Here is a 72089-nt window from a genome sequence, read left to right as displayed (position 1 = left end):
GCTTTCTTAACCTTTTCATTAATTAGTTCTTCGCTATTAATTATATCATCCATCGCGTCTCTGTGTCTATTGTCATTGTCATGAATAAACACATTGTCGTCATAATGCTCAACGAAAACATCAGAAGTAAGAAACCTTAAACATTTTGTATCTGACTCAGATCTTGTTAAACACTCGAAAAATTTCAAACATTTCGGCATTCCGGCAACAGTCAAATTCACACTTCCCTCTTTAAAGTTCAAAATTGCCTTATGTGCGTTAAGAAACTCCATACCTAATATAATTTGTGTACTGAGTAATGGAACAATAATAAAATTAGCAGAAAATTCGTATCCTTGACAATTGAAATTTAGGTTGGTCTGTTGTTTAACTTCTACACCTTTTCCAGAAATCGCTCCTCGAATTGTAGTTTCAGAAATAGGTAACACAGGACAGGCAATAGTCCTTTCACATATACGAAAAACTGATTCACTAATGACGTTCAATGGGCTCCCAGAATCTAAAACTGCAGTGAACTTATTCTTACCCACACATACTTCAATAACAGGATGTAAAAATGCGTCTACATTACTTTCCTTTTCGTCTAACAAAATGTCTCTCATGTCTTCCAGGCGTATGTAGTGTAAAGCCGTAGTGTCAATACTTTCTGAACCGTCTATATTGCTGCCAGAAGCCAAAGCTGCTAGTCATTGTCGATTGTTTGCGTCACGTCTTTGATTATTCGCGTCATTTCGCGGATCCATTTCTACGATTTGCACTTGTCTCTCTGAAGTTCTGTCACGTGGAGGATGCCAATTAGGTCCCTCCTGTCTGTTAGATACAAATTCTTGGTTGTGTCTGTTATTAAAATTTCTGTTTTCCTGTCTGTCTGCATAGCTACTTCTTGTGTAATTTCGACTGTCACTTCTGAAATTATTGTTGTATCTACTACCCTGATTATTTCTTTAGTAAGAATTTCTATTACTGTATGAATAATTTCTGTCTTGATGATACCGATTACTGTTTCCGTATGATTGATCATTCCGGTACGAATTACCGTTACTATAATTGTCTGTGTAGTTTCTGTTAGAACATCTGTTATTGTCATAAGGCTGGTATCTATTGTCCTGTCTGTTACGTCTGTCATTCTCAAAGTTACCCATATAACGCCCGTTCCGATCACTATCCCTTTTCTCTGAAAATTTATTGTAATTACTGTTACTGAAAAAGTTACAAGAAGTCCCGTCGTCGTTGTCATACTCAAGTTCTTGCAACAAAGTCTTAAAAGTCTCGATGTCGTCTTTACATCTTCCAGCTAAAGCAATTTGTCTTATGGATTGTGGCAGCTTAGTTAAACAAATGCGAATTAATTCAGTCGGGCTATAAGGGTTGGAAAGGAACTGATTCTTTCGAATCATGTCTTCAAAATATTCCGCTGGCGTGCGGAACTCAGACTGTTTGAAATTACGCTGCATAATAAGACTGTGTTTTTGACTCTGTCTTGCGTGTTTTCGAACCAATATGCCGATAGAAATGCATGATAAAAATCATTCAGATTATTACAATCTCTAATGAGTGCGCGCATCCGCGTCGCCGGTTCGTTTTCTAAATATCCACACATAAATTCCAGTTTGTGACTTAGTGGCCAATTTGGTGGAAGTGCGTACATAAATTGATCTAACCATGAACATGGATGTATGTCATTCTTAGAATTGCGGAAGATCTTAAATTTCCGAACAGTCAAAAAGTGTTTATAGTCAAAGTTTTCGCCTCGTGGCGACAAAGACCTACCGCGTCTGTCCCAGTCCCAATGCCGATTATTGTCAAGTTCGCGCGCCTGGCGCTCTCTTGTTGCATCCCGTAAATGAAACAAATTATTTTCTTCAAACCCCTCTGGTATCTGTGATTCTAAATTTCTTTTGCCGTCTTTTCCTACGATTTCGCCTTCAATTTGTTTGACTTGCTTTTTTAATGCCTCAAATTCCCTTTTCACGCGTTCATTAAATTTTCCCTGATTTTCAACATGTTTACTTATGCTCTGGTACTCTTCGGTTTCTGAAAATGGCAATGGAGCTGTGTCATCTGAATCTCTGTCCCCATTTAAACTAAGATTTGTCAATTTATCTGAAATCTCCTCCACTCTTTCCGATAAGTCACCAATTTGTTCTTTCTGTTTATTTACGTCTTCCGTAAGTGTCGCGACTCGCGTTTCAGTATTAACGCATTTAGTGGTTAACTGTTCATACTGTTGTGTTAGGTTATTTAATCTGTCATTTGGTACGGATTCCTCGATTCTCTCAAATATTTCTTCCTTATCTTTTGCACGTTGTAAATTTAACTCTGAAAATTTCTGTACTGTCACGCGATCTCTTTCCTCCTGTTCTCTATCCTGTTCCCTTTGTCTAATCTCTACTGCAACTAATCTATTATTGTGAGCATTCAAAATCGGTAGTACTTCTTCTCTGATTTCTTTCTTTAATTCATCTTTCATATTTTTGAAACATGTCCCTATTCGTCAATCTATCCGTGTTTCCATTGTTCCCATCTCAGTTTTAATTGTTCCTATATCAGTTTTAATTTCAGATCGCAACGTTCCCATCTCTGTTTTAAACTTAGATTCCAACTGTGATCCCAGATTTAATATTGCACCCATCAACTGCTCCATGTTAGCCGGTTCGAAATTCTTTTCGCCCCTAACATTTCCCGCAAAACTAACTTCCTTCTGCATAGCCATAAAGCTATCTGTGTTCGATACTATTTCAGAATCTTGTATCGTTAATCTCGTATTCTGTGAATTTTCTGATTGAGAAAAATTTTGAAATGGTTCCGGACTATTTTCCCGACTTATTACATTGTTTTCCACTTCATTATCCATCATACTGTTTTCCTCTGTTGGCGAATTCGCCATGTCAACAATTTCGTTATTCTCACTATTCATCATTTTTGCCTTCTTCATCGATCGCGTAATCATTTGCAAAAAAAACAAAACTCGTCACTGTACGAAAATTACACACAATGACTCTTTATCTCCAACAATACCATTTACATGAAAAGTTTCCTCAAACACGATTAATCGAACAATTGAAATAATTGCACTAAATTGTCAAACCCGTAGACAAGGCAACACACAAAAAAAATTTGAAAAATATCATTAGAAGAATGCCAATTACCAAATCTACACATGCAATATAGACTACAATTACTAAACTACAAATTACTACAACAATACTACTGTCTACTATTTTTGCAATCAGAAGAATTCCAAGGGACGATCCGAAGCAGCGGTCGCCACGTGCATGGGGGCTTAATTAAATATTAATGAAATTTTTTTTTTTTGGTAGCTGTCTGTCCGATTACGGAAGTCTCGTAAACGGCTGGCCCTGACTAGTATTATTATGCAATCTGACTGCTTAGAATGACAACAAGAATGTAAGAAAATTTCTGTTAGCACAATTAATTAATTAAGTCCCCAGCAACTATAAAACCTACGAAACAACAAACACAAGTGTAGCTGTTCTGTATGTGGTAGTATGACTCAACGCACATCTGGCACGGTTCTTCTTCAACAAGACAAGAATTTTTAAATACCAATTATACTGACGTGATAAAAGAAAATTAGAAATACTATAATTGTGCAAGAAAACCAAAATTACACTCTAATACAAGAACACAAGCCAGATGCTTTGTTGACTGAACCTGTAATGACACATTATTCAGGTCGCTGAAAGAATAAAAGAATAAAAGAAAATACCTCCATATATATTGACGAAATGCACTCTGACCATTACAATATCTCCATTAGAACAACATCTGCTATCTCTCCCATCAAACCACTGCATAAAACATGGAACAACACTCTCCACTACCACATCTCACTCTGACTTCATGACAAGCAGTGTCCACCACAACTTCTCGGTAAGAACTGCTTGTCGCTGCGTCTCAATAATCACTGTCATTGGAGGCGGCGGAACAATACTCTCTGGCGCGATTTCTGGCGCTGTGGCTCAGTGTAGCCACCTTTCAGAGTGTACCTGCGGTGGCCTGAGTATCTCTCAAGAACTGTGTGTGTCGTCTGTCCGACACAAGAACGGCCACACTCGTAGGGGATCTGGTAAGCCCAATGAGAAATAATGATTACGGAAGAGGAGCCTTAGTGAACAACCACACAACATCGAAACTAACTTTAGTTTGGCAAGAAATCCGTAGGGTTCGTAAGTGATGAACACATTTTCCCACAAGAGGCCTTAATAAGGACAGGAAGTGTTTGGTACAGTCATACGTTGGAGAGCCAATATTACTTAGTATCTGATACCGAGGAACACATTACTTGTGGATCATTGGAAGTCCATAAAGCGTCGGAGGAAACGCACCACTTGATTTCCTTCGAACAAAATGGTTCAAATGGCTCTTAGCACTATGGGACTTAACCTCTGAGGTCATCAGTCCCCTAGAACTTTGAACTACTTAAACCTATCATTCCATGTAGGCTTTCTACTTAAACCTAACTAACCTAAGGACATCACACACATCCACGCCCGAGGCAGGATTAGGACCTGCGACCGTAGCGGTCACGCGGTTCCAGACTGTAGCGCCTAGAACCGCTCGACCACCTCGGCCGGCTCCTTCGAATCACTTCTAGTGAAAAGTGGGAGGCGTTCAGAGGCGAAGCAGTCTTCCTCGCCACCTGGTTGGTGGAAACTTCACTGATCTTCCCGTATCTTATATTACACAGTAAACTGTTAATTTTATCATAATAGTCATCACGAGACATTAAAGCAATTACCGTAACTTTATCAGCTGGAAGAACCATCGTCTCTGTAACATGGCGAAGCTAACGTAGTGCAGTCCTCTGTTCCACAGAAATGTTGTACCTCAGTGGGCGAGCCTTAATAACAGCTTGACAAGTTTCGCGTCTAATTTTTCTTGGACGACACTACGATGATGGTTTTAAGTGAAGGACTGAACTTTTCACTCAATCCAAATGTTTTACCAGTAGCTACGTTAATCGGTGCCATTGAAGAAACTGTTCTACTTCTTTCCTCAGATCCAGCAGAAGAAATAAGGCGTAAAAGTTGTCGAACTGTAATAAAGCCTCGCTCACAAAAAAGTAACATTTCTGTGGCAGAGAGGACTGCACTACCGAGACGGTTGTTCTTCCAGCTGATGGAGGTAATGTAATTGTCCTAACGTCTAGTGACGACTATCATGATTAAATGTACAGTTTACTGAGTGATAGAACATACGGGAAGATCAGTAAAGATCCCACCAACCATGTGGTAAGGAAGACCGCGACGCTTCTGAACGCCTCCCCCTTTCGACCAGAAGTTGTACAAAGGCTGACACCAAGTGGTGCAGTTCTTCCGAGGCTTTATGGGCTTCCAAAGATCCATAAGATAGATGCTCCTCCGCATCCGATAGTAACATTGGCTCTCCAACCTATGAGAGTGCCAGTCCGCAGCTCGTAGTCGTGCGGTAGCGTTCTCGCTTCCCGCGACCGGCTTCCCGGGTTCGATTCCCGGCGGGATCAGGGATTTTCTCTGCCTCGTGATGACTGGGTGTTGTGTGCTGTCCTTAGGTTAGTTAGGTTTAAGTAGTTCTAAGTTCTAGGGGACTGATGACCATATATGTTAAGTCCCATAGTGCTCAGAGCCATTTGAACCATTTGAGAGTGCCAAACACTTACCGTCATTATTGAGGCCTCTTGTCGGAAAATTCTTTGATCACTTACGTAACTTACGTATTTCATTGCCAAACTAAAATCACTCATACTGGACAATTCGATGTTTTGTCGTTGTTCGCTAAGGTTCACCATTCACGATCATTATTTATCATTGGCAAAAACTTTGATTAAGAGATTTCCGCTTCGTTTAAACATGTCTTGACTTAGACATATTTTTTATTCGGTAACGAATTTTACGAACAGACTGACGGTGTTGTCATGGATAGTACCTTGTCGCCGTTGGTGACAAATTCTTTATGGACCTCCAGAAAAAGGCGCTGGAATCTGCTAGCTTGAAGCCCGTAGTATTTTGACGTATGTAGATGACACTTTGTAGTGTGGCTCCAAGAGGAGGATAAATTAAAAAGAAATTTTAAATCATCTGAATTCCATGCATAGACAAATTCATTTCACAATGGAAGTCGAAGGAGGTGCATGCCTTCCACTTTTGGATTTTCTGGTACGACGCAAAGACAATGGCACTTTGGGACATGTAGTGTATCGAAAACCGACCCATACTATTTATATTTATGAACAAATAGCTGCACCACCGCAGACGATGAGTGTTCTGAGAAATTTAGTGCACGGAGCTAGTCTACAGTTACTTATTTCAAAGTTTTATTGTGTTAATATTTGCTGTAAAAGTAACGTTTAGTGGATTTTCATTCCTGTCTGTGTTATTTCCTCGAGTGGTCTATTATTCGTGAGTGTGCTTACGTCGTTCATCCAAGGCTCGGGCATCAGAAGTGTGTTTACATTTCTTGGCGTGCGGTTGCAGCATTAGCGATTATAAAGCTAAGTAGCTAAGTATTGTCAAAATTGTTTGCGCACTGTATTCGAATATTAAAATTAGTAATTTAATTAGTTCATCCAAATATTAGCAGTGTGTTTTCACTTCGTGGCCTGCAGTTGCTACTGCAGCAATTCTTTAGTTAAGCTCTGACAAAGTTGTTTGCTCGCGGCTATACAGTTATTAAATTTACTAGGTTTCAACGGCGTCTCTAGTTTTTTGTGGCGAAATAACGGTTCAATAAACTTTTTGATGTTTTCCCCCACTGTGCATTTTAGAGTTGTCTGTGCACTGAAGTCGTTTAGTAAATTACGTGCGGTGGTTTTCAGCTGACGTTTCTTATTGTTTCTAGTGAAATATTTTAATAAAATTTTCATTGCTTTAACTTTGTCGGGTGTTCCAGTGGCCGCTTAAATATTTTGTATTAGTTGAGAAGTTATGTGAAGTTTCCTTGGTTTAGGAATATGAATAAAAGTTGTTGCTTTCTTAGTAGAGAGAGAATTTCGAGACTACTGTGTTAGTTGTTTAAATAGTTCTACTGTTGTAACTGAACTTTGGTAACGTACACGTTTAGTTTTTTCAGTAACTGCTAACATTTTGTCTTGTGTGAGAAGTGTGAGCTTTGACGTAGGCTTGTGAGTAGTGGGTTATGGCATGGGGTTTGTTCGAAGTAGTTTCATTTGGGGGGGGGGGACATAGGGGAAATCAGTGGACTTTCTAGCAAGATTCTCTCCTGGGAATGTAGTATCTATAGCAGAAAAAAGTTGATAGAGGAGCAGGAGCGTAAGATCTGTGTTCTTCAGGTGTAGTTAAAAAGCACAGAGGAGAAACTAGATAGATTGAGGAGGGTGAAGGGTGCTGGGGAATGGGAACTGGCAGTTGGTAAGATGGCATCTATGAGGAGGGCATATTCAGACAGTCGGACTTTGTGTATATGCAATAGATTTGACCAACTTTCAGTGTTGAGTGGAGAGGAGACTCTTGCAGCTGTAGGTGTAGGAAAAGTGCAGCAGTCCATAGCAGTTAGTAAGCCTAAGTCAGTTGCAATTCTAACAGAAAGGAAAAGGTTCTGCTGCTAGGTAGTTCGCACGGTAGAGGTGCGGGCCAGTAGTTGTAGGAAGTGTCGGGGAGTGAGTACCAGGTCACCAGAATTGTAAAGCCTAGTGCAGGGTTGGTTCAGGTGACTGACAACATAGGCGAGTTATGTAGGTATTTTACGAAAGAGGATCAGGTAATGATTTTGGAAGGAGCAGAGAATAGTCTTGATAGGGATGGGGAATATGATGTAGGTGGTGACCGGTAAAAGTAGCTACTCAGATGGGTAGCACTAATGTGCACTTTGTTATTTCAGCGTCATGATCGGTCTCATGTTAATGCTGCTGTTAGGCACGTTGACGTGGGGCTGTAGAAGGCACTGATGGCGGAGGGCATGGGACACATTGCAGTGGTGCCAGTTGAGTCTATCTATAGACTGGGTTTCCCTAGGTATGGCCTGCACCTCTATAGGTATGGGAAGGGGAGGCTGACAAAGCTTATAGGTGACAGTGTAGTGGATGGTGGCGGGATCACTCATGCAAAAATTCCTGTTGTAGTTGGTGTTAGAGCTGGTCCTTTTTTAGATTGAAGTCAGCTGATATGTATACCTGCATAAACGAAATTGTTCTAACAAAGGAATCACCTTCAGAGGAGGTCAGGTATCCAAGTAGATAAGGAATTAACATATTTCATCAAACTATAAGAGGTATTAAAGTTAGAGAACTACTTATATATGTTGACTCTGACATGATTGGTAAATCGGAGCACCACTTAAATAATCTGACAATTCAGAGGCTTCCTTTACCAGGATACAGATTAGCTGGCTGCTTTTCAAGGAGTTCTTTGCGGAGCGAGGGAGAGGCCATGTACGTAATAAACAGCATTCCATTTGAGTCCATAGACGTATAATAGCACTACACTGAACAGGTATTTGATTGTTGGGCAGGAGCAGTTGAATTTAGTGAAACTAAGCTTCTAATTGTTGCTGTTTATAGGTCCTCCGACTTCAGAGCATTTCTGCTCAGGCTAGAGAGAGTTCTTGGTTCACTTTATAGGAAGTATAAAAATTAATTATATGTGGTGTCTTCTCTATTAATTTCGTATATGATTGTGCAGGAAAAAGGGTGTTGGTAGATCTCTTAAACTCATACGATTTGATGCAGACTGTGTTTTTCCCAACCAGGGTACAAGGGAACAGAAGCAGAGCCGTAGACCATATTTTCATGAATTTTTCATTACTAGATCATTCATTTTGTAAAAGGGTGAATGGCCTTTCAGATCATGATGCACAAATCTTAACACTAAAATGCTTTTGTAATCACAAATAACACAGGAAAGCTTTACCAACGTCAATAGAGAGTTTTTTAAACCTCTTTCAGTGTTGCTTTCAACTAGAACGTTCCATTAGCAGTAAAAGTCAGCCTGAATGGCTGACTAGTGGGATAAGGATACCATGTAGAGCAAAGTAAGAATTATATCAAAATGTTAGTAGTCATAATGAAGCTATAGTAGCCCATTACAAACAGTATTTTAAGGTGCTTAAAATGTTATTAGGAAGGTAAAGAGAAGGGGGTACGTAAATAGAAGAGCTAATCCACAGGATAAAATTAAAATCATGTGGTTAGTTGTGAAGTATGTGCCTGGCCAGCAGCACAAGGTCGACGAAATAAATTCAGTTCGTAGTAAAAATATTTCTATTACTTGTAAGTCATGTACATGTGCAATATTTAAGAATCATTTTGTAAGCATTGCTAGTGATTTAAATAGATACTTAGTTCTACAGGGAACCATATAACCCTATTGGAAAATGACTTTCGGGACTGATGTCTGAAATACTCCTCTGTGATACTGGCAAGGTGGAGATTGAGTCAATAATTAAATCACTGAAAACAAGGGCTCCCATAGATATGATGGAGTGTCTAGCAGAATATTTAAGTACTGTGGTGCACTAGTTATCCCTGTACTTAGCCATATTTGTAATTTTTCCTTTCAGAATGGTCAGTTTTCTGAATGTTTAAATTACTCAGTAGGAAATACACTTTATAAAAAGGGGAAAGGGGATGATATTGACAATTTTAGACCTATTTGTGTGCCATCAGCGTTTGCTTAAGTTCTTGAAAAGGCTGTGAAAGTAAGAATATTGATCAATTTGTATCACACAAATTGCTATCAAATGTACAGTTCGGCCTTACAAGTGGTTTAAAAACTGAAAATGCTATATTTCCTCTCTCTGTAAGATTCTGGATGGATTAAACTAAAGGTTTCAAACTCTACGCTTATTTTTTTATTTAACTAACAGGTTTGATTGTGTTGATCACAAAATATTGCTCCAGAAGTTGGAACATTATGGAATACAGGGAGTAGCCTACAACTGGTTCATCTCTTGCTTTAAAATCAGACAGCCAAAGGTCATTATTCACAGTGTTGAGAGTGGCGGTGATGTGGGGTCTGAGTGGGACATGGTCAAATGCGGAGTGCCCCAGGGATCAGTGTTGGGGCCACTCCTGTTCCTTATTTATATAAATGATGTACCCTCTAGTAGGAAATTCTAAAATATGTCTATTTGCTGATGACACTGATGTACTAGTAAAGAACGTTGTGTGAAACATTTGCTCTGTTTCAAATAGTGCAGTTCATGACGTAAGTTCATGGCTTGTTAATATTAACTGACTCTAAATCACGGTAAGACTCATTTTTCACAGTTTCTAACACAAAACTCAACAAAACCCGACGATTTTATTTCACAGAATGGGCGTATGGTTAGTGAAACCGCACAGTTCAAATTTATAGGTGTTCGGATACATAACAAACTGTCATGGAAAGCCCATATTCAGGATCTTGTTCAAAGACTTAATGCTGCCAATTTTACTGTTCCAACGGTATGTAAAGTAAGTGATTGTTCGACACGAAAAGTAGTCTACGTTGCTTATCTTCATTCGCTTATGTCATGTGGTATTATATTTTGGGGTATCTCTTCCCATTCTCAGAGGATATTTTTGGCTCAGAAACAGCCAGTTCGGGCAATAAGCGGTCTAAGATCATGAACCTCTTGTCTACCTCTCTCACTAGTCTTGCTATTCTGACATAGGCCTCTCAATAGATATATTATTTACTGTCGTTTCTTATTAACAATATCAGCTTTTTCCCAAAAATTAGCAGCTTTAACTCATTTAATACTAGGCAGAAATCCAATCTGCATTTGTATCGCACTTCCTTAACTCTTGCGCATAAAGCTATGCAGTATACTGCTGCATCTATTTTCAATAAGGTAACACAAAAATTCAAAAGTCGTAGCAGTAATCCACGCGCTTTAAAATCGAATTGAAGACTTTCCTCATGGGTTACTCCTTCTACTTTGTCGAGGAGTTCCTTGAAAAATTAATCTGATTCGTATCTTACATTGTTGACTCTGTTTATTTTAACTTATGGTTTGACTTTTTCGTATTAATAAACAGTTTATTTCATCTGTTATTAACTTTACGTTGTAATTTCATGTACTGACACGTTCCATGACCTTGGATTTTTACTCCTCAGTTTGGTCCTATGGAACTAGACGCGTAAATGACGGAGCACTAGTCAGAACTGAGGCGAGCAGTCTGGAGGACGAGCTTCTACACTTGACAGGAGTTTTTGAAGCCACTTGGGTATTAACTACAGCAAATACGTAAGGCCCTACGAATGATACCAACATTGTGCCAAAGGAATGAAGTAAAAGACACGAAAGTTTTTAATCCTTGGATTTTCTGCCATACGTGGGAAGCCTATCGTTAAAAATAGGACGGATCCTCAGCAAACACAAAGTGAAAGTGATTTTTCGCCCTCCACCAAAGACAGCAGTACTCCTGGTTCTGTTAAAGATGATTTGGGTGCTTCGGAATCCTGGGGTTTACAAGATCCCCCGGCCGTTCTTACACCGGACGGACGACTAGTGCAGTCCACGGGAGATGCATAGAGCACTTCAGGTACACCCGACTCATACAACCTAATAAATGGGAGCAGCAGGCACTGGCACTCTATGGTGTACGAAAACGTCGAAGTTGTAGCCTCGACTTCATCTTTCTGACACTCAGTAGTCAAAGAAGCAATTGAAAGTCGGTTGGCGACGGATTTAATTAACAGAGATAGCAGTTCCAGAATCCTGCCCTTTCTGTAATAAACTCGCGGAGACGTCACATCGGTGATGCTCGCGGTGATACATCAACATCACCGTGTGGATCGACAGTGCAGCCATAGATCTGCATGCATATGTCATACCTCTTTACCGCCGATCAATCTGTCTGGCGCTTTGTGTACTTATGACCGCATGAGCTGTAAGGCGATCTGCGGAGGACGGAGCAACTGCTAAAGCGTCAGTCACCCGGCTCACTCTAAGGATGGCTGCACGGTATACAGCCAAATATCAGGAGAAGAATTGAAATTTATGCTGCTGCATGCCTGAAATTTTATGGAACAGCATCTAAGTCATCCAAGAATTTGTCATTAATAGCAGAACTTGGGGTAATCAATAACATAGATGAGAGGTGACTGTATTCTTACACTGCCTCCCGTTCCTTTTCTTTGTACGATATCTACACGCCATACTTTTCAATATAATTTCGAAAAACAGTATTATGTAATTAATTTTTGTGTGTCTTCAGGTACATTTCTGCAGTCATGCACTGTAGTGCTGTAGCGTTACTTAACAGGAGCCAACACAACTGTGCAGCCCATTCATAAAGTGGATACGGGCTGCACCCTTATCTTTCGAGTCCTCTGGCGGCGTGCTACGGTACTGCAGCACCAGGATTTTAACGAGAACCAGGACTGAAGACAAGTAAATGCAAAGAAAGAAGAACTTAACTTCGGTTTTTCGAGGTATTAACTATAACTTAATGACTACCTCTCATAGGTGTTCTTCTAATAACGAACTAAATACGAGAACACTCCAGCTGCAGAATTCTATCTACACGTTTTTTTTACGCAATGAATGCACATGGTATTTGGAAGTAATCTGAGCAATTTTTGTTCGAAAAAGTTCTAATCTATTTAACCATCTTGTAACGACTTCATTTGTCTAGACTACGATAATAGTTTACTTACGGATCTATTATTACTCACGTTAACATTCTACACCGTCAGCACCGTGATGAGGCTTTCATGAGTATAAAAGTTTATTGCTTTATTATTATGGTAGCTATACTACTATACCTTCACCGCAAACTGATGTTCCAGTACTCTGTTCATGTACAGACTACGATAATAGTTTACTTACGGATCTATTATTACTCACGTTAACATTCTACACCGTCAGCACCGTGATGAGGCTTTCATGAGTATAAAAGTTTATTGCTTTATTATTATGGTAGCTATACTACTATACCTTCACCGCAAACTGATGTTCCAGTACTCTGTTCATGTACCCTCACGTACCTAACATGCTTCCCAACAAACAATTGCCGTTAATTTAAATATTTCATAATCTATGTGATATTTAATCCTTTACTGAAAACACAATATGTGTGACAGTACAGTATACACAGGCAGAGACAGAACCCAGTAACTACCACTATGGAATCCAGCTGAAAGTTTTATTTTTACTGGAAATGTGATTGTGAATTAACAGTGAAACGACAAAATCAATTTTCGATTCTGCTTCTTTTTTTTTTTTTTAAGTGGGTAGAAGTACTACACATCCTTCTTGTAGTTAAGGTACTGTTTTGATCATATATACTGAAACTGAATCTTAAGTCGTATGAAACTTTTAATTACGTAATGAGAGACATCATGTCTGAAAACCTTAATGGTTCAAAACTGATAATAAATTTAACGAAAGTTACACTTTTACTATACACTCAAAACACAAAAACTGAGAAGCTGCACTAATAATTATGATTTTATAATTACTGTCTATTTAACACGTGTCTCAACGGCGTTCATCCGCACATACGTGGTAAATAATTGGATTTAGGGCAGTCCCTACACAATCGAAACCGTATAAAATGTAATAAGATGTACTGACATATTCATCTTAAGATAGAAGCTCTTGTGTGCTTGTTTGTTTACAAATAAATTTGGTTTTGGATGGCATCCGTTTGACGAAGCTTTTTTAGACTGGGTAACCAGAAAAAATAGGCACACTTTGAAAGAGAAACAATTGTTATGCAAAAACACTGGAATTCAAAATACCACACAATGTAGTAGGAACAGAGAAAATAATAAATGGCACTAACGATGCTGTAACTTCAACAACTGTGTTTGCTCAAGGAGGGTTTGAGCTAACTAACTTCGTCACCTAAGTTACTCCAATAATCCTTAGGCAAAATTAAGTATTTTTATAAACAAGATATTTTGAGGTAATATCTAGAATCCTAAAGTTCGTTGAAAATTCGAAGTACCTTTTATCTTTAAAAGCTTTTCCCACACCTGTGAAATGTCATTTCTGATACGAGTGATTTGTCGTAAACTAGATGTTGAACTAATCATTTAAAAATAATGCGATTAACAGCGGCTAGCAGTCTATGGAATCCACCAAATTAACTTCGGATCACCTATAATTTCTGTGTATTCATGAATGAGCAATTATTTTCAAATGTCTGAGCTTTAGACGACATGACGAACCGTTTTGTTCTGGATCTGGAATGAAATGAAGCACCTAGAGCCATTTTAAATGAGCTAAGCTTTCGTGCCTGACCGAGACTCAGTCACGGCAACGTTCGGTGTTAGTGAATAGGTACAAACAGTAGTGAAATATCGAAGTTTTCAACAGTATCAGTTTCTAAATCTGAACTTGAAAATTTTTGTGCACTAACTGTAATTCTTTCAAGACCTTTATCGCTCTGTCAGCTAACCACGGAAAACATGTAATATAATTTCAAGTAATAAAGTTTGCACATGGTTAAAAGGAAGTTTCGCTTGTAAAATGGGGCCTGCATTTCTCTGTTTTGAGTCTCTCGGAAGGGTACATTTTTAGCCGTTTCGTCACAGATGTACAAGCAGCCAGATCGGAAATCAGTAAGGAGAATTTATCTGTTTTATTTATAAAATTCCACATTTCCATACTACTTCATTGTGACACAGGACAGCAACTAAACACAGACTGTTCCGATGTCCATAATGAGTAATATCTTAATAATTCGTGTTGATGTTGGCACGCTCCTGTTACAGATATTTCATACTTTATCAAAACAGACTTTAGTGGTAAGGATATGGAGGTAATCTTAAGCTCATTTGAATTTGGACAATGCAAATTTTAATAGCGTTGTTCATTATTTTATTGAATACAACTGTAAACATCAGAGAGAAACTAATCATCGACAGTATATTCTCTCAAATTATCTAACACATTCTGACAACGTTCAGGTAGTTTACCGATTCCTCGCCTTTAGAAACCTACTGGATTTCAGTTAACGATTTCGTCAAACCAGGTTTGAAGTGAATTTTCGTCCAGAGATGAGTTTTCTTGACTGATTTTCGGTAAGGAGCTTGAAACGTACGCGTTCTTGGGCATAAGATCAGAGAATAGTTCGTAAGGGAAGTCTTTCAAAGTCATGGATAGTTCTTTGAGATCGTCAGAGTGCGTTATCACGTGGCATCCACACGTGATGAAGTGACTGCGACCGATACGTGTCTTAGTTGTTAGCGAAAAATGCTGGCTGCGCTATGTTTTACCCTGGGAGGTTTTTGTAATGGACAACACACTTTTGAGGCACCACAGGAAAAAATATTATGCTGACGTTGCCTCTTGTAAATGCTCAGCCATTAATTGTTCTTAAGAAGTTAATTTGAAGATATCACAACTAGTTACCAGTAACAATATTTCAATAGAATTCTCAGGGAGGCAACTGATGGCGATCAAAGAAAAATTCATTAACAGTAAACCAATCTGTAAACATGGAAACAGAAAAGATTGTAACAACTACAGAGGTATCTCTTTAATCAGCGTTGTGGGTAAAATCTTCTCAGGTATTGTTGAAAGGAAAGTGCGAGTATTAGTTGAGGACCAACTGGATGAAAATCAGTGTGGCTTTAGGCCTCTTAAAGGTTGTCAGGACCAGATCTTTAGCTTACGGCAAATAATGGAGAAGTGTTATGAGTGGAACAGGGAATTGTATTTATGCTTTATAGATCTAGAAAAGGCATATGACCGGGTTCCTAGGAGGAAGTTATTGTCTGTTCTACAAGATTATGGAATAGGAGGCAAACTTTTGCAAGCAATTAAAGGTCTTTATATGGATAGTCAGGCAGCAGTTAGAGTTGACGGTAAATTGAGTTCATGGTTCAGAGTAGTTTCAGGGGTAAGACAAGGCTGCAACCTCTCTCCACTGTTGTTCATATTATTTATGGATTATATGTTGAAAACAATGGACTGGCTGGGTGAAATTAAGATATGTGAACACAAAATAAGCAGTCTTGCATATGCGGATGACTTAGTTGTGATGGCAGATTCGATTGAAAGTTTGCAAAGTAATATTTCAGAGCTAGATCAGAAATGTAAGGACTATGGTATGAAGATTAGCATCTCCAAAACGAAAGTAATGTCAGTGGGAAAGAAATATAAACGGATTGAGTGCCAAATAGGAGGAACAAAGTTAGACCAGGTGGACGGTTTCAAGCACTTAGGATGCATATTCTCACAGGATGGCAACATAGTGAAAGAACTGGAAGCGAGATGTAGCAAAGCTAATGCAGTGAGCGCTCAGCTACGATCTACTCTCTTCTGCAAGAAGGAAGTCAGTACCAAGACTAAGTTATCTGTGCACCGTTCAATCTTTCGACCAACTTTGTTGTATGGGAGCGAAAGCTGGGTGGATTCAGGTTACCTTATCAACAAGGTTGAGGTTGCGGATATGAAAGTAGCTAGGATGATTGCAGGGACTAGTAGATGGGAACAATGGCAGGAGGGTGTCCACAATGAGGAAATCAAAGAAAAACAGGGAATGAACTCTATAGATGTAGCAATCAGGGCGAACAGGCTTAGATGATGGGGTCATGTTACACGCATGGGAGAAGCTAGGTTTCCCAAGAGACTCATGGATTCAGCAGTAGAGGGTAGGAGGAGTCTGGCAGACCGAGGAGAAGGTACCAGGATTCGGTTAAGAATGATTTTGAAGTAATAGGTTTAACATCAGAAGAGGCACCAATGTTAGCACTGAATAGGGGATCATGGAGGAACTGTAAGGGGGGCTATGCTCCAGACTGAACGCTGAAAGGCATAATCAGTCTTAAATGATGATGATGATGATGATGAGTAAACCATTTGATTTCTTGTTGTTTTAAATTAGAGCATCAAGTACTACTGGTTCCGACTTTTGAATCTTGCGTATTCAATGAAAATGTCGCGCGAAGCTTAAATTGTCACACTTCATCTCCTCGTATGTCTGTATCGAGATTCCCTGAATGTGCAAAACCATTTATTTCAGAAAGATCTTTCTTGAAGCAAAAGATCTTTTTCTGGCGTATTTTGCCCAAAATTTATTTTATCTCACTTGAACAACTTTAACAAGTTTCAGCCATGCAAAATCCAAATCGTAACTGCGTGATAAATATGAAACTTCAAATAAGAAAATGACCGTTAATAAATACGCTCATAGTACCGCGCCACGTTCACCTGGTCAGAGGCGTCTGACATTGACGCCGGGAGGCGTATGGCAGGTTGCAGGTAGCTTCTGTGGGGACAGCAACCGTCGAGCATAAACTCTTCTGATCTTGACGCAGCCACGAGTTGTTTGGTGAGAATTTTTCTGGATCTTTTTGCTACTGCTGAAGGATTAGAGAATAAATGAATTATGTCTGAGGTTCCATCAACAGCTGAAAGGCGATTTAACAAACTAGGGAATGGAGTGGACTCGAACGCGCGACTTTATATTTACGGAGTACAAACCTTACCAGTCAACCACGAGCAGATACGTTCTCGTAAGACCTTAAGAAAACTGACAAACCTTCCTGCACACACTTTCGCATCCTACAATGTTGCCAGATCGTGCATTTGGCAGTACTCCCTCCCTAAGAACAACAACCTTTCAATAGAAGAATGAAATGCCCTACACAGCCTAAAAACGGATCCTGACCTCATCATCCTCCAGGAAGACAAAAGTTCCACCTCTGTGGAGTGACTGCCTGGCAGGGGGCCTACGACAGTTGTCCGACACCTCCACCTACGATCTCTGCCAGGGTGACCCATCCCAGAAGTCCAACATAACCTCCAATCCATGCTGAAATCCTTAGACCCTTCCCAGAATATTTCCCCTGAATCCATCTCCGTGCTCATCCCACAACAGCCCCCACACTGGCCTTCTGAGTGCGCCCCAAAATCCACAAACCTAACAATCCTTGGCGCCAATTTATGGCTAGTTACAGTGCCCCCAACAAAATAATCTCAGTCCTTGTTGTTCAACATCTCTAACCAATTTTCTGAAAGCTAGCTTCCAACATTAAAGATACCAATCACTTCCGGAACCGGCTCGTCACCATCCCCACATCTTTACCTCGAGGATCCCTATTCGTCACCGTTGTGCAAGCTCCCTACATATGGACATCCGTCGTACCAGAGGCGGCTATTCCTTGAAACTCCAGGATGGCGTCCTCCCCGCAATACCTATCACCTTAAACGCTGCACTATGCACACATCGTGAGTCAAAAATCGACTCATTTAATTTTTCTATAACACCAACCCGTGTACAGGAATGATAAATATCTTTGAATACTTAGACTACCATCCCCTGTAAGCAAATGATCAATGTTTTTGGAGTAAATTGACTGCTGGACTCTCAGCGAACCGTTCCGGCGGTTTAAAGGCAGGTGATAGACGTCAGTGGAATACTGGGAATATTTGGAGTTGGGTGGGACAGTGCGCTATGTAGGGCTCCTTCGGACGGTGTCTACGCGAAGCGGGCGAAGTAAACGAATAGTGTCGCTCATGTGGCAGTAGTTTTGTTAGTTTAGTTGTGAATGAGGCTCTTTGCGACCTAGTGACTGATATGCTAGTTTCTTGTTGCAAATGAATAATGTAAATCGCGTGAACAGTATTTTAACTACTGACAGTTAAAAATCGTACATTTGAGATAAAGCTGGAACTGAGTAGGATAGGATTGCTAAGACCTGATTTAAACGTTTTAGAGACTGACAACGCATGGAAAAACAAAAACAGTTTTATCAGAAAATTTACCCTTTCTCTATACAGACATGCGAACTGGATGTGTTGATGCGAAATAAGAAATTCTTTCTTCCGTTACACGTGTCTGGTTGTGAGTGTTGCAGAACGTGCTCGATTACAGATGAAATGACAGACATTAAACACTTAGCTGACAAAGTTAGAAAACTTAAATTGAATGAACTGCACGTCAACAGTGGGCTAGAGTTTGCTATGCTACGCAAAATCGATAGAAGATGTCATCTGGATACAGCTTATAGAATGAGGATTAAGAAGTTTAATGAAGCTGTTTCATAGAATAGTTACATCCTTCGTAAGTTCATTTACTCTATCAAATTTGAACTTGCACTCAGGGGATATGACGAAATCCCTTTTTTTTTCGGGGTTTGGTCAATTTAATAGCAGGAATGAATTGCGGATTGAAAGAATATGTTTGAAAAACTAATAATAGTGTGTTTTTGAGGATTTCCAAACTTTTCAGAACGAGATTCTAGACTCTATTTCTGCTGTTTCACATGGGTTGATCTGTAAAGATATATCACAAACAGACTACGTCGCAACTGAAGTTGATGAAACGACAGGTTGTTCAACCTTGTTTCAACTCATATTTATAGTTCTATATGAATTAAAATGGGAGTATATGGAGGATTCATAAATTCCATAACACCCAGAGATCATACAGCTGCAGGAATAAATAATGAAGTTTCAACGAACTCAACAAACTAGCGGTTCCAGTCTCTCCATAAAAACTGATGGCTCAGAGTTACGATGGTGAGTTATGATGGAGCTTCAGTTATGAGCGATAGGGCACAATGGGGTGCAGGCGAAAATGAAAGCAGTATATAAGAGAGCTAATTTTGTACACTGTTGTGCCCACCAACTGAACCTCATTGTAGAGAACTGTACAACGCGATGCGTGAGCCCATACTGGATATTGTTGTGAAGAAACGTATTCCAATAAATGGTGACACAAGACAGATTTATTAAAACGCGATGTGTGAACACCATATTTAAATATAATAAAGAAATAGCGGAATGTCTGGGAATCATTGACGATGATGGTAGCAATAATTACTCAACAATCGGGAAAGCAGATGGCCTTCATAAACTTCTCAACGAAGACCAAGGATTTCTCTTTTGGCCTGAGTTTTTCAATAAGGTCCTGCCTCACTGCGACATTTTATGTAAGGCCGGCCGCTGTGGCCAAGCGGTTCTAAACGCTTCAGTCCGGAACTGCGCTGCTGCTACGGTCGTTGGTTCGAATCCTGCCTCGGGCATAGGTGTGTGTGATGTCCTTAGGTTAGTTAGGTTTAAGTAGTACTAAGCCTAGGGGACTGATGACGTCAGATGTTAAGTCCCATAATGCTTAGAGCCATTTGAACCTTTTTTTAACCATTTTGTGTAATCAGATGCAACGTAGAGATGTTAACATTGAGAGTCACCTCAGAGAAATTCTCTTCATCTCTATCATATTTGCGGTAACGGCAATGGAAATGAAGAGATCGCCGGTCCAAAACATTTCTCTTTTGTAGACTCACGTAAAACTGTTTCAAAGTCAGTTTGTAACCTAGTTATGGCTAACGTCGACGAGCGTTTCACATTTAGCAAGCGCTTGTCAGCAGCTATATTATTCCAGCCCTTAATGTTTCCAAAACGCAAGCTGATATTCCCTGACAAAGAGTTTCAGACAACATTTAAACTATTTGGCCTGAACGAAAATGAACTGCGATAGGAACTGACAGTCATAGACAGTAGGAATGATTTCCAAACTGCAAAGGGAGCCATAGCACTCCTAAAATGCATCTATGAGAATAATTTAGAAGCTGTTTCAGCGGAATCAGTGAAACTATTGCGAATTATTTGTACAATACCAATGACAACAACGAAAAGCCAGAGGTGTTTCTCCACACTGAAAAGAATGAAGACTTTCACCAGAAATACACTGAAAGTAGAGAGACTGTGTGCGTTAGCTATGTGCTCTATAGAAAAAGCACTTTTGAACGTGCATAATTTTAATGAGCTTGTAATTGACCACTTTTCTGAAGGGAAGGATAGAAACCTATTAATCAAGGTAAGAACATCATATTAATTTTATTCCATAAATTAGTCTTGCCTGCAGAGACTAAAAACTATAAATTTGTGCATAATTTTTTATATTTTGGTATCAGAGCAAAAAGTTGTGTCAGGTCGAGGTTTTAACCACGTCACATACTAGTTCACTAAAAGTTGTATTTTCCGCATTCATGTAACGTTCTGAAGAGACAAAATGTTGCATGCGATTGAATCTGTAGCCCACGGGCATCCACTGCCTCATACCCATGACTTTGCTATGATTTAACACTACCCCTCCCAATACCCACCAGAATGCAAACCCACCACTTTATTACTCATGCATCTAACCAGCTACATCCTAATCCATAACCACTTCATCTTTGAAGGGATGGTATACATGGCACAGCCACAGGCACCTGCGTGGCACCCTCCTATGCCAACCTCTTCATGGGCCACCTAGCTTCCTAAAACCCCAAACCCCTGACCTAGTTCAGGTTTATTGATGGCATCTTTATAATCTGGACCCAAGGCCAGGACACCTTATCCTCATTCCTCCACAACCTTAACAGCTTCTCTCCCATTAACTTCAGCTGGTCCTCCTCCATCCATCGTCCCATCATCCAAGATGTTCACCTCGTTCTGTCAGATGGCTCCATCCACATCTCAGTTCACATCAAACCCACCAATCACCGACAGTAGCTGAACTTTGGCAGATGCATCCCTTTTACCCCAAAACATCCTACTCGTACTGTGTGGCTACCTATGGTAGATGCATCTGCAGTGACAAAACGTTAATCGTCTTCACAGAAAGGCAATACCCTCCAGACCTAATTCAAAGACAGTATCATATGCTCACACACACTTGATACTCACATCCATTCCAAGAACCAAGCACAAAAAGTGCACCCCATGTCAGTCATTTCTGCCCTGGACTGGAATAACTGAACCACTTCCTTTGTCAATGCTTCATCTATTATCATGCCCTGAAATGAGAGACACCCTATCCAACATACTTCCAACCCCTACCAAAGTTGTGTTCCACCACCCACCCAGCCTCTGCAACATCTTAGCCCATTACTATGCCACTCCCACCCTCGACACTCTGCCACATGGATCATACCACTGTGGAAGATCTAGATGCAAGATCTGCCCAAGTCACCCACTCTGCACCACATACTCAGGTCTCAGCACAGGCTTCCCCCAGACTGTGAAGGAAGCAATGTTATATTCCAGCTCTGCTGCAACCACCTCATGGCGTTTTACATTGGTATGACAACCAACTATCTGTCAACTAGAATGATTGGCCACTGCCAAGCTGTTGTCACAAACAAGATGGACCAATGTGCTGCAGAGCACAATATGAGAAATTTCAGTGGCTGCTTCAAAATCCATACCATCTGGATCCTTCCCACCATCACCACCAGCCTTTCTGAGCTGTACAGATGGGAGCTGTCCTTACAGCATATCCTTTGCTCCTGCGACCTTCCTGGCCTGAACCTAAGGTTACTCGCTAACCCCTCCCACCCCCACCCAATAGTGTGTGTGTGTGTGTGTGTGTGTGTGTGTGTGTGTGTGCGCGCGCGCGTGTGTGTGTGTGTGTGTGTGTGTGTGTGTGAGAGAGAGAGAGAGAGAGGGAGGGAGGGAGAGAGAGAGAATGCAACATCCCCTGCCCAGTACCCCCACCTAATTTGTTACTCCACATCAGCTAATTGTGTGCTGTTATCTGACTCTCTATTCGGCAAAACCTCATGCCCAGCCATCTGCCACTTGCCTCCTCTACCTGCACACCTAGCTAGCTCACAGACGGCTCCCTTCTCTCCCATGAGCTGCTAGACGCTTCCCCCTAACCCACCCTGCCTCCTACCTCTCTCAATTCCTCATCGCAACCGCTCCCTACACACACACACACACACACACACACACACACACACACACACACACCACACCACCACACCCCAGCCCAGTACACTCGCCGTGGGTCAGTAAAGAGCCGGCAACCGACTGAGCACAATGTAAGGAGATAGGCATTGAATGTGTGCGTGTGTGTGTGGTGTGTGTGTGTGTGTGTGTGTTTCCTACAGCTAGAACAAGGAAGGGCATTCCGAAAGCCAGCCAAGTTCTGTACGTTCCATCTATGTGCCTATTGTCGACACAGAGTTTCTGCCTTTCGGTGACTATTCTCCTTTATGCTGTTAGTTTCAATTAGCTTATGTTCTTCGTAACACCGTTGATCGAATTCGAGGTTAGATGGACTGTCTTCATTTCCGTCGAAAACCCACTGCGCCGCTTTCACTCGGTACATCACTTCTTTTTCATGGAAAAGGTTTGACATCACAGACCATATCATACCACTCTGTAATTACAGCGCCCACAATTTTCAGCGCTGGCTTGGTTCTGGATGCGTGCTCTGAGGGACTGAGGTCAGCACCTTTTGGAGGCCAGCCCAACAGCTCAACGTCTTCGTTCGTTTGAAACCAGTGTCTCTCACAGTTCGCTCTGCGGACAGGAGAACGGCCATGTTGTACGGTTACTCTGCCTCCCGAAAATCTCAGACGAACAGAAGGAACCATTACGTTTTCCAGGTTTTTGCAGTGGTAATGACTAGGAAACGGACGGTCCAGTTGCCACAAAACGCTGCAGCACTTGTTGATTTCCGTCCCCAAATTGTGACAGCAGGTCGGCCACACCTTTGCCTCTGATAGACTCTGTCGCATGTCTCTCCATTTGGTCGAGATTCATGGACTGAAGTATTTGGTGCAGTAAAAAGCACCCTCTCGACCGTACATATAACTTGCTCCCTGTACCAAAGTGGTTTAATCTGGCAGCCTTATGTTGCTCCTTCAACATTTTCTTAACGGCTGATTTTCGTCCATAGCATGTTTTCTCGTTGAGACGACGAGGAATGGTCGACCTGCTAACACTTACGTGTAGGCTGTTCCTACTTCTGTGCTAGTCCTGAAAGGGTCTTCTTCACTGCAATGAAATATACTTTTGTCTTCTTACATGGTAGCCCGTAGGCCTACAGAGCAACGATGATGGCTGAAGAGGCCTTTCTCAGCCGTCCTCTTCATCTAGAAAGATGAAAATTTTCTGTGCCCTAGGGCACGGGAAATATCGCTGGTAGAGCATGAGACTTCATAAAGCTCAAGAATGTGACCATTATCAAATTCCTTGAACTGTGACCTTTGTCAAGTAAGGAAATACTGACAAGGAAGGAGGAAACCAAGTGCGAAACAAGATGGAGAGCACTTCCTCTGCTCAGAAGCGAAATTCATTTCTGATGGCGTGCTTTGAAAAATAATGTAATAAATTAATTCCTTTTGAGTACTGTTTAGAGTTTCGTGTACATGTATTTTGTTAATAAACGGCATAAGTAATAATAATAGTGACACCTTCTGCAGAGATTAAAGACAAGATTTAGATTCACACGGCGAAGCATCTCATGTTTCTCCGGCTATCGTATTTTAGTCAATTGTTTTAACTCACAAATTACACAACGGAAGTCCGTAACAGCGCTTCATGTAATGACAGGATAGTCGAGTTGGTAAATCGTTGAGTTCGTAATCTCTTGTTATCGGGTTCGTATTCTGCTGCTTCTACGGAGTGGCCGAGCGGTTCTAGGCGCTTCAGTCTGGAACCGCGCGACCGCTAAGGCCGCAGGTTCGAATCCTGCCTCGGTCATGAATGTGTGTGATGTCCTTAGGTTAGTTCGGTTTAAGTAGTTCTAAGTTCTAGGGGACTGATGACTTCAGCTGTTAAGTCCATAGTGCTCAGAGCGATTTTTTTAAAAAATAGAACGCTCAAAGTACTCGTAGTATTGTGAACATTTGTGTATATTGCTTCCAGTGCTTATTGTAGGAAGTCGAGGACAATCGCTCTCCCCTGGTTTCTGTGTCAAAAATGCACCACAGTATGAGGATGAACTCAGCCTCCGGTTGTTAATCATTTTGTATTTTTAGCAGTACCATACCCTTAGGTATTAAACTCGGTTTCAATTAATGATTCCCATAGCTACCGGGACACAAGGTGTGATACCTCTTAGGCAAGCTATAATGCAGTACTATCAGACGAAAAGATCGACCTAGTCCAGACTGCACACTGTTTTCTAACTTTTCCTACCTGCACAATAAGCTTTTCATGCTCGACAAATTTGTGAACGTTGCTACTTGATACATATATACTAACAAGGGAACCTCCCCATCGCACCCCCCTCAGATTTAGTTGTAAGTTGGCACAGTGGATAGGCCTTGAAAAACTGAACACAGATCAATCGAGAAAACAGGAAGAAGTTGTGTGGAACTATGAAAAAAATTAGTAAAATATACAAAGTGAGTAGTCCATGCGAACATAGGCAACATCAAGGACAAGGGGAATGAAAAAGCGCCGTGGTCCCGTGGTTAGCGAGAACAATTACGGAAAGAGAGGTCCCAGGTTCAAGTCTTCCATCGAGTGAAAAGTTTAATTTTTTATTTTCAGTTTATGTGACAAACTCTTATGTTTTCATCACTTTTTGGGAGTGATTATCACATCCACAAGAAAACCTAAATCGGGCAAGGTAGAAGACTCTTTTTACCCATTCGCTAAGTGTACAAGTTAGGTGGGACGACAACATATTCCTGTCATGTGACGCAAATGCCGTCACCAGTTTCGTATGGAATATATCAGAAGTGTTTTCCTGTGGAGGAATCGGTTGACCTATGACCTTGCGATCAAATATTTTCGGTTCCCATTGGAGAGGCACGTCCTTTCGTCTACTAATCGCACGGTTATGCGGTGCGGTCACAAAACACAAACAAACTACAGTGAACAGAGACGTCAATGAACGAACGGACAGGTCATAACTTTGCAGAAATAAAGAAAGTAAAATTTTCAGTGGAGGGAAGACTTGAACCAGGGACTTTTTGCTCCGCAGCTCTCGCGCTAACCACGGGACCACGGCGCTGCGTGACGGCGATTGTCCTTGATGTTGCCTATTATACTGTCTCCCTAAATAAAGAGACTTATTTCCGACAGTAAACATAAAGAAAATGCAAAAGGTTTATCACACTATCTTCAAATGGACTACTCTGTTTGTATATTTTATTAATTTTTTTCATAGTTCCACACAACTTCTTCCTGTTTTTTAGATTGATCTGTGTTCAGTTTTTCAAGGCCTATCCACTGTGCCAACTTATAACTAAATCTGAGGGGGGTGCGATGGGGAGGTTCCCTTGTAAGATGGTATCTGTTCACCATCGGTGACCATGCAGCTCGTTAGAATGAAATTACAATGAAATCAACACCCTTAGCTGCTTACAGGCGTTGACATACGTCAACGGGGACAGATGAAAACGTGTGCCCCTACCGGGACTCAAACCCGGGCTCTCCTACTTACATGGCAGACGCTCTATCCATCTGAGCCACCGAGGACACAGAGGATAGTGCGACTGCACGGTTTTATCTCTGGCACGCCTCCCGCGAAACCCACATTCTCAAGGTATTGTCCCGCACTACATTCGTAGTGCCCCCTGCCCATTATACTCATTACTCGCGGCACGTTGCCGATTCCCATAATCAGGAGATTCCGTGTTCGAGTCCGGTCGGGGCACACATTTTCATCTGTCCCCGTTGACGTATTTCAACGCCTGTAAGCAGCTAAGGGTGTTCATTTCATTGTAATAGCTACTTGATACGTTTTAAGATTACACTAAATTCCTTCACGGACGAATGAGTTAGGAGAAATCTTCTTAATAGCAGTAAATAACGGTTTGTGAAGTGATTAATGGTCACGTTTTGCCGCTTTACACTGATTAGAAGTGAAAGAGCTTATAGACCAGAAAACTGTTCTCCTAGAAGGAAAGGATAAACGAAATAAAACCTCTCGTGTTGAGAGGTCATATGAGTTTTTTCAGTGATTACGAAATTAAGTGAAACAAACAATAAAGTTGGAAGTACGAGCACACTGTACGTGTCAGTATGATGTTGCAGTACCTGCAGCCTGAAGTAATGCACAGCCGTTTTACGTTAGGAATATACAGAACTGGAAACCACAGCACTATTGAATTCTGCAATTCATATGCATTGCTTGCACACCAAATTACTATTCCAGTATAGTTATTTAGCGCAATAAGTCCCCTGCAAATTTTCCGGTGAGAAAGCGCAGTGGTAAACAGTCTTCGCTACATCAGTTTAATGAAACTGGTGTTGCATACAATTAGAATTTCTGGTTGGCGACTAAGCGATGGCCTCTGAGTCAGATGTCAGTGTTGCAATGTTGAAATAGGTGACGTTAATCAAGTCATGTAGAGAAAATGATCATAACATTTAACAGAAGACATTAACAATCTTCGGTTTTGAAAGTGGTGTTTACCGTCAGTTTTAGTATTTTACAAACGCCGTTGCTAAGCGCAAGTAAAAGAACTAGTGCAACGCAACTTCTTTTATGAAGTGAAGTCTTCATCAGTCAGTCTAGTTTTAAAGTAATCAATGAATAATTCTAGATCTCCGATATTACGCTGAAAAGCACGAACTATTTGCTGCGAACTAAGTGTTTAGCTGTTTCTGAGCAACTGCTTTTAAAAATAAATAGAAGCATTAAATGTTTCCTTCAAGCATGCGTGTAACAACAACACAATGAAAACGTTAATATGGATAATGGCAGTAATAACCGAAGTACCTGGTAACTTAGCACCGGGCAATGTATTTGTTGAAATAATGGAAATTTCAAACTGGCTTTGAATCGTGGCTATGATGGCTAAAAGCATCTATAGTCCCACTGACATGAGACTAGCTCAGTTTCAGAGTTAGAAGCCTGCTGATAGTTAACTACGTAATAGAGAACACAATTTTTCACCGTGTCTAATTTGTAAGCTAAGAGTATCATACATTATCGCATACTCATAAATGTAGAAAATATAGTTTTCAGCGGTCTCATGGATTGATCCTAGCTCCTTAGGAACGAGGTACCGGTTGTGTTTCCCTTTCGTCATGTATTTTAAAGAAACACGAAGAGATCTCCTTCTCGTCTAGTAAGGCCAAGTGAAGAAGGTCAGGTTGTACCGTATTTTAGAATACTGTATCTCGAAAATGATATCACTGTCTCGATGGAGCAGTGCGCCGGAGTGTGTGCAGCGCACTTACTTGTAAAGAAAGCAATTGTGTTTGTCTGTCGATCTTCTTCACTTATAAATGTAGCGACTGCACCACTCGACAACGCGTTGCCCCCATTGACCTGAAATTACCAAAAGTCCCTTGCGTGTCCGCGACAGACCCTTCAGTTTATGCGAACTTGCAGACTATAGTTCTTATGCCCGGTTTGTGAATAGTTATTCAAACGTTAACAAATAGTGTCTTGAATCATCTTTCCATGACCCAAGCCGAATACACATTATGAATTTTGCGAGGATATTAATTTGTTAATTATTATTCCGTCGTCAGGGCGTCGCTATGTCGCGTATTCAACAACTACACAACGTAATTCCAGAGATAACATACCCTTGAGCAATGTTCAGAATGCGTCGTATTTTTAGTGTAAAGTTATTACTGTTCACAGTTGAATTGTCACTAAATCGATTAGCACTTTTATGTATCAGAATAATCAGTTAATTTCACAAATACACTTTAATTGTCTCTTAAAAGGTTTGAACGGCTCTGAACACGATTGGACTTAACATCTGAGGTCATCAGTCCCGTAGAACTTAGAACTACTTAAACCTAACTAACCTAAGGACAACACACATATCCATGACCGAGGCAGGATTCGAACCTGCGACGTAGCAGTCGTGCGGTTCCGGACAGCAGCGCCTAGAACTGCTCGATCACCGCGGCCGGCTGTCCCTGAAATGATGTATGTGACACGGAGAATTAAAGTTGAATTAAGGTTTATTGTTCTTCGTAATTATTGTCTGTGCTTATGCTGAGCACACACACCGATATGTCATTCAAGGAATTGCACATGTTAACTTCAGTAATTCTGACCTTGACGGTAACTTCTGACAACACGGCAAAATGGTAATTCTTCGTGGTTGGATTTAGTTGTGGCCTACTCAAGTCTAATAGCCGAGTTTACGTAGGAAATTAGTCTCTTTCTGTGTCCTTTGATGTTCGTGACTATTATGTATCACGAAGGCTAAGTCCCCTCAAAAATCGGTAATCACACGATTCACTTTTCTGTCACAAACATCAAAATCCCGTTATTTGTCTAATGGTAAAGATGTTCTTACTTTAGTCCGACTTCTGACTAATATTCCAGTCAACATCGTAAAACTATAAACTTCAAATCAGTTTTGAAACAATGTATCAGCGCTTAACATGAGTACTACTGTTGCAGATTACAAGAGTGAAGTGAAGTTAACATTTACATTGCCGAGCTACAGTGTAGTCACAGCGAACTTACACCTCGATACGGCTACAACTCTCTTCTAGGACAAATGTTATCTCTGGTCGATTTATGGTCTGGGCTTTAACATTCGTAAATAATAATTTTTGAATTCTTTCTTTAAAGTTTCTATTTTGAATCATATGGGATTCTTTCATTCAGTCATTTCTTTATGATAATCATTAGTATTTATATAACATTCCTATTCATCAAACTGAGAAGATGTAAATTGTGTTGTCAGTAGGTGCCGTCAGTGTCAGGATTAATTTTGCTATTTCTTTTGCAACAAAAAGGATTGTTATTATGGGTTCTATATATGGGGTGTTACATACTGCAATGCAGGTTATCAAGATTTAAGTGAGTTTGAACCTGGTGTCATAGTCGGCATACCAGCGAAGGGACACAGCATCTCCGAGGTAACGCTGAAGCGGGGATTTTCCCGTACGACCGTTTCACAAGCGTACCGTGAATATCAGGAAACCGGTAAAACGTCAAATCCTCGACATCGCTCAGGCTGGAAAAAGATTCTGCAAGAACGGGATCAACGACGACTGAAGAGAATCGTTCAAAGTGACAGAAGTGAAACCCCTCCGCGAATTGCTGCAGATTTCAATGCTGGGTAATCAACAAACGTCAGCGTGTGAACCATTCAACGAGGCGTCAACCATATGGGTTTTCTGAGCCGAAGTACTAGTGTCCCCTTGATGACTGCACGACACAAAGCTTTACACCTCACATGGCCCCGTCAGCACTGTCATTAGTTGATGATTGGGAACATGTTGCCTGATCAGACGAGTCTCGTTTCAAATTGTATCGAACAGTTGGATGTGTACGGGTATGGAAACCACCTCATCAATCTATGGACCCTCGTGTGAGCAGGTAACTGTTCAGGCTGGTAGAGGCTCTATAATGGTATGGAGCATGTGCAGTTGGAGTGATATTGGACCTCTGATACGTCTAGATACAACTCTGATAGGTGACACGTACGTAATGGTCGTGTCTGATCATCTACATCCATTCATGTCCATCGTGCATTGCGACGGACTTGGGCACTTCCAGTAGGACAATGCTGCTCCCCATACGTCCAGAACTGCTACAGATTGGCTCCAGGGACACTCTTCTGAGTTTAAAGACTTCCGCTGACCATCAAACTCCCCTGACATGAACGTGTCAGGGATGTCTTGCAAAGTGCTATTCATGAGAGATCTCCATGCCCTCGTAATCTTACGGCTTTATGGGCAGCTGTGCAGGATTCATTGTGTCAGTTCCCTCCAGCACTACTTCAGACATTAGTCGAGTCCATGCCACGTCGTGTTGCTGCACTTCTGCCTGGTCACTGAGGCTCTATAGGATGTCAGGCAGGTGTACCAGTTTCTTTGGCTCTTCAGTGCATATACCAAGTTATATGCTTCGTGTGTCGTAGAAATTATTTCTACCATGAACATGAACGCAGCATGGTATCAGAAAGAGCATCTCAGACGATTATCGAACAAAGCTCTATGTTTAAGAAACCATATATCAATGCTTAAAATTGATTTGTAGTTCGTTGTTTAATCTCAATAAGTCGTGAAGCGTCACAATCGCTGTCAAAGTGTCTGATGGTGCGAGACCGGGGCTGTATGGCGGGTGATGGAACTGATCCAACCAAATCGTTTAATAAGATTGTGAGTGACACCTACAGAATTGGGACCTGTGTTCTCGTAAGGCAACACAATGCCTTGACTCAGCAGTCCTCGCCTTTGGTTTTGAACTGCGCGTCAACATATTCTCGGTGTCTTACGGAATCGTACGCATTGACGGTTTCACTTCTGGAAAGGAACTCATCAAACAGAAAACGACGCAAAAAAATGTATTCTGCAGTGTTTGTCTTTACTGGCGGCATTTTTTTTATGAAGAAGTCATAGAAACGTTGGTTTTCCGTTGTCACAAATATCTTAACATTGTACAACAATATAGAAAAATGATGTAAGAAATGCTCCGTTTTGTAAAAATAGATTTTGATTGGAAAAAAAAAGTTTTTTGAGATTTTTTTTCCAAAACGGTACTTCATTCCCTACATGCTCATGCTATGGGATGTGTTGTACCTTTACCAAATGCTTAAAGGTGCGTACAGAGGCAGGTTGCAGGGTGTTCTATTTGTGAACAATCAAAGGGTAAGCTTTGGTGACTGACATTTGGGTGGTCAGAGCGCTAGGCCAAAGATAGCATTTGCGGAAGTAAGGAAATTTTGATGGTCGCGAGTTCGACACATAAATATTTCAGGACTTAGATACGTTTTACAGGAGTAAGAGCCATACTCTGAACTCCGACGGGACTGAGAGGTTTTGGTGTAGCCTTCTGTGATTGTTTTTGCTGTGCTCATGCGAAGTTTATAATGGGTTAGTTTTAAGCAGAAGTGAACTTGAATATTTGGCTCCATTTCATCATTTCCGATATTGTTACGATCTTGTTCGGTACTTGCGTCAGAATTGATGATTAATGAACCTTAGCTTTGTGAATGTTGGTGAGAACTTTAAAATTTAGCAACTTTTTTTTTTTCCTCGTAAGATAATGTCCACCTGTATGTACCTATCTGGACTTGCTACTGTGCGCAAATATTCTGCTTGAACTACATTACAACATTTTTCACAACTGGTTTTCATATTGTTGATCTGATTTAACAATTTTGTATATGTAATGACACCATTCACACGTCTGTATGCTCGAACCTTAAATAATCAGCTTTAGCCCAGGTTATTATCATATAGGAGGTCATTTAAGTCTTTGTTTCTTAATTTAATTACTTATCTTTTACACATTTTATTTCACTAATTTGTCTTGCACCAGAACCTTTTGGAGGTATAGCAATATTTGTATGAAGATTTGGGCTTAGAAAGGAAGGTGCACCGCCGCCCTCTATTAACTTCAGCAAGGCAAGCTTTTCCGAGGCACATCAAGCTGTCACGTTCGTTCCGTCGTAACTGACTTGACTCGTTCTGCCGGCGGGTGTGGCCGAGCGGTTCTGACCGCTTCGCTCTGGAACCGCGCGACCGCTACGGTCGCAGGTTCGAATCTTGCCTCGGGTATGGATGTGTGTGATGTCCTTAGGTTAGTTAGGTTTAAGTGGTTCTAGGGGACTGATGACCTCAGATGTTAAGTCCCTTAGTGCTCAGAGCCATTTGAACCAATTTGACTCGTTCTGGGACGCAATAAACAGGGACCATAGGACAGTTACTTTGCAACTACATGTATCTGGACGTATGGTTACGTTAGAATCTATTTATTGAGTGCTGATAGATTTTATAATTTGAAAGAAAGTTCAACGGTGCTCTTCCTAAAGAAAACGTTCACTCACATTTCGGTGATATCTTCTACTTTCTAGTCTACACGCCTGCCCTATTATAAAACGAATAATATTTATGTACTGAAATACCTGTACTAGAAACAGTACCGTTGGACGTACCTACAGGTCTAATCAAATGTTTTCTAGTTTCAGGTTAAAAGAGCTATTAAAGGTTAGACAGTTTATGAATAAATATTTAGACATATTGTCAATTCTTTTATACAAAAAAACCGCTCTTTACGCGCTAATCAGAAGTTACAATTTCGTCACTCACACGCATCTACAGTCCATAATATTTCTCCAGTATGTGGTATTTAACCGAACCTCTAACCGGAAAGATCATAAAACGGACTGTGTATGACCGAACGCGCGCTCAAATATTCTACAAGTCGTTCCCTTTGAATGTTAAATCCTCGGTCCCTGCTTAACAGTATGCCATGAGGATTTTGGTTGTTTCAAAAGTCGTTGTTCACACATAAAAACCGGAATTACTCGCATTTATTTTTCTCATTCGTTCGTCATTACTTTGTGGCACTCCACGGTCAAATATAATTCATAATTCCGTAATGTTGTTAAATGTATTCAGATCTCCTAATACCCACGTCTTATCGTTGTGGTTTCTGACCTTCGAACTTAACCTGGACGTCAAAGAGCAGTTCCCTAGTGCACATAATACGCGTGAATGTACTCACTTCCCGTTGGTTGGAGACATGACAGCCAATTACTTTTCAGCATAAACCTACGCCATCGCACGTATTTTACTACGGAGCTTTTATGAGCAGTTTAATAAGGAAAGAAATTTAAAAATCCAACAAATATCAAAATAACTCCGTCTTTAAGTAACTGAATTACCGTAAAGTGTTTATTGTTTCCTCCAGTACCATAAACTGGTGAATGGCGCTTTACTAATTTCGCCTGAGTGTATGATTCATTTCCTCTGTACAGTTATCACGGTAAGATATACTATACAAAACAATACTCATTTATTATACGCTTGTTACTTAGCATTCACACCTTCATTCACAATAGAAGCTGACCATATTAAATCAGCTATAATTAACAGAAGATAAAGTGTCATTTCCAAAATATGTGCGTTTGACTACTTAAGATTTGAGTCCGTAAGGTGCTGACACCTTTCGGCTACAGCCGTCACTATTAGGAAGTAGTGATTGATCGGAGTGCACATTTGTTGCAAAAGATGTGACTCATCCTGTGCATGAATCTATCTGATATCGTCCGAAGTAATTGGGCGCAATACAAGGCACTATCCCTCAGACTGTTATATAATGTCGTAATTCCTCCAATTCCTCTGTGAGACGTTTATGGAGTTTTAGGACGCGACTGTGGTAATTCACAAAAGGCCGATATTTACGGATACAGAATCTAGGGTAGAAACACAAGAATTTATTTCCTGAAGTTGACTAATCATATACGTTGACTAGTCATATACTTTTGTTAAGCGCAAGTTACTTCGTACATTTATATATTTCTTTAATTACAGAAGCAAGTGGAAATGCCGGCGAAAACTAAAGTATGCGTCTCATTTGAAATACCCAATACCGAACAAAAATTTATTCTCCATTAATTAAATTCTCCGTAAGCAAATAGTTTGCGTGAAACAATTTTTACGTTATGAAATGGACAAACTTCAGCTTTTCCTTTCTTTTTAACCCCTCAGCTGTGCATTGTGCATTTCAATAGAAGAGGTATGTTCTTCAGTGGCCTTTTTTGGATTTATGAGAGGAATTACAGCTTCACTCGTCGCTTTCCAGAACTTGTTACGCCGCTTCTGTTTAGTGTGCCGGCCGTTGTGGCCAAGCGGTTCTAGACGCTTCAGTCTGGAACCGCGTGACCGCAACGGTCGCGGGTTCGAATCCTGCCTTGCGCATGGATAAGTGATGTCCTTAGGTTAGTTAGGTTTAGGTAGTTCTAAGTTCTAGGGGACTGATGGCCTCAGATGTTCAGTCCCATAGTGCTCAGAGCCTTTTTTTGTTTAGTGTCTCCTCTTAGAGGTCGCACACTCACTGTTAATTTCATCGATGGTTTTGCTGCCTCTGTTTATCACCTACATCGGAAATGATATAATCCAGCTACGTGACTCAATCGTAAAAGACAACAACTGAAGACACTCAGTGACGCACGCCGATGTTACGGTGATGTAGTAAACACAAGGACTACTTAATGTGACGAGAACGTGGAAAAAGAGATTTCGTAGACTGGAACACGCAACACTAAAGTTTGCGTAGAAGTATCTGGTAATCACAGGAATGAAAGTTCCCTTTGTGAAACCTTCTAAGCGCCAATCAGTGAAAGCTTGTTCCAGTAGTCAGGTGAAAACGAGCTACGAAGCGTCAGACATTGAAGAAGAGAAACTGCTGAAATTACTTACATGTTTTAACTGTATGGAAATCGTTGCACATAATTTAACAATTCCATACAACGAAATATCAAAACACAGCCAATACTGACTTGGGTAACCAAGTGACGAAACAAAATCTGTATTCCACTACCCTAAATAAAGGAGAGTATTGTAGTTTCACTGGGCTGGCTGATATATGTGTTCGCACGGTATAATAAATTCAGTTTATCCCACGATCAAATAAAAATAAAGAAAGCAGTTTTTATTAAGAAAACATTTACGATTGTGAAAGTAGTTACAATTATATATTGCTAGCAGTGATATTTTATTGTACACTTAATATTTCCTTTGAGGCAATCACAGAATATGTTTTATACTTTCAACCAGTATCAGCCACCAGTAGCCGCTCCAGGAAGCCCATCCAACCACCAACTACCACGAACATGGCAATATAACAACTCCGACCATCGTGGAGAAACTGGGAAAGGCAAAAGAAGAAGTCCGCCGCTCGTGGTCTCGCGGTAGCGTTCTCGCTTCCCGAGCACGGGGTCCCGGGTTCGATTCCTGGCGGGGTCAGGGATTTCACCTGCCTCGAGATGACTGGGTGTTTGTGTTGTCCTCATCATTTCATCATCATCCAGGAAAGTGGCGAAATTGGACTGAGCAAAGATTGGGTAATTGTACGGGCGCTGATAACCACGCAGTTGAGCGCCCCACAAACCAAACATCATCATCATCATCAAAAGAAGAAGATAAAATCAGCTACCACTGACCATCTGAGAACTGTTTCACCTGGTCAGACAGGCAAAGCGTTACTGGGAGTCCACCTGGCCGGCCGCAGTGGCCGTGCGGTTCTATGCGCCACAGTCTGGAGCCGCGAGACCGCTACGGTAGCAGGTTCAAATCCTGCCTCGGGCATGGATGTGTGTGATGTCCTTAGGTTAGTTAGGTTTAAGTGTTTCTAAGTTCTAGGGGACTGATGACCTCAGAAGTTGAGTCCCATAGTACTCAGAGCCATTTGAGCCCACCTGGCGCCACTGTCAATTGTTCTGATGATGGCCAGTGGCGGCCGATACCATATAACTATGTAAAACATTACAGTATAAAAACACCCGCGCGAGGTAGCCGAGCGGTTTGCCGGCAGGGTAGCTCAGCGTGTTCGGTCAGAGGGCTTCTCGCCCTTTGTAATAAAAAACCGAGTAAAGGAATCAACGATCAGCTTGAACGGAGGTCTTGTGACGTCCGCCCAGATCTAACGCAACGAACAATACCGACCCAAATGAGAAAAAGAAAGTCGTTTAGGGCGCCTTGTGACGGTTCTCGCGGCTCAACCGTCGGAGGTTCGAGTCCTCCCTTGGGCATGTGTGTGTGTGTGTGTGTGTGTGTGGGTGGGTGGGTGTTTTATCCTTAGCGTAAGTTATTTTAAGTTACATAAAGTAGTGTGTAAGCTTAGGGACCGAACCTCAGCAGGTTGGTCCCGTAAGACCTTACCACAAATTTCCAATTTTTTTTCCAAAAATAACAAACTTCTAAAGAATACAGATAAGATGTGTTTCTCTCTGGATTTTATTACAGCCAGAAAATGTGAAGGTCACAAAGTGAATCTGAATTGTACATTGCACTTATTCTACAGTTTTTTATCATTTACAAGATCCTTTCACGTCAGAAAGCTTTTAAAGACGGTTTCACAATAACAGACTGCAAAATATAATATTTATGTTTGCCACGACATTTGATCACTTTCAAGATAATAATTTTGTTTCTACGTCAGTTTCTGAAGTCTTCTGGTTTAATGTGTGTTGTCGTTAATTTATTGTTTTTACTGTCTTTAAGAGATCTCATATATTGATGAATGCCCATTCTGAAACGACAGACCATTACTAGGGCGTTTTGTAATATGGAGCGCCATTAACGTATGAGTCGGCGTCCCTAGTGCCAAATAGATGAAAATCCGTGTGAAACGTCCCCTTTGAACAATTATACAAGACTGTGCTTAAACTGACACACAATATTTTTAGCGCAACGCAATCTGACTATCAAAGATCCCTGCAAAAGAATGGCCCTGAGTAACATTAAACTATACCTTTCACAAATCACTTACTTCACAAAAATCTTCCGTTACTCGAACTACTGCAATACAGCGAGCGCCACTACTGCCAGCTAAATAAAAGATTCAAACTACGGAAGGCACTAACTACTGATAGGGATAGTTAGCAAATGAAAGATATTAATAGAGAACAAACAATGTATTTACCTTAATATCATCACAATATATATAGCAGTTCAATTTCAAAACTTCCGCCATCTCTCTCCCCACATCCACCACTGCTGGCGGCTCACCTCCAACTGCGCAATGCTACGCGCTGTTCACATCCAGCTGCCGCTGCCCAACACTACAATGGCAGACAACAATGCAAACTAGCCACACTGTACACAGCATAGCCAGTGATTTTCGTACAGAGCGCGACGTAACGTTGCCAATAAGAAAACATAAACAGCCTACTTACATAGCCCCCATGCTCCCCACAAAAAATTTTACAAAATATTTTTGGGCAGTGGCCAATAATGATTTGAAAAAATTTTTCATAATTACAATAACAAAGATATCAAATGCACACACTTATTTATACAATGTTGGTCAAAAGCTAAAATTTTCTCACAGTCTATAAAGACAGTCCTGATCATTCATCACAGTAAAACTGCCGTTTCTTTTGTCAAAGTCTGAGCAGTAAAAGACAATGCTCACGGAAGTAGTGGATGTCCATGCAGTCTTGAAGAAGTAGTGTTGTCCTTCCAACAGAAAGACAGTGCTGACTCTTGACATGCTGACAGGTAATGGGCTACAACAGAGCAAACCCACAGCAGAGTCATTCGACGTTTTGAAGAAGATTGGTAGGTAGGTCATCACAGAGCAGACCCACTGTAGTCCTGGTAGAGAATATGGGATTGGTGGGCCACCAGAGGTGCAGACCCACTGCAGTCCTTGTAGAAATAATGGTATTGGTGGGTCATCAAAGATGCAGACCCACTGTAGTCCTTGTAGAGATGGCCAGCAGCCGTCCATTGTGACTGTGCAGGTGAACGCTAATTCTTGACCTGTGAAATTTTTTATATGAGACTGCCACTGTAGCAGAAACTGCTGTCGTAAATATTTCCGTAAGGAAGTTAAGTGACCACCTGCACGTAATGCGTCGTGTGCGCCCAGCTGCGCGACAGACACCTGGAAAAAAGCCATTAGTGCCTTTCAGAGGCAGAGGTGGAAAAAAAAAAGAGACATTAACCTCGCCTTTGACATTCCTTTAGAGAAAACATTGCAAATGCGACACCCTCATTACTTGGAAAGATACTTACATCTGCACACCTGATTACGACAAGCGTCTTTCTACGAGAGTTGAGAGAATTTCTACTAACTTATGAAACGTCCCCTTTGAACAATTATACAAGACTGTGCTTAAACTGGCACACAATATTTTTAGCGCAACGCAATCTGACTATCAAAGATCCCTGCAAAAGAATGGCCCTGAGTAACATTAAACTATACCTTTCAGAAATCACTTACTTCACAAAAATCTTCGTTACTCGAACTACTGCAATACAGCGAGCGCCACTACTGCCAGCTAAATGAAAGATTCAAACTACGGAAGGCACTAACTACTGATAGGGATAGTTAGCAAATGAAAGATATTAATAGAGAACAAACAATGTATTTACCTTAATATCATCACAATATATATAGCAGTTCAATTTCAAAACTTCCGCCATCTCTCTCCCCACATCCACCACTGCTGGCGGCTCACCTCCAACTGCGCAATGCTACGCGCTGTTCACATCCAGCTGCCGCTGCCCAACACTACAATGGCAGACAACAATGCAAACTAGCCACAGACTGCACACAGCACAGCCAGTGATTTTCGTACAGAGCGCTACGTAACGTTGCCAATAAGAAAACATAAACAGCCTACTTACCATTAACGTATGAGTCGGCGTCCCTAGTGCCAAATAGATGAAAATCCGTGGAAAACAAATTTTCAGCAGAAAAGGCCCCAAAACATACAAGTAAGAAGTTCTGAATTTATGTGCCTCACAGAAAAGTACAGGGATGCTTAAACCGAAGTGGGAATATAATGTGAGAGTTCTGGAATGTTGCGCATCGACACGAGCAGAAGGTGTTGGGTTTTTAATAAATCTTGTGCTTTTATCTACTTCATCCTCTGCGTCCATCACTATTTCATCTCTTAAAGCTACACATTCATCTTCTAGTGTATTCCTTTCCCCTGTTCTTGTCAATCGTTGCCTAATTCATCTTCCGAAACTCTCAGTAACCCCTGGTTCTTTCAGCTTATTCAGGTTCCGTCTCCTTACTTTCCTACTTTTTTCCAACTTCATACCACTGTTAATAACCAATAAATTTTGGTCAGTATCCACATTTGGCCCTGCAAATTAGTACTATTTAAAATCTCTTCCTAAATCTGTCTTACAACTATATAATCAATCTAAATCGTTCCTGTGTCTTCAGGTCTCTTCGACGTACATAATCTTTCTTTACGATTCTAAACCAAGAGTTAGAGACTATTAAATAATGCTCTGCGCAAAATTCCACCAGGAGACTCGGTTAAAATATTCTGTAGGTAAAATAGACCCCCACTCGGATCTCTGGGTGAAAATTACTCAGGAAGATGTCCTCATAGGGAGGCCCTTGCCGCCCTCCCCCAAAAATGGCGTTTTACTAATCGTAGCATGGAACGTTAGACCCCTTAATCAGTTAGGCAGGTTAGAGAATTTAAAAAGAGAAATAAATAAGCTGAAGTTAGACATAGTGGGAAATAGCGAAGTCCGATTGTAGGAGGATAAGGACTTCTAGTGAGGTGAATACAGGGTTATAAATACGAAATCAAATAACGGTAATGAAGTTAGTAGGTTTAATAATGAATAAAAACGTAGGAGCGTTGATAAGCTACTACGAACAGTGTAGTGAACGCATTATTGTAACCAAGATAGACACGAAGCGCACGCCTACCGCAGTAGTACAAGTTTATATGCCAGCTAGCTGCGCAGATGATGAAGAGATTGAAAAACGTATGATGCAATATGAGAAATTATTCAGATAGTTAATGGATATGAAAATTTAATAGTCAGTGGGGGGGGGGGGAGGGGCTGGAATTTCATAGTAGGAAAAGGAAGAGAAGGAAAGGTAGTGGTTCAAATGGCTCTGAGCACTATGGGACTTAACTTCTGAGACCATCAGTCCCCTAGAACTTAGAACTACTTAAAACTCACTAACCTAAGGACATCACACACATCCATGCCCGAGGCAGGATTCGAACCTGCGACGCAGCGGTCGCGCGGTTCCAGACTGTAGCGCCTACAACCGCTCGGCCACTACGGCCGTCTAAAAGTAGTGGGAGTGTATGGACTGGGGGTAAGGAATGAAAGAGGCATAAAGTGCAGTGCGATGTGCCAAACTTTAGTTGCTGTTGTAATGATCTTCAGTCTTTAGATGCAGATTTCCAGTTAAGTATATCATGCGCGAACCACTTTCTTTCTGTATATTCTCTGCTACCTACAAATACATCTATCTGAGTCTGCTTTCTGTAGTCAAGCTGGGCCTCCATCTACAATGTTTATCCACACACTTTACCGCCTTACGAAATGGATTGTCCCCAGCTAGGTCAGATTGCGTCCTGTCAACTAACTACTTCCTTCAGTCCAAACTTTTGTTGATACTGTAAGTAGGCTGTTTATATTTACTCTATGTAAGTAGGCTGTTTATGTTTTCTCTATGTAAGTAGGCTGTTTATGTTTTCTTATTGGCAACGTTACGTAGCGCTCTATATGAAAATCACTGGCTGTGCTGTGTGCAGTATGTGGCTAGTTTGCATTGTTGTCTGCCATTGTAGTGTTGGGCAGCGGCAGCTGGATGTGAACAGCACGTAGCGTTGCGCAGTTAGAGGTGAGCCGCCAGCAGTGGTGGATGTGAGGAGAGAGATGGCGGAGTTTTGAAATTACATATATTATGACTTTTGATGATATTAAGGTAAATACAGTGTTTGTTCTCTATTAAAATCTTTCATTTGCTAACTATCCCTATTAGTAGTTAGTGCCTTCCGTAGTTTGAATCTTTTATTTAGCTGGCAGTAGTGGTGCTCGCTGTATTGCAGTAGTTCCAGTAACGGAGATTTTTGTGAGGTAAGTGATTTGTGAAAGGTATAGTTTAATGTTACTCGGGGCCATTCTTTTGCAGGGATCTTTGATAGTCAGACTGCGTTGCGCTAAATAATATTGTGCGTCAGGTTAAGCACAGTCGTGTATAAATTGTTCTAAGGGGACGTTTCATATGTCGACCCTTAGCCTAGGATACCACACTGGAATCTTCTGATTTTTTCTTGTAGTTTGTGTATTTAGTGTATATTTTGTTTATTGCTAGCGCGTAATTGTAGAGAGAATCTCCTTTGTAGTTGCAGCCTTTCATTGTTGTACAGTGAAACAGTTGTGGCATGCATGTAGATTTGCACCAAGTATTCCGCAGCTGCAATTAACTAGATATTATTTTCAGTTCTATGTTAATGTGTTCTCTTATTTTCCTCTTCAAATTGTGCTTTTCTGTGTTATCGTGTGAAATATTGTGACAATAATGGCGTGTGAAAAACGTAACACTAGGCTCCAAAGTAAACTTTGAAATGACAGTGAAGACGAAAGTAGTGTGTTAGCGCCACCATGTAATGAATTAACTAATGTTTAACATAGTAATTTGGTAACTGTGCATTGGGAAATGGAGCGGGCGGCAAATAATGGTGTAGACAGTGTAACAGGTAGTGAACAGGGAAGCATTATCGATCGATCGGTCGGCAACAGCTGGCCTCAGGAATCCGAAATGATAGGACACAATTTTGCAAATACTGTAGATTCAGGTTTTGCGTCCTCACCGTTTTCTCAAATGAGTCAAGACACATTTTCTGCTTGTCAAAATGTGAATGTTGCCGGTGAAAATGCACTGCCAAAAAGCATAGAGAAACAGATTCCAGACACTAATACATTATTATTGCAATTAATGCAACAAATGGAACAAAATCAGAGACAGATGGGACAAAATCTTCAAAAGTTAGACACAATGGAACAACACCCGAGACAAACACAGCAACAGTTACACACAATGGAACAAAATCAGAGACAAACACAGCAAAAGCTTCAAAAGTTAGACTCATTGGAACAAACTCTCGAACAAACATGTGAAGATTTAACTGCTCAGTTACATAACATTGAATCGAAATGTCAGAAAGTGTGTAATGACGTAAAAACACAAATTTGTGAGCATTTTCAAACTATTTTTTCGCGGCATGAAAATGCATTACAGAATCACGACGCAGCAATAAAATAACTGCAAACCATTGTTCATGAAAATCATGAGACCTTGTGGGCTAAAATTGACTGAGTTGCATCTACCGATTCGGTTATGCAACTTGCAAAAACTCAGGAAAACTTAAAGGATACAGTAGATTCGATTTCAACACAAATGGACACTCTGAAGCTTGGTTCAGAAAAACACACTGAGGGAATGTGTTCATTATCAGAGAAAGTAGTTGAACTTTGGGATCAGCTAAATAATTTATCTACGAAGGTAGATGATAATCTGAATGACACAAAACCGGTAGTCTTTAATGACACAGAAGAGAGCGAACAAATTAGGAAACTGAAACAAAATCTGAATCAAATTGATACGCAACATCAAAGAGAAATCCGGGAAGTACAAGATCAGCTGACACAGGTAATACAAGAATTACGTATTTCAGAGGACACTCGCGCTCCAATACGGGAAGAGGAACATAGAAATACGGAACAGCCACAAATTAATAACACAAGGCACTTCGGAAATTATGAAAGAAATTGGCAGGGTACACCGAATTTTGAGATGGAACCGTCGAAACGACGTAACAATGACCGACATGCTACTCGCCGACACGATGATTTTGACTATAAGCTGTTCATTACTACACGTAAATTCAAAACGTTTAAGAATTCTGCCAACGACATTCATCCACAAGCGTGGCTTCATCAATTCTCTCATTGTTTCCCTCCCAACTGGTCATTGGAGCACAGATTAGAATTTATGTGTGGCTACTTGGAGAATGAACCAGCTGTAAGAATGCGATCGGTCATTCACGATTGTCACAGTGAAGGAGAATTTTACCATGCCTTCCTCTCAGCATATTGGTCTCAAGCCACACAAGACCGAGTAAAACATAGCATCATAATGATGAAACGTTTCGAACAATCTGAATTTTCCAGTCTTGTGAAATATTCTGAAGACATGTTGCACAAGAATCAGTACCTGTCAAACCCATACAGCCCCTCAGAACTCATCCGCATTTGCTTAATCAAACTGCCTGAACATTTACGACATATTATTTTAGCAGGACGTTGCAAAGACGACATTGAAACTTTTCAGGGACTCTTACAAGAATTAGAAATTGACACAGACAGTCGCGGGATGCGAAAACGGGAAAACAATCACTACAGGGCACATCCGTCACAATTCAGTGACGACAGAAATAATAACTGGACACGACAAGGCTATTCTCACAACACAAATCGTGACCAAAACAGACATCACCCGTATGACAACCGTTGGCAGAGTAGTAATAATTACAGGGAAAGATCGCATTTCCGTAGTAATGAATATGACAGAGACAATCATAGAAACAGACAATTTGGCAACCAGAACTATTATTATCACAGGAGACAGAATAACTTCAGATGCAACGCTCCACCATGCAGTGATAATTCAGGGAGAAATTCTCCACCACATGACCGACAAACAAGAGACTATGTAAACTACCGACAAAACGACAGACGTGAATTTCATCAGAACTGGCGGGGGTCTAACAGAGCAGAGCCCTCTCGGCAAGGCGAATTTGTGGAAGTTAGGCCTCCTAATCCCAGTAACAACGCGCGCCAACAAAGAAACAGACAATGACTCACACCGCAGGCAGCCGCGTGCGCCGGCTGGCTCAGGGAAAAATAACATTGACGCTAACCTTGAGCAAAATTCCAGTATTCTTTACGGACGAATACCGCATGATAATTGCGTTGAAGTTGAAACTCTGCATACTAGGAAGACCAAAGGGCTACACCATATTTCATATGTGAAACCATTTATTGGGAGATAATCTGCTTTTTAACTTAGTCTTTGCAATTTTCACTTCACGCTACTTCTACAATTTGTCACACTGAGAAACTGTTAACATGCAACAATGTTTTGAAGTTCAATATCCACTCAAGAACCAAGAGAACTTATTTAAACAGAAATTACGACTGCATTGTTATTGTGAACAGACGACACAGTGTTATTGTGTGTGTACATTCTTGCTTGTTAGTTGCACGATTACGTAACGACTATAAGGCTCACATACTTAGAACATATCTGGTACTGCTAATGAGATTGTAATGCAACATTTTGGTTAACTTGAAAAGACATTCTTTATTTAAAGTACTTTCTGTGAGATTAAAGATGACTTAGTATTTGGTTTCTTTGACAGCTACACAGTTATATTACGACACTACTAATGTGTGACACAATTTACATTGTTGCTTTTGTGGTGTATCTGTTTTATATCTGCACAGTTTTTCTGAATTCTTCTGGAAAGCGAATATGTTTTAGTAGTAACTTTTGTGGTACAGCTACAAAGAGACAGCCTTTTCCATAGCACAACAATACGTTACAGCACAGTACTTTCTTCATCACAGCAATAAGCGTAATAAGTAAGATATCTATAAGCAAAGAGTTTCACCTTTCTTTATCATGAGGTAAGTACGTTGGCTTCTGCAGAACTTAGCTTTCAGAGGACGATAACTACGACTCTTCCACAGAGATTATCTTACAGCAAGACGCACATTTAGCGCTAAAGGACATGTATTTGAGTGATTAATTTTGTACTTAAAACATTTATTTTTAAAGATTTTTGAATTACAAAGAAAGTTTTCCGTGATACATTTCATTTCATTGCTGTAATCTGTAACACCTGAGGGTATAATTACAATAATCCTCAGGGGGGGTACACGCTTACTTTGTGTACCATGTGTGTGGCAAGCACAAGGAGCCCTAGCTAATATGGTATTTGCTTATACAACTTTACACATCGGTACCATATTTCTCTAATACATAAATTACACAGCTATCTGATCATTTAACTGAGAGAGAGAGATACAAACTTTTTTACTACATCAGTGACAGATGTTAACGTAATTACACCATTGTGTAACTTCACACTTACGAAATTGTATTTTGTCTGTACTTTGTGAACTGTTCATATTTTTTCAGAACCATTATGATACTATGAGAGCTTTGAATGATGTATTTGGTATGAGATCATGATATTTAAGGTACGTTTGAGGAAGATGACACTTTTGACATGAGCAGAAAATTTTTTTAGATTTTGAAATTATTGGAGGAAGCTACGACGATTTTGAGAATTGACTGAGATGTTATGATATTTTTATGACGACGATGTGTATTATGCTTAAGTTAGCTTCAGAGGGGTAGACTATATAAGAAACTAACTATGATGACTTGGAAGAAATGTATTGAGAAGCTATATGAAAATGGTTTGGGCAAAAAAAAAAAGAAAAAGCATACTGTACAGAGAAAAAAAACTATTTTTGACAGAGAATGTGAACAGAATACAGAAAGCAGGCTTAGATAGGACTTTTTGGGATTAATGATGAACGAAGGGAGATCTCCATGCAAAATACTGCAGTTAAACAAACCCTGTCCTTTCCTTTTGTGTTATCCCATCATGTGTTTGTGTACCTTTGTGTATTTGTTTTCTTCCTGACTCTGTGTAGTTTCATAGAATTTTTTCTTCTTCTAATACTAAGCTACATTCACTATAATGAGGAATACTGTTATCCTCAAATATAATTTGCATTAATAATATGTTATTTACTTTGTAAAGCTGTTAGACATTATTTATTCTGTTTTATTTTAATGCTCATGTGTAAAGTTGATGTTTCAAAAGTTATTCTGATCTTTATGTATTTACTTATGTCATAATTCCTGTAACACTGATGTATATGTTTATTTCTATTCTTTTGTAATGCCTGTATTACTACAAATGTTATCTGTTTTGTTATGTTTTTAATGATGTATTTTGTACCTTTGTTATTGTATTCTCATGTTATAATATTGTAATTGACAGCAGTTCGTCAAATTAAGTAACTTGTAAATTACATTTCACTGCACACGATTCTGTTGGTCATAGTATATGGACAATATGTGAGAAGTAGGCACTGTTAGTGTTTGCACGTGTGTTACTAATTCAGCAAGGGACTGGATAACAGCATTGCTGGTTCTAAGGACAATTCCAAAAACTTTGTGAGTGCACAAGTGGTGGTTATGGACTTGCTATATTAAATGCAAGACTCTTCAATGGTGATTGTGCACCCACACAGTCACAACAGATGGCTGCTGGCCATCTCTACAAGGACTGCAGTGGGTCTGCATCTTTGATGACTCACCAATACCATTATCTCTACAAGGACTGCAGTGGGTCTGCATCTTTGATGACTCACCAATACCATTATTTCTACAAGGACTACAGTGGGTCTACACCTTTGCTGACTCACCAATACCATTATTTCTACAAGGACTGCAGTGGGTCTGCACCTCTGGTGGCCCACCAATACCATAATCTCTACCAGGACTACAGTGGGTCTACTCTGTGATGACCTACCTACCAATCTTCTTCAAAATGTCGAATGACTCTGCTGTGGGTTTGCTCTGTTGTGGCCCATTACCTGTCAGCATGTCAAGTGTCAGCACTGTCTTTCCGTTTGAAGGACAACACTACTTCTTCAAGACTGCATGGAAATCCACTACGTCTGTGTGCAATTTCTTTTACTAATGAGACTTTGTGAAAAAAAACTGTAATTACTATTATGATGAACAATCTGGACTGTCTTTATGGACGGTGAGAAAATTTTAGCTTTTGACCAACATTGTATAAATAAGTGTGTGCATTTGATATCTTTGTTATTGTAATTATGAAAAATTTTATCAAATCATTATTGGCCACTGGCCAAGAAAAATTTGTAAAATTTTTTTTGGGGGGCATGGGGGCTATGTAAGTAGGCTGTTTATGTTTTCTCTATGTAAGTAGGCTGTTTATGTTTTCTCTATGTAAGTAGGCTGTTTATGTTTTCTTATTGGCAACGTTACGTAGCGCTCTATATGAAAATCACTGGCTGTGCTGTGCGCAGTATGTGGCTAGTTTGCATTGTTGTCTGCCATTGTAGTGTTGGGCAGCGGCAGCTGGATGTGAACAGCGCGTAGCGTTGCACAGTTAGAGGTGAGCCGCCAGCAGTGGTGGATGTGAGGAGAGAGATGGCGGAGTTTTGAAATTACATATATTATGACTTTTGATGATATTAAGGTAAATACAGTGTTTGTTCTCTATTAAAATCTTTCATTTGCTAACTATCCCTATTAGTAGTTAGTGCCTTCCGTAGTTTGAATCTTTTATTTAGCTGGCAGTAGTGGCGCTCGCTGTATTGCAGTAGTTCCAGTAACGGAGATTTTTGTGAGGTAAGTGATTTGTGAAAGGTATAGTTTAATGTTACTCAGGGCCATTCTTTTGCAGGGATCTTTGATTGTCAGATTGCGTTGCGCTAAATAATATTGTGCGTCAGGTTAAGCACAGTCGTGTATAAATTGTTCAAAGGGGACGTTTCATAATACAAAATAGTCGGCTTCATTGTTTCACCCTTTCAGCATCCATTAACTATAAAAGTTGAATTTGAAACATTAATAGTGTACACAAATGAAATACCCTCAACTGTCGTTAAACAACAATGTTTTTCTTTATAGTGTATCCTCACCCGTGAATGGGCACCCAGAGTTGTTACCATGGTTTGAATGTGTCATGCAAATGACTGGTGGAATGTGGACTAACATAGCCTCCAATTCCCCCCCCATCCCCTCGCCGCTTCACCACGAAAACAAAGCCTCTAATGTAGAATAGTTTTTGCCGAATAACGGTTGTTATGTACGAACACAATAACGGTTTGGGTAACAGGAACTGATATTTAATGCACCATGTGAAATACAGGGGATTCGTTTTGGAATTAACGAAGAAGCAGATACTGTAAGCGAACATTAAAGGAAATTTTCTGCTTTCCGAATTGTCAATGCTGCACACACACACACACACACACACACACACACACACACACAGAGAGAGAGAGAGAGAGAGAGAGAGAGAGAGAAAATGAATCTCTTTGGTTTAAAAAATCTTTCGGTCACACGAGGTGCTTCATTGCTTTCCACGCAGGCTGTAATTACAGCACTGTGATTGCAACTCAACTTGTAAAGAAAAAAATATGAATACACCTCTGATCCCACGCTTTCAGTACGAACCTTTGACATCCTGTTACATTAAGTTTCACAGGGGACAAAAAACTAAATTCAACTGAAAACTCAAATGCACAATATTAATGATCTCTTTTGTAAGCAATGTGAAGCCAAAAATCTGGTCTTTATGACGCCTGGGAATGTATTTCGTTTCTGCACCCAGTGTTAATCTCCGAGGTATAGCATTCTGAAAACACGTCCTTAAAGATGTAAATATGATGTTCTGAGCGGATATGTTTACGCTGAAAGAGCAGCTCCGCTCCTGTTCAGTTAAGGAGTTACCATTTAACATACTGTAACGGTTCTTTGACCACCGCGCCTTCGCCAATACATAGATATAATTTACGAACGCGCACGCAGAAGAGCGCTTCGCTAGCGACCGATATTTATAAATAATTTTGTTCTTTTTTTTTACTTTTGCGTAGGTGTTTGTTTTTAACAACTAATTGATTACTCACTCTCTCTCTCTTGTCTTTATACGAAAGACGTGTATTTTTCGGCGCTTTGTTGAATGTGCTTTTGGGTGGAAATTAAAATTGTATTACAAAGCGAGGTTGTTTCAATAGTGATTCGAGGTGGTTATCGCCAAATTTGTAAATTGATCATGACAGTGAAAACTTGAAGAATTTTTCAACAGACGGAGAAAAGTGAAAGATGGGTCGTCCTACAAGAGACATTAGGACAGCCATGAAGACTATATTGTAATTAGTACTGCGTTTCTAACAAGATTATAAGGTAAATTTCAATTCGTTTCTGATGCTATTTCCGTTCAGTCGCTTTTTGTAGTGTTGGCGACCCGGTTTGCCATGCACGGTCAAATTACAGCACTATCTCAATCAATAATACGAAGTCTGCCTTATCTGTAACTTATTCCATCAAAATTCAAAACCCAGTCAGATTTTCTATTTTGTATTTTCACGGAAGAACCCCGACAAAGGAAACACTACATTTGGCGTCCTGGTGACAGGACTTACAATCTCCGGATTTGATACAAGTGCATTTATTATAAATTTTGGACATTTTATCTAATTTTAATCACTTAATAGCATCAGAAAATGAATTTGGGCTAATTCTCATTCATTTCAATTGTAATGTTATGTGCATGAAATTTACAGCAATATTGTTTTCCTTGTTATTAATTCGTGTTGATTATCATTTTCATGCTGAGGAAATTAATTTGTTAAAAAAAAAGGAAAAGGATAACGTTCCATAAAATAATTTGCACGAATGCGAAAGAAAAATTTTGGATTGATAACTGTACATCTGACGCTACATTTGCAACATAAGACTGAAGAACAAAAAAAAAATTGGTGAGTAGAGAAATATACATTTTTTCCAGTTTCAAGCAGCCATCTGTAATTCCTTTATTCCAATCCATTTATTTCGAAATTATTTTTCCAAATTGTAGTTAAAATTGATTTACTATTATTGCAAATGATAAGTGAAGAGCATATTGACAGTCATTTATTTGTGAGAGGGAAATTTCAGTACCAGTTTAATAATTCAATTTCTAATTAAAAATCATATAGAAATATCCATTTCCATAAGAGAAATTTCGGATTTCAACATATCATATTTTAAATTTTTTTGTGCCATTGTAAAATTTTATTTACAATTAATTACGAAAATTGCAAGATGGACGCTAGACGTGTAGAAATTGTTTCCGCGGACGAGCTTAGTGAAAGTGACACGTTGCAAAACATGTCTGACAGTCAAATGAATATTGAACTTAATAGTGAGGATGTTCAAGACATAATTTTACCGGATCGATTAAGACAACAACCCCTATATTTAAATAGATACACAGGCGAATGGAAAGTGAGAACTACGCGACAAAATGCGACATTGACAACGTCAACTTCAGAACGAGACATCATTCATACACGAAAAAATGACGAAACTAAGACACAGGACTCTAACATGCTCAAACAGATTCTGTACTTGGTGACCAAAACAGAAAATTTGACACTTTAGACAAAAGATTTGACGCCTTAGACGACACTTTAAAACGTGACATTGGGAAATTTGACACTAAATTCGATGAACTGACATGGGACATAAAACAAAATTTTGAAAAACAATCGACACAAATTGCCGACTTGACAGAAACCACCAGTAGTCTTGGAAGGAAATTTACTGACTTATCAGACAAGGTTACGAGACAAGAAAAGGTATTTGTGGAATTCAGTGACGAGGCAAAAACTGACTTACGACAATGTAATGAGAATTTGTTAACAGTAGTTTTTGAACAACAGAAAACCAGTACCCAAGTTGACGAATTACGACAGTCACACAATTCCGTAAAAACAAACCCAGAACACTTAGACCTGACGATTACAGACCTTTCAGACGGATTAAATGATGTAACAATGGAGCAGAAATCCTTACAGGGAAAGTTAGAAAAACTTGAAGAAAGAGCAGATGTAGCATCTTTAAAGAATGACACAACTCTAGCAGAGAAACTTGTACATGAATGCAATTTATGTGATGAATATTACATGAGAAGTTTGAGACAATGACACAGATCATTTTAGATAAGACAAAGGAACAAGTAAAGGGAGAAACAGATAATATTTAGAAAGAGGTACATATACTTAAAGAAAATGTAATACCAAGTTTGTCAGTGATACCAAAACCCATAACAGGCAACCAAAACACAAAAGAGAATCCGAATAATGCTAGACCCAGCACACAGCCGAAAATAGGATTACCAATAAGTGATACAAATCTAAATGAACCATTTTCAATGCTACCACATGGTCAAAATTACTATCAGACATCACTACATACTATGCACAGTTTGATACAAAATGCAGGACCCATAATACCATCGGGAGTAGCTGATGAAACATTAGTACGACATGGATACTTTCAGACATTTTCATGTGATGAGAAAGACAAAGTGCATCCGATTGTTTTCATCCGCTCTTTTGACGGTATTTTCCCGAGACATTGGTTAGTAGCTGATAAAATTCGATATGTTGCAGATTTGTTACGTGGAAGAGCAGCTAAGTTGGGAGCAGCAATGAAAAGACGATGTTTAACATGTGAACAGTTTCAACAAACATTTCTTGAGGAATTCTGGGCGATCACAGAACAGCAAAGTTTAAAACGAGAAGTATACAACCCAGAAATTTACAACCCGAAGAAAGAGACTTTTCGTCAATACTTTGAACGCTACCTTGACAAAACATTATATTGGACAAAACCAGCAGATTTACCAGACGTAATCAGAACACTTAAAAGCCACTTACCATTTCCTTACCGTGATAAATTAATAGGAATGTCCGAGGACAACATAAAGAATTTTTTCAGTTATGTTGATGAGATAGATGTTGTTCACAGAGATGAGATCAGGAATTTCAATCAATTGTATCCGATCCATCCAAGCAATTTGCGTACGCATAACAACAGAAATGACAGAGGCTATTGGAATCCGCCTCCGACACCACAACAAAAAACTCAAAGAAACAATTCGCACTACACTGGGGCAAATCCATTCAATATTAGCAGAAACAGCTCGCTGCATTGGCAAGGAAACGGTAATTATTACTATAATGGTAATCCGAACAGTAATTACAATCAAGACAATAACAGTTATGTTCAAAATAACAACAACAGAAGAAGGAACCGAAATCATAGAGATCAAAGAAGAGAGGATAACAGGTACCATCCAGGATATTTTCAGAGAAACAACATACAACAACATCCAAACATGTATTGCAGGAATAACAGTAATGACAAAACAAGTTACAGTCATGGGCGAAATAATGTATGGGGAAATCACAATGAACCACTGCCACGACACATGCAATACAGCAACCCTCAATTCTTACCTAACAGAACTCCCAATGTGACGCGAGGTAATGTCAACAACCAAACAGCTGATACTTGGTTGACACGCGACATAAATGTAAATATTATTGAGTTGGGCAAGGACCTCAACCCGCAGCAACAACCGAATTCGCCGGAAAACGAACGACGACCGAGCTAAGCGCTCGAGTTACGGTCGATAGCGAGCAGAGCGCAACGGAAACGACGATTTGTTTTCTCCGATATGGTGACAGTAAGAAAATAAAAAAAAGAATTATATCAGGATGTAGATTTTAGTAGTACCAGTAAAACAAAGAAGATTATTCAGGCTATGACATGAGTGATGATTGGTAGTTATGAAGTGGAAGTAATGTTATATGCAGGAGCAGCAGCAAGTGTCATTCCAATGTCTTTATATAATGAACTCAAACAAATAATGAACATACAAACATTGCCAGTACAGAATTGTCACATTATAAGTGCCACCGGTAACAAATCAAAGAACGTGAAATTTGAAGCTCTCATTAACTTCACATTTTTAAATATACCACTCAATTACAGTTTTCTGGTAGTAGACAAATTAGTTATGCATTGCATGTTAGGAATTGGTTTTTTGAATGAATAACAAGCAATCATAGGTTTAGGAAAAGGAAAATGCATTTAACCGTAAACCAACAACAACTGACAATAGATTTAACACAGGGTAAAAACTTAAACAGTAAACAAGGTAAGTTTGAACAGTTACATTTTGTGTATCCACCAACAACAAACATATGTGATTTAACTTTTAATGAAGCTGTATCTCAGGGAATTAAACCTAATGATTTATATGAGAAATGCACAGAATGTGAATATCTGATGAAGGAACAACAACGTGAATTACTTGAAGTATTGCAGCAATTTGCTGAGGTATTTGTGGAGAAACCTGGAATTATTAGAGGCTATACTTAGGATATGGATGTTAAACCACACAAAACATACTGTAGAACATATTATAATATTCCTTGATCAAAGAAACCCGCAGTTTTGAAAGAGATTGAAAGAATGCAAGCTTGGGGTATCATTGAAAGGTCACATTCACCATATTGCAGTCCGATCCTAGCAGTTAATAAAGAGGATGGTAGTGTAAGGTTAGTGCTGGACGCACGAGAAATTAACAAAGTCATAATCCCAATCAACAAACGGCCTATAAATTTGGAAGAACAACTTTTAAAATTTCATTATGTACAGTATTTAACCAATATCGACCTCCGCTCATCGTTTTGGCAGGCGAACCTCCATAAAAACAGCCGTAAATACACTGCATTTCTATGTGAGGGATGTAGTTATCAATTTTGTGTTCTACCCTTTGGTCTACAAGTGAGTGCTGAGTATTTATTGAAGCCTTAGATGCTGTTCTTGGACCACAGTTGCTATCGCAAATCGCAGTTTATGTTGATGACATTGTCATTGCCACCACTACTTAGGAAGAACATGTAAATCTTTTGAAGTAACTTCTGACTAAATTTTCTGATGCAGGTGTCACTATCAATTTATCAGAGACGAAATTAGGGAGGAGAGAAATCAAATTCCTTGGTCACATCATATCAACTGAAGGCATTTATCCAGACTCAAGAAAAATTGATGCAATTAAGAATTTTACATCCCCACAGAATCGTAAACAACTCAAAGCCTTTCTTGGTCTATCTTCATTCTTCAGGATATTTGTACCTTACCACCTTCTTAATAGTCCACATCTTCCATCTTTGCTCAAAAGAAATAATATTTGGAAATGGACAGAGTTCTGTCAGACAGATTTTGAAGCGATTAAGAATGATTTAGTAAATGCACCGTTGTTATGTCATCCTGACATGACGTCAGACTTTTGCCTAGTAACAGATGCAAGTTCCTATGGGCTCGGAGCATTCTTATTCCAAATTCATGTAGAAAATGAACAAACAGTCATCAAACCTATCAGTTTTGCTAGCCGCACGCTCACTGAATGCGAAAAGCCATATTCAGTGACCGAGTGCGAAACACTTGCCATAGTATGGGCATTTCGCAAGTTTCGGTACTTTCTATGGGGAAAACGTACCTAGCTTTATACTGATCATCAAGCTCTTTCTTTCCTGCTATCATGCAAGTTATTACATTCACGTCTTGCACGCTGGTGTGCATCACTACAAGAATATGATTTTGATATTATATACATAAAAGGAGAATCCAACATTATAGCCAACGCTCTATCTCGTTTGCCACAAGGCCTACAAGAATTTTCAAATGTGACAGAACAAACATCATATTTCAAAATTTTACTCATGTATGATGATACATTTGCACCTTACTACAAAATCATGTACAGGAAGTTAGCCATATTGCAGGACAATGATCCGAGGTGGATCCAGATAAAGAATAAATTACGTGCAGGAACAGACCCACATCTAGAAAAATATTACACATTACACAAAGAAGTACTATTTCACCGACGAAACCCTGAATCACAGCATTTGTGTGTTTGCTTACCTGAAGCTGATGTTGATGATTTTATTTTATTTACACACTTGGGGACACTATGGTGTAACCAAATGTACAGATAAGATTATATAATTTTGCTATTTTCAAAATTTAAGGCGAAGAGTATTGAGGAATATTAGGAAATGCATCATATGTCACAAAGCCAAATATCCTAATCGCACAAGCATGAATGAATTGCATCCAATCATACCTATGAGGCCATTACAGCTAATTTCTCTAGATATTGCAGGATCCTATAAACAAGCATGTGGAGAAATGAAATACATCCTTGCTGTGTTAAATGTTTTCACAAAGTATTTAAAATTATATGCCTTACGTTCAGTTTCTACCACTGCTATTACCAGACGTCTAATAACAGATTATTTTGTAAGAACAGGAAAACCCGAAGTTATGATCACGATTAATGCAGAATATTGTACCAGTTTAAAATGGAAGACTTTTATTGAAGAACGGAATGCTAAACATATTTTAATTTCAGGATTTCATGCGGCAGGAAACCCGGTAGAAAGAACATGTGAGAACACACACACCAGAGAAGCACACAAAAGGGGTAGATTACCTAGCACCATTTGAACTAATTGTGAACAATTTAACTCACATTTCTACTGGATACACACCAACCGAATTAATTAGGGATGAAACAGAAAGAAATGAATGGACAGACCCTCTACATAAATTTACAGCAACAACAAATCATGTTAGTTTAGAAGAAAAGGTAAGACAAGCTTACACCACATTATTTGACAAAGCTAAGGAAAGAAAGCAGAAATATGACAGAGGTGTCAGGAAAGCACAAACATTTTACGTTGATGAGTTAGTTTTATGAAGAACACATCATAAACCAACAAAACTGAAACATTTAAACAGGAAATGGCAGGTCTTATACTCTGGACCATACCGAATTGCAAATATTCCACACCCTGGCTGTTATTCATTAGAATATCCATTAACACATAAACCCAGAGGTCTACATCCACACAGACATTTGAAAAACTACATACAGTAAAATGTTTGCTAATGAGAAGAAGATAATTAATATGATATACAGTTATGATGAGCCTACATTGAAGTTATACAGATACTTACAATCAAATGAATGCAGGTAAGTCTAAAAAGCAACATGAACCATCCAATAGCTAATTAGATATTTGGTTATAAGAGGAGTTGCTATTGAGGCAGATAGACATTAGAGGAGGCTGAGAACTGAACAGAATTATTTTCTTTAGGAGGCATCTGATAATAGTAATGTTGATATGACTGATGTGAGTGACTGAATGAGATGAGTGAATTTAATTTTAGTTTAATAAGAGGATAAATACTAATGTGGAGAGAGATAAATGGAATATAAGATGAGTAAGGGTATTATTATTATTGTTGTTGAAGGAAAAAAGTAAATGATGATGAATAAGAGGAAATATATATATATAAAAAGCTGAGGAATAAGTATGTTATTTCGTGAAGAATGAATAATGGATAGGTGAGAACGTTATGAGTATTGAGAATATGTTGAGAGGAGAGAAACTTGATTTGAACGCTATATCACATGTACTCATGGAATGCAGAATGAAAGTATTGGAAAGAATATTATTTATTGATAGATTGGTATGCCTGAGATAATAACTTATGTGATGTCTTATATATTCTTATAACTAAAGGTGAAAGTATAGATTTATGTGGAAAGAATTATTTACAACAGCCACTGTTGAAAATATACCAGAAGATTTAAATCTGTAACACTTTAACACTAATGTAATGGGAACTTGTAATGAAATTTTTGGAGTTATGTAGGCTTGACACTTCAGATTGGAAGAATTATTTAAGAGAACATATTTAGCAGTCATCCAATGGCATAATTAAAGCTCATCTACTGTACTGAACTAATGCACCATTAAATAGAAAGGAGAATAAGGAGAAAACAAAACGTCAGTCCTCTATTGCGGCTCACACTCCCATCCCTCCCTTAGAAAAATTTATACATGTTAATGAAATATTTGACATTATATAATCTATGGTTATCTGACGGTATGGAGAGATATACACACATATATATTTATGAATAGAATTTTACAGGTACCACAAGGTGGGTACAGAGTGGATATACAGCATGGAATGCAGCAGCAATTATCTGACAAAAAAACTAAGATTTATTTATTTATTAAGTAAAACATTCATTTATATTACTTGATAGTCATGAAATGAAGGAGATGAACTACACATTTATAGGAGCATGATTGACTTGAACTATATATATATATATATATATATATATATATATATATATATATATATATATATATATATACACTTACCAAACAGATGTACATACTTGTAAGATCCTAAAATATTTAGAGGGGCACCACTCTTAGAAACGATAATAGAGGGTTACCACTCTTATAAACAGCAATAGTGGGGACACCACACTCAGAAACGGTATTAGGTATAGGAAATTTTACATTATATTAAGTAAACTTGTATTTTGTCTATCATATTTTATTTTGTGTAGTCCACTGTAGGAGATGACTTTACTAGTATTTATGAGGTAGTTAGCAACCATCCCATGAACCTATCCTCCTACAGAGGGCTGTCATGAAGCTTGAAATATCTGTAAATTATATTCCAGGATGCAAGATGAGTTTTAAGTTTAATATTCTAGCGAGTTGCCACAAATAAATTGTTGCAAGGGTAACGAAGGTGAAAGGAACAAACAAAAGGAAGGAGAGGAAAAAGAATGAGCTAACAAATAAAATAAATAAAATCTATATTTCAATCTGAATGTAATGTAATTCACATGTCAGCACAATGATATTGAATGTAACGTAAAAATTTACTATATTTTTCATTTAATACTGTATATGTACTATATGACAACAATGTAAATATCTCACGTAATGATTAATTGTAAATATTTGCATATTTATGTACTAATTATATCAAGAAATGTATTTTAAGGAGATGTTAATGAACTGCAAAGGACTTGTGCATGTAGAACATGATTCATATAAATGGAACTGAAATTCAAAGAAGAAACCAACGTGATGGAACACTGGTCAAGATATATTTACTTAGTGTCAATATGCCTTCCTTGAAGTGTATGGTGTAGTGGAAGCCGGCAGGTCTTCAGGTTGGTGTAAAGGACATGCTCATCACCTGTCGTAGTTAGTGAGGTGTTTCCTGTGCCCTCATTGACCATTTATACCCCGGTGGACGCCACCAAAATTCGACTGCTGGAGATCACAATTTCGTGTTGAGACAATGAACAAACTTTGGATTTTCTTCAAGTCACACGCAAGAGATCCAGGCAGTACACACACACTCAGAAGCCGATACTACGTTTAAAGACGTTGGAGCAATATAGTAGAAACATTTATTGTTCGAATTAATTCCATTGTAAACGCGAATCATGTGAACTAAATTCAAACGCTTTGCTAAGCAACGGTAATACGCCGCAGTTCAAAGACATTAACGTTACGACTCCTAAAGAAGATACACACCAAACAGACTGTAAACAAAGACAGATATACAAAGAGCATTGTGCTCAGAAATATTTTTTGTAATATGTAAATTTCTTATTTTCTCATATATATATATATATATATATATATATATATATATATATATATATATATATATACGTATGTGTGTAAATTTTCTATACTGACACGCTCACTTGTGGAGCGTGTCAGTAGAGGAGGCATTGTAACGGTACTTTGACCACCGCGCCTCCCCCAGTACAAAGATATAATTAATAATCGCGCACGCAGGAAAGCGCTGTGCCAGCGACCGATTTTTATAAATAATTTTGTTCTTTTTTTTTACTTTTTCGTAGGTGTTTGTTTTTAACAAGTAATTGATTACTCACTCTCTCTCTCTTGCCTTTATTCGAAAGACGTGTATTTTTCGGCGCTGTGTTGAATGTGCTTTTGGGTGGAATTTAAAACTATATTACAAAGCGAGGTTGTTTCAATAGTGATTCATGGTGGTTGTCGCCAAATTTGTAAATTGATCATGACCGTGACAACTTGAAGAAGTTTTCAACAGACGGAGAAAAGTGAAAGACGGGTCGTCCTACAAGAGACATTAGGACAGCCATGAAGACTATATTGTAATTAGTACTGCGTTTCTAACAAGATTATAAGGTAAATTTCAATTAGTTTCTGATGCTATTTCCGTACAGTCGCTTTCTGTAGTGTTTCCGACCCGGTCTGCCATGCACGGTCAAATTACAGCACTATCTCAATCAATAATACGAAGTCCGCCTTATTCGTAACTTATTCCATCAAAATTCAAAACCCAATCAGATTTTCTATTTTATATTTTCACGGAAGAACTCCGACGAAGGAAACACTACATACTCAGATCATCTCGTGACTCGCTAAAACGTCGATAACTATAATGATAAGAGTTGTGTGATCTGTGTAATTTACTAAAAACGTTAGTGTATTTACTGTCCCTCAACTGGTTATCTTCAACACCCCTAAACAAGGAAAAAAAACCTGTGCTGGATTCTTTTCAATAACTGTTTTACATATTATTTTCATCTTATAACAACTGAGATTCATTCCCACATTCAAACATGTTTTAGTAAGTTCTTCCACTTACTACTGAAAGTTTTGGCACTTGGCACACTTTGTATAACGCATTTAGCAAAACGATATTCGTTCATAAATGCCTGTTGAAATGTTCATTACCAGCTAAAATGTGCCTTTTCGGAAGAGATAAATATTAACTAGGTGAGCTCTGACAAACATATGAAACAGATACAACTGACTAAAGCTCCAGAGTCCATGGGAACTCCTGTCAGATTCTGCAACGAAATTGTGGCTGACTTTGCCCCTCTTTTAACCATAGTACCCCGAAGATCTCTTAAAACAAAAAGCTGTGCCCAGTGGTTGGAAGAAACTACTATTCACACATAGCTGCAAGAAGAGCGGCAGAATAGATCCTCAAAATCACCGTCCAATATCCTTGACATCCATTTGTTGTAGAATCGGAGAACATATTCTGAATTGAAATGTAGTGTACCAACCAGCATGGATTCCGAAAACATCGTTCATGTGAAAACCAATTCGCCCTTCTCTTAAATGACATAAAGAAACCATGGATCAAGAGAGTCAGTTGCATGTAGGGTTTTATGACTTCCGAAAGGCATTTGTCTCAGCAACACACATACAGTGTGTAGGGATATGAAATTTAGTAATCGAGTAGGCTCATTCGTTAGAAATGCAGGCGACAAACCACTACCCATTGGTAGACTGGGCAACTGTAATCAGTCTACAAAGCAGACTGTATACAAAACACTTGTGTGAGATATCTTAATATTGCTCAAATGTGTGGCGTCAATACCAAATAGAAAACAATGATACTTAACGAGTGCAAAGAAGGGCAGCACAACTGGTCACGGATATGTTTGACCCATTGTAAGTGTCAAAGTAGCCCATTTTTCTAGAACAGAGTTTAAGTGATGAATTTAGGAATAAGCTACAGTCCACCACGCGCCGATCCCATAGGGAAGGCTCGGACAAGTTGAGGCAAATGACGGAACTCACGGAGGCGTATAAACAATCGTTCTTCCCGTGCTCTGTACGTGAATGGAACGGAAAAAGCCCTCTTATCTAGTGCAATGGTACGTACCAGGGTCTACATCAATGTGACTGTTTTACTTCTTAGTGCTCCCATTCTTTTCATATTCTTCTCGCTTCATAATTTCTTTGCAACCTCTCACATAGTGCCGAAGACATTTCGTATCAGTTTTGCTTCATTCAACATGTTTTATTATGGTTCTAGTTTTGTTAGCTTCATAATTTAGCCTATCCTTTAATAGATGCCTCAAGCCATATTTGACTCTGCCTCTAGCTCTTTTGGAGCCATTCTTGATTGAGGTGTCACACTGGTGAACATACTGGACCCGCATTCGGGAGGACGACGGTTCAAATATTCATCCAAACATCTGGTTACCGGTTTCCCATCCTTTCCCTAAAACGCTCTAATGCCGCGATGGTTCCTGCGAAAAGGACACGGCCAGATTCGTTCTCCATCCTTTCCTAAACGGAGCTTGTGCTCCGTCTGTAATGACAGTTCTGTCAATGGGACGCTAAATCGCAATCTTCCTTCCTTCTATCTTTTTAGACTGATTTTGTTCATTGTGTAGTTACACTGAATGGCCAAGGAAACTAGTACACCTACCTAATAGGGCCCCTGCTACCACGCAGAAGTGCCACAATACGACGTGACATGGACTCGACTAATGTCTGATGTAGTGCTGGAGGCAACTGACACTATGAATCTTGCAGGGCTGTTCATAAATCCGTAAGAGTGCGTGGGAGTGGAGATCTCTTCTGAACAGCACGTTGCAAGGCATCCCAGATATGCTCATTAATGTTGATGTCTGGGGAGTTTGGAGGCCAGCGGAAGTGTTTAAACTCAGAAGAGTGCTCCTGGAGCAACGCTGTAGCAATTCTGGATGTCTGGGGTGTCGTATTGTCCTGCTGGAATTGCCCAAGTCCGACGGAATGCACATTGGACATGAATGGATGCAGGTAATCAGATAGGATGCTTACGTACGTGTCACCTATCAGAGTCGTATCTATGCATATCAGTTCCCAATCACTGTAACTGCACACGCCCCACACCATTACAGAGCCGCCACCAGTCTGACATACACGTCCATGGATACATGAGGTTTTCTCCTTACCTGTACACGTCCATCCCTTCAATGCAATTTGAAACCAGATTCGTCCGACCAGGCAACATGTCTCCAGTCATCAACAGTCCAATGTTGATACTGACAGGGCCAGGCGAGGCGTAATGCTTTGTGTCGTGCAGTCATCAAGGGTACAAGAGTGGGCCTTCGCCTCCGACAGCCCATGTCGATGACATTTGGTTGAATGGTTCGCACGCTAACACTTGCTGGTCCAGCACTGAAATCTGAAGCAATTACCGGAAGGGTTGCACTTATATCACGATTCTCTTCAGTCGTCGCTGATCCCGTTCCTGCAGGATCTTTTTCCGGCAGTAGCAGTGTCGGATATTTGATGTTTTACCGGATTCCTGATATTCTCGGTACACTCGTGAGATGGATGCACAGGAAAATCCCCACTTCATCGCTACCTCGGAGATGCTGTGTCCTATCGCTCATACGCCGACTATAATACGACACTGAAACTCACATAAAACATGACATCCTGCCATTGTAGCAGCAGTAACCGATCTAACAATTGTGCCAGGCACTTCTTTTTTTATATAGGCGAAGCCGATCGCAGTGCCGTATGCTGCCAATTTTCATATCCCTATACTTGGATAAACATGCCTATACGTTTCTTTGGCGCTTCAGCGTATCTTTGTTAACTGAACGGCATTTCGCTCTGTTGTTGTTGTTATGGTCTTCAGTCCAGAAACTGGTCTGATGCAGCCCTCCATGCTACTCTATCCTGTGCAAGCTTCTTCATCTCCCAGTACCTACTGCAACCATTTCCTTCTGAATTTGTTCAGTGTATTCATCTCATGATCTCCCTCTACAATTTTTACCCTCCATTCTTACCTCCATTACTAAATTGGTGATCCATTGATGCCTCAGAACATGTCCTACCAACAGATCCCTTCTTCTAGTCAAGTTATGCCACAAATTTCTCTTCTCCCCAATCCTATTCAATACCTCCTCATTAGTTATGTGATCTATCCATCTAATCGTCAGCATTCTTCTGTAGCACCACATTTTGAAAGCTTCTAATCTCTTCTCGTCCAAACTATTTATCGTCCTTGTTTCACTTTCATACATGGCTACACTCCATAAAAATACTTTCAGAAACGACTCCCTGGCACTTAAATCTGTACTCGATGTTAACCAATTTCTCTTCTTCAGAAACGCTTTCCTTGCCATTGCCTGTTTACATTTTATATCCTCTCTACTACGACCATCATTAGTTATCTTGCTCTTCAAGTAGCAAAACTCCTTTACTACTTTAAGCCTCACATTTCCTAATCTAATTCCCTAATCGAGTTAGCTCGACTACATTCCATTATCCTCGTTTTGCGTTTGTTGATGCTCATCTTATATCCTCCTATCAAGCCACTGCTCATTCCATTCAACTGCTCTTCCAGGTCCTTTGCTGTCTCTGACAGAATTACAATGTCATCGGCGAACCTCGTAGTTTTTTTTTTCTTCTCCATGGATTTTAATTCCTACTCCAAATTTTTTTTTGTTTCCTTTACTGCTTGCTCAGTACACAGATTGAATAACATCGGGGACAGGCTACAACCATGACTCAGTCCCTTCTTAACCACTGCTTCCCTTTCGTGCCCCTAGATACTTATGATTGTCATCTGGTTTCTGTACAAATTGTTAATAGACCTTCACATCCTGTATTTTATCCCAGCCGCCACCAGAATTTGAAAGAGAATATTCCAGTCAACAATGACAAAAGCTTTCTCTAAGTCTACAAATACTAAAAATGTAGGTTTGCCTTTCCTTAAATTCATCTTCTAAGATAAGTCGTAGGGTCACGTGTTCCAAAATTTCTATGGAACCCAAACTGATCTTCCCTGAGGTCTGCTTCTTCCAGTTTTGCATTCATCTGTAAAGAATTCGTGTTAGTATTACGCAGCCGTGTCTTATTAAACTGGTAGTTCGGTAATTTTCACACCTGTCAACATCTGCTTTCTTTGGGATTGGAGTTACTATATTATTCTTGAAGTCTGAGGGTATTTCGCCTGCCTCATACATCTTGCTCACCAGATGGTAGAGTTTCCTCAGGACTGGCTCTCCCAAGGCTATCAGTAGTTCTAATGGAATTTTATCTACTCCTGTGACCTTGTTTCGACATACGTCTCTCAGTACTCTGTCAAACTCTTCACGCATTATGGTATCTTCCATTTTATCTTCATCTACATTCCCTTTCATTTCCATAATATTGTCCTCAAGTACATCGCCCTTGTATAGACCCTCTATATACACCTTCCACCTTGTTGCTTTCCCTTCTTTGCTTAGAACTGGGTTTCCATCTGAGGTCTAGATATTCATATAAGTGGTTCTCTTTTCCCCAAAGGGCTCTTTAACTTTTCTGTAGGCAGTTTCTATCCTACCCCTAGAGATAAGTGCCTCTACATCCTTACGTTTGTCCTCCAGCCATCCCAGCTTAGCCATTTTGCGCTTCCTGTCGATCTCATTTTTGAGACGCTTGTATTCCTTTTTGTCTGCTTCATTTACTGCATTTTTATATTTTTCCTTTCATCAGTTAAATTCAATGTATCTTCTGTTACCCAAGGTTTTCCACTAGCCCTCGTCTTTTTACCTAATTGATCGTCCGCTGCATTCACTATTTCATCTCTCAAAGCTACCCATTCTTCTTCTAATGTATTTCTTGCCCTCATTCTCGTCAATCGTTCCCTCTCTCTGAAACTCTCTACAGCCTCTAGTTCTGTCAGTTTATCCAGGTCCCATCTCCTTAAATTCCCACCTTTTTGCAGTTTCTTCAGTTTTAATCTGCAGTTCATAACCAATAGATTGTGGTCAGAGTGCACATCTGCCCCTGGAAATGTCTTACAATTTAAAACGTGGTTCCTAAATCTCTGTCTTACCATTATACAATGTATCTGAAACCTTCTAGTATCTCCAGGCCTCTTCCATGTATACAACCTTCTTTCATGATTCTGGAACCAAGTGTTAGCTATTGTTAAGTTATGCTTTGTGCAGAATTCTACCAGGCGGCTTCCTCTTTCATTCCTTACCCCCATTCCATATTCACCTACTATACGTTTCCTTCTCTCCCTTTTCCTACTACCGAATTCCAGTCATCCATGACTATTAAATTTTCGTCTCCCTTCACTATCTGAATAATTTCTTTTCTCTCATCATACATTTCATCGATCTCTTCGTCATGTGCGGAGCTAGTTGGCATATAAACTTGTACTGCTGTGGTGTGCATGGGTTTCGTATCTATCTTGGCTACAATAATGCGTTCACTATGCTGTTTGCAGTAGCTTACCCTCATTCCTATTTTTTTTCACTATTAAGCCTACTCCTGCATCACCCCTATTTGATTTTGTATTTATAGCCCTGTATTCACCTGACCTGAAGTCTTGTTCCTCCTGCCACCGAACTTCACTAATTTCCTCTATATCGAACTGTAACCTATCCATTTTCCTTTTTAAATTTTCTAACCTACCTGCCCGATTAAGGGATCTGACATTCCACGCTCCGATCCGTAGAACGCCAGTTTTCTTTCTCCTGATAACGACGTCCTCCTGTGTAGTCCCCGCCCGGAGATCCGAATGTGGGACTAGTTTATCTCCGGAATATATTACCCAAGAGGACGCCGTCATCAATTAACCATACAGTAAAGCTGCATGCCCTCGGGAAAAATTACGGCTTTAGTCCCCCTTGCTTTCAGCCGTTCGTAGTACCAGCACAGCAAGGCCGATTTCGTTAGTGTTACAAGGCCACATCAGTCAATCATCCAGACTGTTGCCCCTGCAACTACTGAAAAGGCTGCTGCCCCTTTTCAGGAACCTCATGTTTGTCTGGCCTCTCAACAGATACCCCACCATTGTAGATTCACCCACGGTACGGCTGTCTGTACCGCTGAGGCGGCCAGCCTCCCCACAAACGGCAAGGTTCATGGTTAATGTTGGTTCAATTTGTCTTAGATGATATACAAATCGACTGAGCGAGCGCAGGCATCGCCTGTTAGAAATAAAAATTGTGGAGCAGGAATAGGACGCATGTAGCTTTACTTTTGTTTTGACGTGCTCCACTCGACCAACTCATCTTCAGAAATTACGTAGCCGGGGGCCATATGGTAAAAATATTGGGTGGTGTACAGCGGCGCTGTCATACATAAAATTTTATGTAAGTTTCATGAGACTTGTGAATGTTCTACAATTTTAATGAAGTTCATTTAATTAATCTGATTTACTTATGCTCAGAAAAAGTCTCATCATCTACATTCCATACTTTCTGCCACATGAGCGATTCTCCGTAACTTTTGTAGTTATTTGTACAATCCATCTTACGAATCTTCATCACTTTAAAATTGAAAGTGATTTAAACCCGTCAGAAGTATATTCCAATACATTTTTAGTTCTGTTTGATCCTTGCTTCCGCTTAGACGCGAATTAAAATTGGGAATATGATTATCTGAAGACCGTACACGCGAAACTATGTACTATTGGTCGACAAAATATTGAGTCGTCAGTGATAATTACGTTAGGTATGAAACGAGAATAAATGCATATTTTCGCGTTTCTAGGGTAATGTGTCAAAAGTTCTTTGATCGAATTACGCCCTTGTGTCAGTCGTTGTCCTGGGCTGAAGGATCTAATTCCAAAGCTGCAGGAAGCTAAATGCGGATTCTGAGTTGAGGTTTCAGTTAACAAAACATCTTGCTCCTCAGTGCAAACACGCCACAAACTGCAGTTTGGAATGCTCTGCAGAGGTCGCGTTTCCCGGAGCCGTTTAGTACCTTTGTCTGCAATTACAAGCGGTGTTCTCGTATCACACCGTTCTGCACCTCCACGCTGTTAATTCCGTGTCCGTTCCTCCTTGTGATTCTATAAGCAGGAATAGGGGATGGCTCTTGTGTCCGATGTACAGGGTGTTTCAAAAACAATATACGTATTAGAAAGCATTATTGTGCCAAAACTATCAATCGCTGCTCCACGACTGGGTTATCGGAGGAACAAATACGTTGTCTAGTTAATATTCGTTGCCGTTTGCATGGTTGCCGTCCCATGTTGCAAAATGGCTACTCCACAACAGACATCACTTTGCGTTCTCGAGACTGCGAAGTCTAATTTTTTGCTTACAGAACGAAGACGTTTCAGGCTGAGATACGAAACTCGTCCTCCGAATGGATGGAACATTCGCAGATGGTGTCGACAGTTTATAGACACAGGATGTACACGTAACAGATAGAGGCATCGCCACCCTTGTGTTTCCGACGAAAATGCCGCACGAATTCGAATATCATTCCAACGTAGTCCTACAAAAGCAACTTGGACAACTGCCTACAAAATACAATTTGGGGTGTTTTGAGGCGTCTGTTAATTGTGAAACCGTACAAGTTACAGCTGCTACAACCTCTAAACCATGACGACAAACGCAAGCGTGTGGCATTTTCTGACGAGCTTTAAAATGCTATTAACAATAATAACACATCCGCACAACGCATCGTGTTCAATGCCGAAGCTACTTTTCACCTTAGTGGGAAATTAAACAAACACAAAAACACAATGTTCGGATTTGGGACCTACAGAACCCACATGCACACATTTATCATGTACGAGATTTATCCAAAGTGAGTGTGTTTCGTGCGTGGTTACGGCCCATTCTTCTTTGATGGAAACACGGTTAACGGTCAGCAGTATCATGCTATGTTATAAAACTGGCTTTTTCCGAGACCAAACGAGGACAACTTAATTTTTCAGTAAGACAAGGCATCTCCATCACTGGAGTCGCAAGTGAATGAAACTCAACCGATCTGTTGGATTGGTCTCCAAACAGCTGGTTCCACGGTCACCGGATTTGACGCCTTTGGACTTCTTGCTGTGAGTTTTCACTACGGACAACATTTATGCACTAATGCTACCACGGAACCTAGAAGAGTTGATGAACCGGATCCGTACCGCCATAACATCAGAGCGACAGACGTGCTTATCCGAATATAGAAGGAATTCGAGTATCGATATGACATTGTTCGTGACGCTGGTGGTGGACGTATTGTACATGTGTAATCTAAGATTGAGAGATTCCTAAATATGTGTCCCAAGTTTAATGGCATTAAGTCTTACTGTTAAATAAACACAAGCGTTCTAAATATGTATATTCATTTTGAAACATTCTTTATTTACAGCCAACATCGAGATCCGCAGTAACTGTAAGTTCAATATTTATCTACGAAACTTACTGAAATTGCCACTGAAATACTTTCAAGTATGTGTGTTTCCGAAAAGATTTCTGAAACAGTTGTAAATGTAGTGGTTTGGGAAGCATTTAACGTCAAAGTATATAGCTTCTAAGGTTATCGCTCGGTACAGAAACTGTGAAATGGTGGCAGGGAGATACTTCTTGACATACTTCAGGGCTCTAAAAGTCTCTGATCACAAAAATCGCTGCACGAGGCGTCGACGTATAGAGAGTGGTGGACACGATGAGAGGCGTGTTGTTGTTGCAGAGGACTCAATATGGCGGTTTCCCATTGCTCCTACATTGTTACCTTCGTTGCGACCATGCCCGCAGTTGGCATCGTGGTCGTCGTACCACTCCCCTTCATTTCGCGCAAACTATGACAATTGCAGGCACTGATGCCCTACCCCAGTGTGTAGTCTCGCTATGTACTATCTCCAACAAAGAGGCTGTTGCTTCCGCTCGGACCGCCTTCAGATTAAAGCTAACGTCTGAATTCCTAATCTTACCTAATATACGCTGAGATGACAAAAGGGATAGCGATATACACATGTACAGTTGACGGTGGTATCATGTACACAAGGCATAAAAGGGCAGTGTATCGGTGGAGTTATCATTTACACACGGGTGATACTTGTGAAACGGTTTACGACGTGACTATGGCCGCACTATGGGAAATGAAAGACTCTGAATCCGGAATGGTAGTTGGAACTAGACGTATAGGACACTCCATTTCGGAAATCGTTGGGAAATTCAATACCTCAAGAGCCACAGTGTCAAGTGTGTGCAGAGAACACGAAATTTAGGCATTATATCGCACCAAGGACAACGCAGAAATCAGTAAAAAATATTGGTGCAGATGTATAAAAATGCGAAAAACCGAAGAAGGAAACACTCACTGAAAAACAATGATAAAATTACATAAAATCCACATAACAGAAAACAAAGACAACTAGATTTCACCAATAATGTATTTAATACATTCATATGTAAAATATAAACTTTTAATTGTCGAACATGGATACAAAGTATCTGGTCCACGTTACGTGGTGGTGTTTTACTGCAAATTGACTAACTGTAAACGTCGAAGCATTAGATAAAGAAGACCACCTGATGGCAGTATTATGGCAATTATGAAAATTGTATGTTTTAATATACAGAAGTAAAGATAGAATTCAGTAATATAATATACACTACTGGCCATTAAAATTGCAACACCAAGAAGAGAAGGAGATGATAAACGAGTATTCATTAGACAAATATATTATACTAGAACTGACATGTGATTACATTTCAACGCAATTTGGATGCATAGAGCCTGAGAAATCAGTACCCATAACAACAACCTCCAGCAGTAATAACGGCTTTCCTTGACACGCCTGGGCATTGAGTCAAACAGAGCTTCGATGCAGCTTCATCACGATACCACAGTCCAACAGTAGTGACTGGAGTATTTTGACCAGCCAGTTGTTCGGCCACCATTGACCAGACGTTTTCAATTCGTGAGAGATCAGGAGAATGTGCTGGCCAGGGCATAAGTCGATAATTTTTTGTATCCAGAAAGGCCCCTACAGGACCTGCAACATGCGGTCGTGCATTATCCTGCTGAAATGTAGGGTTTCGCAGGGATCGAATGAAGGGTAGCGCCACGGGTCGTAACACATCTGAAATGCAACGTCCACTGTTCAAAGTGCCGTCAATGCGAACAAGAGGTGACCGAGACGTGTAACTAATGGCACCCCATACAATCACGCCGGGTGATACGCCAGTATGGTGATGACGAATACACGCTTCCAATGTGCGTTTCCTCGATGTCGCCAAACACGGATGCGACCATCATTATGCTGTAATCAGAACCTGGATTCATCCGAAAAAATGTTTTGCCATTCGTGCACCCAGGTTCGTCGTTGAGTACACCATAGCAGGCGCTCCTATCTGTGATGCAGCGTCAAGGTTAAACGCAGTCACGGTCTCCGAGCTGATAGTCCATGCTGCTGTAAACGTCGTCGAACTTTTCGTGCAGATGGCTGTTGTATTGCAAACGTCCCCACCTGTTGACTCAGGGATCCGTTACAGCCATGCGGTTAAGATGCCTGTCATCTCGACTGCTAGTGATACGAGGCCGTTGCGATCCAGCACGGCGTACCTTATTACCCTCCTGAAACCACTGATTCCATATTCTGCTAACAGTCATTGGATCTCGACCAACGAGAGCAGCAATGTCGCGATACGACAAACCGCAATCGCGATCGGCTACAATCCGATCTTTATCAAAGTCGGAAACGTGATGGTACGCATTTCTCCTCCTTACACGAGGCATCACAACAACGTTCCACCAGGCAATGCCGGTCAACTGCTGCTTGTGTATTGGAAAACGGTTAGAGACTTTCCTCATGTCAGCACGTTGTAGGTCTCGCCACCGGCGCCAACCTTGTGTGAATGCTCTGAAAAGCTAATCATTTGCATATCACAGCATCTTCTTCCTGTCGGTTAAATTTCGCGTCTGTAGCACGTCATCTTTGTGGTGTAAAAATTTTAACGGCCAGTAGTGTAGTATTAAATGACAAATAACTTTCAATTATTCTATTACATTACCAGGTTTATTATTTAACAAATATCCAGCAGTTGCTAGTGGTTCGGCGAAAATTATTAACGTAAAATGGCGTCAATGTATAAACAGGGTAAATACAATTACTGAACATTCAGTTGTTCAATAAAATGACTTACCAATTATACGTAATTTAGTATCCAGAAATTCATATACAAATAATTATAATCTGTATGTTGGAAATCTAGACCATAACATAAAACAAAACTATAAAGTTGCACGTAAGTCACCAGGATGTATATTTTGTTTTGTGACAGCCTTGTAAAGACAAGAATTACTGTATAACAAAATTAAGAATAAAATTATATACATTTATAATGATAGGATACAAAAGGTGAATGCGTACTTTATATTCTCAATAAAATGACCTAATGGCATTTAAGACTATGTTATATCAATTAATTGTCTTTATATTCTCAGGCAAATGATCTCATGTCATTTAAGACTATTTCATGTTAATGGATTGTATCAGTACCTCTTTATTTCAAAACACAGGACTCTCGCAACCGCCTTGTAGTACTGCTGTCTTCTATACTTTCACGTGTACCGTTAGCCAGCTTGCATTAAAATGCTGTCAAGTAATGTAAACCAGATAATTTTACTCCATGTTTCACAAACTCAGCTTATGTTTTACATATGAACACATTTACTTTGTTGAGTTTCTGGCTTTTTTTCTTTTTTACGATGTGGATTTTATGCATGTTTATGTTTTTCACTGTATGCTTCTTCCGTTTCTACGATGTATATCCCATGCAACTGTGCCAGTGCTTTCTACTGATACATTTTTATATACTTCTCTTGCAGAACCTCTGTGAACACCATAGAGCCGAAACTTGTAACTTGTTGTTGTCTTCAGTCCTGAGACTAGTTTCATGCAGCTCTCCATGCTACTCGATCCTGTGAAAGTTTCTTCATCTCCCAGTACCTACTGCACCGACATCCTTCTGAATCTGCATAGTGTATTCATCTCTTGGTCTCCCTCTACGATTTTTACCCTCCCCGCTGCCCACCAATGCTAAATTTGTGATCCCTTGATGCCTCAGAACATGTCCTACCAACCGATCCCTTCTTCTTGTGAAGTTGTGCCACAAACTCCTCTTCTCCTCAATTCTATTCAATACCTCCTCATTAGTTACGTGATCTACCCACCTAATCTTCAGCATTCTTCTGTAGCACCACATTTCGAAAGCTTCTATTCTCTTCTTGTCCAAACTATTTATCGTCAATGTTTCACTTCCATACATGGCTACACTCCATACAAATACTTTCAGAAACGATTTCCTGACACTTAAATCTATACTCGATGTTAACAAACTTCTCGTCTTCAGAAACGCTTTCCTTGCCATTGCCAGTCTACATTTTATATTCTCTCTACTTCGACCATCATCAGTTATTTTGCTCCCCAAATAGAAAAACTCCTTTACTACTTTAAGTGTCTCATTTCCTAATCTAATTCCCTCAGCATCACCCGACTTAATTCGACTACATTCCATTATCCTCGTTTATCTTTTTGTTGATGTTCATCTTATATCCTCCTTTCAAGAAATTTTAACTCCGTTCAACGACTCTTCCAAGTCCTTTGCTGTCTCTGACATAATTACAATGTCATCGGCGACCCTCAACGTTTTTATTTCTTCTCCATGGACTTTAATACCTACTCAGAATTATTCTTTTGTTTCCTTTACTGCTTGCTCAACATACAGATTGAATAACATCGGGGACAGGCTACAACCTTGTCTAACTCCCTTCCCAACCACTGCATCCCTTTCATTCTCCTCGATTCTTATAACTGCCATCTGGTTTCTGTACAAATTGTAAATAGCCAGTCGCTCCCTGTTTTTTACCCCTGCCACCTTTAGAATTTGAAAGAGAGTATTCCAGTCAGAATTGTCAAAAGCTTACTTTAAGTCTACAAATGCTAGAAATGTAGGTTTGCCTTTCCTTAATATATTTCCTAAGATAAGTCGTAGGGTCAGTATTTCCTCACGTGTTCCAACATTTCTACGGAATCCAAACTGATCTTCGCCGAGGTCGACTTCTACCATTTTTTCCATTCGTCTGTGAAGAATTCGCGTTGGTAATTTGCAGCTGTGACTTATTAAACTAATAGTTCG

This window comes from Schistocerca cancellata, chromosome 5 (genome assembly GCF_023864275.1).
Source record: "Schistocerca cancellata isolate TAMUIC-IGC-003103 chromosome 5, iqSchCanc2.1, whole genome shotgun sequence".
Classification (NCBI taxonomy): domain Eukaryota; kingdom Metazoa; phylum Arthropoda; class Insecta; order Orthoptera; family Acrididae; genus Schistocerca; species Schistocerca cancellata.
This window is presented reverse-complemented; position numbering follows the sequence as displayed.